We start from the raw sequence: 72,089 nt of genomic DNA, 5'->3' as shown, positions 1-72,089 counted from the left end.
TTGCGCCCTTTTCCTTATGCATGGCAGGCGTTACACCAAAAACGGCGATCTATCCGGTCTTCCCCTCTCCATTATCTTTTGTAAAAGTAATTCATGAAATTGGGGTCTTAAGTCTTAACTATACTGATGCTTCATACATTTATTACTAGTAGTAACATTGGTTATACGAGCACAATTTCGCCGGCGGAGGGGAGGGGAGCTGAACCTTTCGGCTTTTTGTCAGATTATCAACTTCCTTATTTTCCCAAAATAAAGTGAGAAAAAACGCTACACAATGCAGTGCCTCAAATTTTGATTTTTTTTTTGTTCTTAATAATTGAAGTTAATTTAAGCTAATTTGTGTGTGTGTGGGGGGGGGGATCCAGTCTATTAACACTAAAATAAAAACAAAAGCCTTTAGCTGCCACTTCCATTTCCGGAAAGTGAATAATTTTTATTCCTCCAAAGTTAAGCTACTAGTACTCTGTCTCATGATTTGACCACAAATTTTGAAGATAAAATGATATGCAATAATTTGAATGAGTTTTGATAATATAATTATTAGACCCATTCATATCCGGGTTTTTTTCTTTTCTTCCTTTTTTTTTTTTTTTGGCGGAGGCGCACAAAACTAAAAGTTCCTAATTTTTCCACGATCGACACTCCTAATAGCCCTGTCATGACGTGCCAGTATCAGCAGACATAACTTAATTCTGTTCTGTAGTGTCTGGTGTGGGAATATTTTATTCGCAAATGTAGTGCATCTGTGCAAGACGAAAATGGGAAGTTGTTGCAATGAAAGATTTTTTGTAATGATTCAACTAGGTATCGACTAAGATTTTACACTTAATGTCTAAAATCATTTAATATCAAATTATTTGCATTTAATGCCCCTTTTTGAACACCTCCAATATTACTGGGGGATGCATGTATGTTCTTGAGGGACGCACATTGCACCGTGCATTGCCCCCCCCCCCCACACACACACACACACCATGGGCGTAAATCCCGAGGGGGATGGGGGGGATAAATCCCCCCCCCCTCTGAAATGGAGGAGGGGGGATGGCCTGTACAATCATCCCCCCCCCCCCTAAAATTTGAGGGAAAAAATGGAGGAAGCAGAAATGTGATTGCATCAATTTTGGCATATTGCATGACGTTCGTACGCCCGCCTCCAGACAGGTAACAGAGCTGAATAGTCTTGTAGGATAATGTATACATGATTTTCTCAAGCGCTCGCTCGCTTCGCTCGCTCGCAAAGACAGTAATATCGACATAAGGCATGACCCAGACGTTGACAACGTCAAATAGTATACGCCTATACATTGTAAACATGTAAATCCAAAATTTCACCAAAAGTGTGCACCAGATCGCTTAATTTCAGGTCTGAAAATGCAAAATCTTCCTCGTCTGAGAGGGGGGTATCCCCCTCCCACACCCTCCCCCCATTCAGTCGCTCCGCTCCCTCGCACAGATATTCCAACTCCAAGTCCCTCCCCCACCCACCATCATTACAGAACGATGCCTCTGGGATGATTGCTTTATTGACTTAAATCAAGAAAATAGAAAAATACAATACCTACAGGAAGATAATACCGGTACGTTATTAAATACATAGAAATGGAGATCCATATTACCATTTCATTGAATATATTTGGGCATTATTCAGGGCTATATGCCACGTTTTTAAAGGGGGGGGGGGGTCAAAATCACCTGTCAGTCAAGAAGAAAATCAAAAGATAAGAGAAACAACAACAAAAATTCCTCGTTCTTTCAAGGTCTGATTTTCCGCCAAAAGTCGGCTGACAAGCAAAAGAAAAAAAAAACCAAACAAAAACAAATAGTCTTCATATTTTTGATGCCACTTCCCTCATACTTTATATTTCATACAAAACAGTGGTACATTCGATCCCTGTTAAGTGTGTGTGTGTGTGGGGGGGGGGGCGCCAAGCTTCCCCCCCCCCGCATCCGCTCGTAAAAAAAATAAAAAACTTACCAAAATGGTAATTCAAGGGTTACTAAACTGCTTTTGAAATCGACATGAAAGGGGGATCAAGAAATAAGATATTTTTCTAAGATTTCTTTTAACCATAATTAAAGAAGTATATAACGTGACACATTGTGCAAAAAGTCCGGAACCGACAAAATATTGCGATTCAGCATGATTCCTGGTTGGCATTCTGAATATAAGCAGGATGTGCGCAGTGTACTCAGAACATCCGAACGGCAAAAAGAGTCGCTGTAACGTTGCGCAATGTGATGTAGAATGTACACCTTTGTACCTTACGCTTCGTATATATCAAAGCTAGATCATTAATGATTTTGCAGTGTTGCTTTACATACTAGTCTATATCAAAATGCCTTGCATTGCCAATAATAAGACTTGACCTGGGCTATTTCCTAACTTTTTCATGTATATAAAACACACACACACACACAAACACAAACAATAATATCAGAGGATGTTCTAAAGTGCAGATTTTGGATATCCTTCCCCCATTTGGTCGACGCACAGTGGGCCAGAGAGATACCAAAGTGCGCCAAAAGTCACTTTGGGCAATTGGGATTTTTTAATTTTTGACATGCGCTCTTGACAGGCAATACTTTGAAGAATATATCATTAAAATATTTAAATCAGGTATGTACATTAAAGGGGTATATTTCCTACCTGAAGTAGCAAAATACAATATTTTTAGAGTTTCAAAGCAAATTGTAACCGCTTTAATAAATAAGTAATTTCAACATGTAGTTTTTGAGATATCAACCTGTAATTTCTCCCACATCTTTCTCAGAGTTCATTTTACGTTATGAATGCCGTAAAAATGCAAAGAAACTTAATGTTCATGAATATTTTACGCTAAATATCCTGGAAAAGAGGCTAATTATTTGTCTTTTTAATATACCCTAATGAAAAGTTTAGATTGCCACGGATTTCCAACTAAATTCTATTACCACCACATTCCCTGATGTCTCAGCTTTAAGCTGATACCAGATTTGGCTGCCACCTTTTGCCACTTTTTGTGTTAGAGCCGATTTTCCGCGACACATTACGTCTATTTTGGACCTTGCAGCCGCTTAGGAATGCTGTAATATCATACCGGGCCGCATGAGGGCGGCATTCTTTTAATTTATTTATTTTTTCTCGCACGTTAAAGGCACATAAACATGAATAACACTGAATAAGAGGCCAACAGAGTCATAAAATACATGTATAGGGCTAGTCCGGCACCTAAAATACCCCTCCTCCGAAGATAAAAGAGTACATAACTGCACATAGCCAAGGCCATATCAGCCATATTGTCCATAATTGTCATAACCACTACTGTAAACATAGCTATTCCCACTGCGATACATATTGTATGGACACCTAAATACTTCGACCCTATACACTCTTGACATATGCAGATAGAACGTTATACACCAAAACACAGAGATTTTATTCTCATTGCTTACTCGTTGGAAGCAAAGTCTGTTGCTTTCCGGCCGCTCAGCAAAGTGTATAGGATCGCAGTTTGTGAATCCGATTGCAGGTCAATGTCAGACATTGCTCACGTGATCCTCATCGGACGATCTTGCCTCATCGGATAATGCCTGACATGTCTGACATTGACCTGATAGGCGAACATTACAAGTCGGATTCATCAGACTGTGATCCCATACACTTTGTGGGTTGTCGGAAGCAAAAAAAAAACTTTGCTTCCGACGACTGATGAGAAAAAAAAAATCATTGTGGAACGTGGATGAATTTATGATTTCATATGATAATGATAGTGATTCCGATAAATTTTTTATTCAAAAAAAAAAATCTTTTTATTTTAGCTTTTCCAAGTAAACTTTCATACACGGCAGACTCATTCTTAGCTGCTAAGTCATAACCTTTCATTTTCCTGATTACTGACTTCACAATTTGTTATCCTTCCATTAAAATTAGACAAAATGGTTTTTTGCGCTTGTATGAATTGATAAGGCATAGGCCTAAGGTTATATGTGATTATGAAGTAGAGAGATAAGAACTATATCGGAGATTGATTTCATATCGCACATTTATGTCCTGCTAGAATCAAGTGAATAAATTCACCCAAACGTACAGCGTACATCATAAACTTATATTCTAACTAGTTTACACGGACAACAGTATAATTTTGCAGTACGTGTGTAATATGGAACTTTCAGCATAAATTCGATTCGTTTAACGAAACCCGAATGTTTATGCACTTTCTATGACATGTAAGCATCGTGTATTCAATGGTAGTATATAAGCAGTGTCAGTGAATGTGAAAAGATGAATTAATCTTTAAAAAAAAATAACAGCCTAAGATTTGCATTGCTTTATTCGTCATTTTACAGACAGATTTTTGGTAGCCAATGAAAAAACAGCATCACAGTGACGTCATATGAGTCTGAAATTATGTTCAATCAATTCTACGCCCCCAATTACCTTTAGACACCAAATTTGGGTAAAAAGAAACCACGGAATATAATTTTGGCGCACTTTGAGCTCATTCTGGCCCACTGTGCGACGTCCCCTCGTTGGTCATACCTCCCCAAATCATGAACATAAACCGACACCATTGACTACCAGTGGCGGATCCGCCCCCCCCCCCCCCCACCCCCTCTCAATTTCCAAAGCGTAAAAATATAGCTACAAAAGGCAGTTTTTGGACTGCAAAATGTCAAAATTTTCAAGCTCACTCGGTCCGCTCGATCGCATTTAATCGCTTTGCCATTCTCCTGATGTTGCTGCCAGTAATTGCCAGCAGTTGCGCCCGGTGCGCCCCCCTTATTATAAAGTATAGCTACAAACGGCAGTTTTGAGACTGAAAAATGTCAAAATTTTCAAGCTCACTCGCTCCGCTCGCTCACATTTAGTTGTTATGCTATTCTCCTGATGTCACTGCCAGTTATTGATGACAGCAGTTGCGCCCGTTGCACCCCCCCCCCCTTAATTTCCAAAGCCAAAAAAAGTATAGCTACAAACGGCAGTTTGGGGACTGTAAAATATCAAAATTTTCAAGCTCACTCGCATTTAATCGCTATGCCATTCTGCTGATGTTGGTACCAGTAATTGCCAGCAGTTGCGCCCGGTGCGCCCCCCCCCCCCCTTAGTTTCCAAAGTGAAAAAATACAGCTTCACAAACGGCAGTTTTGGGACTGTAAAATGTCAAAATTTGCAGGCTCACTCGCTGCGCTCGCTCGCATATTATGATCTTTATGTTATTCTCCTAATGTTGCTGCCAGTAATTGCCAGCAGTTGCACCCGGTGCCCCCCCCCCCTTAATTTCCAAAGCGAGAAAATATAGCTACAACCGGCAGTTTTGGGACTGTAAAATGTCAAAATTTTCAAGCTCGTTCGCTTCGCTCGCTCGCATAATAATCGTTATGTCATTCTCCTGATGTCGCTGCCAGTAATTGCAAGCATTTGCGTCCGGTGCGCCCCTAATTTCCAGAGCGAAAAAAATATAGCTACAACCGGCAGTTTTGGGACTGTAAAATGTTAAAATTTTCAAGCTCGCTCGCTTCGCTCGCTCGCATATAATCGTTATGTCATTCTCCTGATGTCGCTGCCAGTAATTGCCAGCAGTTGCGCCCGTTGCGCCCCCTTAATTTCCAGAGCGAAAAAATATAGCTACAACCGGCAGTTTGGGGACTGTAAAATGTTAAAATTTTCAAGCTCGCTCGCTTCGCTCGCTCGCATATAATCGTTATGTCAGTCTCCTGATGTTGCTGCCAGTAATTTGTCGTTTCACACCGTCATTCCATAATCCATAAGGGAAAAAAAAATGACTGCGCAGTGGAATGTATCACATTCCGTTATGTATTGCAGTCCCCATTACAGTTTCCAGACTGACAGCACACGCACTTACGCGCACACACACATACACACGCACGCACGCACAAGCATGCATACACACCCTCAAAATTACTTTTCCACGAGGCGCCCCCCCCCCCCCTGTCTTGACCAACCCGCCACGGTACGTCACTGGCTGCACCCATCCGGTTGTGGGCTTGTAATCGTGGTGATGGGGACTATCGCCGATCATTCCCCCCCCCCCCCCCCACTCCTCGGCACGGATTTACGCCGTTGACACACACACACACACACACACACACACACACACACACACTTGTTCAACGTCCATTGGCAAAAGCATACGGATTTGGGAGCCCACAGACACGACGTAGCTACTGCATGAGAAACTTCTGCTGCGTCCGGGCTGTGTTTGGGCCACGGATTCACTCCCCGTATGGATGATGCGCGTGCTCTCTACAGCCAACGAGCGCACAACGAATTGACACCGTGCGTCTTTTACGAAAAAAATATAAAAGACGCCCGGTGTCAGTGAGTTGACCGTAGAGAGCACGCGCCTCACGCAGCTCGATCAATCGAAGCGAAAGATCCTCATGCGCTAAAAGTGCCAAGACGTGTCTGCGTGTTCCAAAATCCGTACGGAATCGGTACTCCCCACGTACGAATCTCAAATTTTGCCCACGTTTTTGCGCGTAAACAGCGTGCGGGCCACGTACTTACACCTTGCGCAACCGTACGGCCGACGTGCGTTGACGTACTCCCTTCCGGCGGTTGCCATTCCCTCCGTTTTCAGAAAAAAAAAACGTGGCGGACGTGGCCTCCGCAAGAAAGGTACGGGCAAAAAAAAAACACGCATTGTGGGTTACCTGGGCAAGCTGTTGCCTTATTGTATTATTCTGCTATGTCTGAATTAATTTGGCTCTTTTAAAATTAATGATCCTTGCGTCGAGTTATTAATTTGAATAAAAATATGCAGTACTCGCTGGTATTAAGGGATTCGGACAAACACTGGCTATCGGGCGAAAGCTCGGTAGTCTAGTGGATATGACGCCTGTCTAGTAATCAGGAGGTCGTTTGTTCGATTCCCATCCGAGTATGTAAAGCCCATGATGGTTTTTTTTTTTTTTTGTATATCGTGGCTTACTCAAAACACACTGAGTAATCGGTGTGTATACATGTTGAGAAGGGCGATTTGTCAATCAGTTGCATTCAACCACTCCAACCATGTTTAACCCAGTGACTTCCTGGGATACTACATTACATCTATAAGTTAAAGCAAAATTCAATGTAACTCGTAAGAAAAAGAATCAAGATAAATTTCCTTCATAACAACAGGGCTCTGGCACTGTAGAGGCGTGGGTTTGCCGCCTTCGACGGCCCTTCTAGTTCATATTATTGCCCATGAAGGGGCATGGGGGGCACATGTCCCCTCAAATTGGCTGGTCAAAAAACCCAACAAAATATTTACGAAAGTAGGAAAGGAAAAGAAAGGAAAAGAAAAGGAAAGAGAAAGGAAAGAAGAGCAAACAAAAAGAAAGTGGAAGAGAAATACCCGGAAGCGTTTGCTACCTTCGCTCACTCGCATTTTAAGTATCTTAAGCAATGCAGGTTATATTGATAGTTATTATTCTTATAAAAGGGAGTTGGTTTGTATCTTGTGTCTCTATCTAATGTCATATTATTCTTTTACTTATAAAGAATTTTAGTATATAATATAACTGCAAGGAATCGGGCGTAGGTTGACCTAAAATAGATGAATTTCAGTGGATAATGGCCTGTGACCAATAGCCTATTCCTGTCATACCCACTATGAGAACGGAAGATGCCGATAAAATATACACCATCATGAGAATGGAGAAACAATACACTAGAACCTGGGGGCGTTTCATGGAGGAACTTGTCGGATAGAATGTCCGACAAGCCAATTATATCCGACAAGTTCAGAGAAATCAGCCAATCAGACTTGAGAATTTCTCAAAACTTGTCAGATATAATTGACTTGTCAGATACTTTATCGGACAAGTTCCTTCATGAAATGCCCCCCTGTTCTCAGTATACAAAATTCCCATTTTTTATCGCTCGTAAAATCTAGGAACAAGATGGTTTCCAGTAGCGTGATCTGCCATGCCTGAATATCATAATACTTGGGTAGAACTATATTCGAATGCGGCATGAAGATGTACTTAATAAAAATCAATTGTTGTATTTTGATGACCAATCTACGTTTTAAAGAAAACAAAGTTTCTTGTCGGTCGCTCGCTCGCAGAATGGTTACGGACGGCAAGCGAAGTGCCCAAACAGTCATATTCGGCTGATAGCTTGCGGCTGATAGCTTAGGTGATGGAATTATCTTATAGGCTTATGGTGAATTTTGGTGACGAAATCACACTTCTATACCGTGAAAACAATAGAAGTAAAGTTCATGAAATTTAAGATGAGATCACTACGAACACAATACAATACAATAATAATAACGATAATGATTGATAATAATAATAATAATTCAATAAAAATGATTATGATGATAATAATAATGATGATAATAATGATGATAATGATACTAAACAGAATGACAGAAATAGTTGATAGATATGAAATAATTAAATCTGAAATTTCCTTTTCCTTGTTTCCTGTTAATGTCACTTTCATATATTTGCATGTTTTATTTTTATGTCTACATGTCTCTGTATCTTCTGAATATGTAATTTCCATTGAGTTACATGTAAAGAGAAAAAATTCCAATATGGACAATAAACGATGAATTGATTGAATTCACATTATCATAATTGTTATTGTCATTATTATTATCGTTATTATTACCATTTTTCATGTTTATCGGCAAAACTCCTTTGAGCTTCTTCCCGCTTCCCACCCCCTCCCTCCACCACACTTCCAAAGCGTTCCCGCTTCTCCTGTCAATCAATTATTTTCACTTAAAATAAAGAATAGATCTAATCTTAAACACCCCCCTCTAAAAAATCCTGGCTACGCCTATGCATGTCACATTACCACTATTCCCGAAATCCAACGGCGGCGGCTGGAACTTGGATTGGGTACGGACTATGCGACAAGTCACATTACCAATATACCCGAATTCCAACGGCTTGCTAGTTGGTCTTCTCAGGAACATGTACCACCACTCTCCAAGCTGTTGTGTTGTGGTAGAACCCTCCAGAAGACACAGTGAAGTTAGCAATTCAGGAACACGTGTACAGTTTCTTCCATATAGAAGTGAACATTAACGACATATAGGAAAGGATCACACACGGGCTACTTATTGCGGAGTACTATGTCACCCAACGGCCACTTTATATGCCTCTCCTCCTATCGCGGAATGAGGAGGCAATTCCGCACGGCCGTAAGCAAAGTGGAAAATACCCGCAGTACTGTTTCAAATTATTTACAATACTGGCGTGGTTACAAAACTCGTACAATGATTATACGTTTTAACAGTATCTCTTGTACATGGTTACTATAATTCGGCATGTATCATCGGTCTAAGCCGGAGTTGATATCAAAATAATCCAAACTTGCCCATGACAAACAAGTAACCACATATTAGATAATAAATGTTTAGACTCATAATGATGCTCTACCACCTTGAAACGTTTGTCCAACGTTTCGATATTGTGCCCCTTTCTATGTTATAGACACTATCGATCATAACAAATACTAATCGAACAGTTAAATCGAATCGGTTCCACCGAATTTCGTTACAATATATATATATATATATATATATATATATATATATATATATATATATAGGTATAGACACAAGACACCCAAGTAACACACACGTCTGCTTAGCAGGTAACTATATTACTAAGTTTAGTTATGATATGTGTTCGATATTTTTTCTATTGTATGATATTGTCTGCATACCCATTATATATCTACTTACAGTTATACATTGTTGAATGTTTTGCAATTGCCAAATATGTTGCTAAGTATGCTATGAAGCTGTTAATTCATGCTGAGCTTGTATTCAATGTATAGGTTTTCCCGGCAAATTTCGCACTTTTGTCAGTCCATTTGATAAAAGGTTCATTCAATCTAGCGAAAATCCTCGTCACAGCACATTCTGTCATTAAAAATTGCAACTTGTTCGTTCAATTTAGCATTTCGATCAATGAGATTCGCCTATGTGCCTTTCGAATTTGCAAAACGCTCATTCAAATTGGCACGTGCTCTTCAGTCATTCAAATTCGCCAGCAAAATGGTATTTCAGTCATTCAATTTCGCGAATGGGCAGTCAAATTCAAACATGTTCATTCAAATTGGCGTAATGTTATTTCTATTTTGAAAAGGTGAGAACCGTGATTTCACGTATTCAAATGTGAATTTTTGTTTCATCCACACACTGTTAAATATATAGTAAAGGTATCTTTGACTCTAAATAACTCAACTTTGTTGTTCTGTAAAGCCCCTTTTCTTCCATACATGTTATCAAAACTATACATGCACCAGTACCATAGATTCACTTCACTTTCTTATGTCCAGTCATGGCAGCACGAGTTAGATACAGGCGTATCTCTTAAGAAGACAGAGAAAGAATCATAGAAACATCTGAGGGTAATAACCTTGACAAATTGATGGCTAGAGCTTATCCAAGAACAATATTCCTAATGATGATTAACGCAATATAGACCGATTCAATTTCGATGGCTTATTTACCTACCGCCGCTAGCGGTGCTATATATAACGGCCGCCATAACTGGGGGCCAACGGGGGCTTCCACCGAGCTAGCTCTTAGCGAGTTGCACTTGCAGCTCAGCAGCCTAGCGTACCCATCGCGCATAGTTAGCCGGGCGCGGCCGCTGCGCCGCGGCCGGCGACCGCCGCGCTAATATTGTGATTGTTTACTTACCGTGGAAAAGCCATTCAGCGGCTTTTAATGTCTTTCTTTTGGACAAATTGAGTGATTCAGACATATTGATCTACAATGAAAGCTTCGAAGGATCAGGAAAACATACTGTGCAGTTGTTGGGTGCACAAAATGGAAATGGAAGCTGCACGGCAGTCTGTGAAATTCAGACACCACTGACGCATGATGAATAAGCAATTAGAGACAATTAAGTGAAATACAACGGTATGAAAAATGCACAGATTTCGAAACAAACTATGCATATTAGATTCTGTATTTGATTAGGCTATCACTGCATATTTGTAAAATATGTTGTTCATTTTAAAAAACAAGTTCAGATCAAAGATTCTGATAATTCACTGATTTGTTTTTATGTTTTTATTTTTTTTTTAAATGCTTGGTGCACTACTTGCCAAAGTTAGAATACACTTTCTGGCTATACTATGATTATGATTATGACAAACATTTTACAGCCTACACTACAGCTAAACAAATGTTTCAAGATGCGTTAAATTATTATAAATTCTATTGTTTTCACTTCTTCAGTGCTCAGCACTGAATTGACCATGTTCAATTTGGCCTGGAACTCTGAACACGACTTTTGATAAAGTGATACCTATAAATATTAAACCACGGATGGTGGCAAACATCAGTTACATAATCATACTAAGAAAGTAATGATCTAAAAATCACTTCTGTAGATTATAATATTAGGTGTTAGCGTGATGTTATGCAAGGTTAATTACTCTCTAAAAAAAAATCGAGTGAAAATATTCACTCGTAAGAGTGAATACAAGAAAGAGTGAATTTCGAGTGAAATTGGAGTGAATTTTGAGTGAAAATGTTCATTTTCACTCATTTTGGAGTGACGTCAGGGATCACTCCAAAATCTTCGAGTGATCCCTGACGTCACTCCAAAATGAGTGAAAATGAGCATTTTCACTCAAAATTCACTCCAATTTCAAAATTCACTCTTTTTTGTATTCACTCTTTCTAGAGTGAAAATTTTCACTCGATTTTTTTCAGAGAGTACTTAGACTTAACACAGTAGAACTAGAAGTTTTGGTTGTAGACATCAGGCGACGTAGTCATAAATTAAGTTTAGGCCTATACGGCCAAAAAAACGCCTAGATTTATATTCCGTTTGGTTTACTTAGGTTTGCCTGAAGTTATCGACAACCGAAAATGATATAGAATGTAGGGTTCTAGAAGTCAATAGGTCTAGATCTATAGTCTGGACTCTCGCCTAGATTTCTAGACAAGATCTAACGTTAGACAGATTCTACCCCACAGGCCCGAGACTCCCGAGTATTGAAAGTCAAAACTCCCAAAAGCCTAAAAAGATTTAAGTTAACTGTTAGGTTGTAATTTTTAGCGCCATATTTAGCTCTCAAGATTCTTATTCATTATTTGTATTTAATTATATCTGTTAACTTTTCAACAGTCTAGGCTTACTGACAAGACGTCTGCCTGCGCCTAGCAATAATTCTCCCCAGCGGTTATTGTTCTCTTACCCAAGTGTGAATATACGGCCCCTACGGGGATTACACGCGAGTACCCAAGTCATTGCAAAAGAAATGAGTCTACAAACACTTCCGGATCGTATTGATATTTACCTTGAAATTCAAGTTTTGGCTACAGCCGTATGTCATCTACCCATTCGCTCATAGTCGGTGTAAGTTGTTCAATTTTATCTATTTTTAATTAGCCAGCGGAAAAAAAAAATGTAAACTCTAGTTGTCACAAAGCCAAATACATTGATCGCTGCCAGCGCCAGAGATAGCGAGCTGGCCCGCTGGCGCCGGGTGGTAAAAGCACTGGCTGCCGCTGACACCCTTGCCACGCACGCAGGGAGCTTGCCGACCCGGCCTGGATGGCCCCAGTTATGGCGTCGCCTTAAGAGGGCGCACTTCCATGAACAGTCGCTTGAATCGGTCTATAGCACCCACCAAATGAAAATAATGAAACATGCAGATGAAAGAAATAATCACGACGTAAATTGAAACCTCCTTCTCCCAATTAATGTCAAAACAAACTGTGAAGGAAATAATGCTATCGAACATTATAAACACATACACATATTTTGAAAGTACTGTTGCAAAGATGACATCAGAATAAAGAATGAATATGAAAATATGAAATGCTATGATGCTATCAAACAATACCTATGATTGGTGAAAATGGGGGAAAAGGAATAAAAGCACGTGTCTGCTGTCAGAATGACTGCAGTAAATGCGAAATTGGATGCCCAAGAATGAATTCGAATGAACGAGCGCAGCGTATACGTGATCACGTGACTATATCATGCTAAATTGAATGAACGATTTACGAAATGATGCTTGTCTCACGAATTTGAACTGAAAAAGTGCTTATTCGAATGATGATAAAGGTAATTCGAATGCTCCAAAATGAATTTGAGTGAAAAGATTATAAAATTGAAATACCGAACATGCCATTTAGGCTAAAATTGTGCTAAATTGATTGCAGCAATTAGGAATTGGACTAAAAAAGTGCGAAATTGGCCGGGAAAACCTATAGTTATAATTATGTCCATTACTCCATGATCTGTCATGCTCAAAACATTTATTTCATTTCATAAACAGACAATAAAGCAGAAGAAGACTAAGGTCGAAAGCTTCTCACCAGCCGGCTTCCTGCGGCATCTTTTGTCATCATTACATTGCCTCGACTATAATTCTTCCTAAGATGACAGAGGCGTGTATATATACAGTGCTCTAAAAAAAAAAAAACTTATCTGGCTGAATGGAGCGCATCTTATCTCTTGATTATATACAATAAAGATAAAACAGTCCAACATAACAAACGTGTAAAAGTCAATCCTTGCTGACGTGTAATTCACATTGGATGCGTGTTTTCATCATACTAAAAATAATGTTTTTAACACCATGCTGCATGACGTAAAGAGGACGGATCTTATAATGTCGGCTGAACTTGTCATAATTCCCTTGCTGCTTCTTTTAGTTTCAAGATAGTGGAAGGTTGAATATAACATGTGACCCTATATTATGGAAACCATGAACATTCGCCATTCTGAAGAAGGATGTCTCAGCTTTAATATGGAATACTAGTCATCAAAATTGTATGTCCCAACCTTACCATAATAAATGCTTGAAGATCAAATACGAAAGAATGATAATTCAAAGGGAAAAGACGCTCTGGAAGTGAAATACTCTGCAAGAGTCAAGAAAATTGGGCGAGGAACAAGGTGGTATCAAAAACTAAAGGGCATCAAGCATAGTAAATGAATGTCTTTTCATTATCGTGTGCTTCTTTGTCTTTATTATTAAGTCATCATTAACTTTTACAAGCAGAAAACTAAAAATCTATTGTTTCAAAACCTTACAACAAAAATTTGAAGAAATGATTGCATAATGATATGAACTGTTGTATTCAATACAACATCATTATTGCTTATTTTCGTCAAAGCACTTGTCACTTATCTTGAATTCCTTTAGGAATATTTATAATAAGCACTTTTATATGTGACCCTGCACCTCAAAACAAACAAAAAGTCGCCAGACATGAATTTTTAGTTAAGACCATATTCTTAAAGAGCAGACTTTAAGCTTTAAAATGATGTATAACTCAAATCAAATGGACTCTCCTAACCTATCTAAATATTGGAAAGAAAGCACAAACTCAGGAAAAGTGTGAACTGAGAAAAGAGGCTCTGAAGTACGGTGTCTATTCAAGCGCTTAATCTTTACCAAACCGTGCTGGCTGTGCGATGAATGAGACAAAAAACAGGAAGTAAACCACCAGAGTAACAACAATGAAGGGATAATCAGATTAAAAGTGAAATTAAGCATGCCTCATTAACACATTCTGTCCATAATTAATGCCATCTTTCAAAGCAGTAGCACTATCCTTTCAAAAGTTATTTGAGTTGAAAGTGAAGAGTGTGGACAAGGTTTTTCAGAAATGAAAAAGGGATTCTAAAGACACACCTAATCACACTATTCTACCATAAATGTTCGAGATAAACTGCTAAAAAACACACACTTTCCTGCCCGTTTTATGATACCAAATTTTAGCATAATGTAAAAGAAGACCCGCTCTTTTAGAAAATAATATTTTCTGAAAGAGCGGGTCTTCTTTAACATTATGCTAAAATTTGATATCAAATTATGAAAAAGTCAGGTTTGGCCAGGTTGACCCATTTCACTTACATATTTTCAGTCCTCACGCAAAACCAGTGTGTGCGACTTTATGTTCGTTTTGAGGTGCACGGTCATATATACCCAAGGCTTTGTTTATTTAATGGGTCAAAGACAAAAACGGGTTAAGAGAGTGCCAGAGTGGCTTGAAGATTCAGCATGTTTAACCTCCTGTTAGATTGAAATTTTTCATATTTAGATATTCCAGCATTCTGTCGTTGAGAGATTTTAGAGACATATTTGTCATCCACGAGGTGTTGTATTCTATAACTCAGTTATATCCGTTGATGACTCATTTCTGTTCACACTGTATTTCGTCTTTTATTGGCTTCCCAGAACAAATTGGAGTATAGAAGTATTTTTATTTAGAAAAGGCATACAGAAGCCACACTGCAATAAAGGAGAAAGCGAGAAGCAAATAATTACCTGCTCAGTCAATATCACATCAGCAGAATAGTATGAATGGTGAATCATTATTTTTTCTTGTATTACACATAATTTCTCACCGTGAATGTCTCGTTCCTCTTCTGTTTTAGAGTCAAAGGCAAAACACGGGCTCAGTATTTCTAATTCTAACACACTGACTACAACGATGATGATTATTTAACACTAATGTAGCTGATAGGCATGATTTGCTTAGTATCAATCTCTTGCGCTCTATGACTCGTGGCCTGTGTGACTCGTGAGCTGTATGACTCATAGACTTTTTTTATTTTATGTCGAGCACGTGGGGTGACTTCGTGTACTTGGCCACACCCTGCGTGAATGTGCGTGGTTGTCTCTCAAATTTCATTGTCATGTCACGAAATATTTCCCAAGCACCCACGTAGGCATTGCAGGGAGATCTATGATAACGAATATCTCAATTTTCGTTCACTGGCAAGATACTTATGGCTGAAGCGTCCATGAAAGCACTCAGTATCTCATTTAACCATTTTTCTGACTTTCACATCCGTGATGGCTGATGGTCGGGTTTCAAAGAATATAATGACTTAGATTCTCGAGTGCAAAAGTTTCATACATCAATGACAAATATTTCTTTTCATCCGAGTGAGCTGATAATCATTTCTAAAGGCTTTCGGTTTTGAATATGCGATATACACAGCCTAATGGCCTAAAAATTGAACGACTGATTTTGATAAATAGCATGGTACTTATACAGTCAAGCAATGTATAAAATCAACTACACAAGCAACACAGCACTAAGAGAGCGCAGGGTATGGCCTACGATACCATTATAAAAGCATAAATCAGGGCCGGCGCAGCGTTTTCAAAAGTGTGGGGGGCCACTTCCGGAAAAAAAAAAACACTTCCGGGTTTCTTCAGCTGACAAGCAAAAAAAAAAAAAAAAAGCATACCCTTACCGCCGCCATACTTCACGATCTCTGTCTACTTCTATTTTTGCGCCACTTACGTACTTCCGGGTTACAAAAAGTGGGGGGGCCCAAAGTGATGACACCTTATGTATTCCTTTGTATGGTGCACAAAAAGTGTGGGGGCCCCCATGGCTGCGCCGGCCTTGTAAATGTATTATCAATGTATGGTTGAAAAGCGCCTGATCTTCATTAACGTTTCATATGTCTTAGGGACGTAATCATGTGCATTTGATTGCTTCCTTAAAGTTTTCAGTATAATCTGGCCAACCCCCATGATAGTATGACACCCCTTACATGATTCTTTTTAACCTATCTTTTTTTTTGGGGGGGGGGAGAAAATAGAAAAGACTACTTTTTTGTGCCTTCTCTTCGTATACTAATACGCAATTGATGCGTCTCTTGCCCGAGGGTGTGTATGTTTGTGTCATCGCACAATTTCATAATTATGGCGACTCTTTCCTTTTTTTTACCAACACACAAACACACACACACAAACACACACACACAGAAAAAAAAATAAATATTGACAGCTCTTAAAAATCTGGGTAACAATTTCATTAATTTCCAAGAAAAGTCTTCACTCTGGTACGTCAATTTATTTTTTCTGTCCGATGCGTACATCCTATATATAGGGATGTACAATTCCTATAAGCTTTTTGACACACATGTGTAACTTCCTAACCTATAGTACATTCTAGTTGTGATGACAGTTTTCTTGAAAACAAATATCTTCCCAATAATGATGACTTATACGTTTTGACGACTAACTAGTCATCAATATATAATTATCATAATAGTTATCATGATATCATTCCCACTATATTGTTACCCTAAATATACTTAACATTCAATGTCCTGAGGTAAATAAAAAAAAAATCCTGATATTTTTGTTGGTGACACCTAACGTAGTAAAGACCATAGAGTCATTCAGAGTTCTAATGGTTGTGTTGAAATTATTACTTTCATCAATTAATATAATCATCGTTATTCTATCTGTGAGTACAACCTCACCCATAAAGGAAACCTCCGGATGATATTCAGACTTTTACATTTGAACAACTATGAATTAGCTATACTGAGTAAAGAGTTTCAGAATTTATAATGATCGGGAATAAGGAATAAGAGCATTTCAAAATGTATCATAAATTGCAATGAACAAGGATGATGACATGGCAGTCTCATCATAAGAATGCATGACTTGGGGCTCAAGGAAGCAGAACAAAAGAAGGAATGTATAGATTCTATACACGTGAATTTATACGCAAGCGGTATTGTAATGTAATTACACTGCTACATTCCTGAAATATGTGAGGCTCCCATGTCATCAACACTGTCCAGTGTAATTTTTTAAAGATTTGTCAGAGTATTGGTTTCTCTGCTCAAGGACCGCCATAGATTTCACAAATCTATACATGGAGCTGTCGATGTACGTACTAGCACTACGTGATGTGGAATAATTATCTGGAATGTCCCTTTAAATGACATATTTCAGCGCGTCCTTCGAAAGTGATTTCAAATACATTCACACATGAATACTTAAAAGCTGAAGCACATTTCGATTAGTTGCTTTTATCTTTATCTTTTTTGCTTGTCATGTTTAGATAGTGTTAGTTTTATTGCTATCAATTCTATTTCTTAAGTCATGGGCATTTATATACATGAAGGTGTTATAGAGTAGACCTGCATGCAACGTATGGCTTTCAGAGATAAATTTAATGCAAAGCTTCCATTATGCTATTTACCATAATTGAAGTAATCAGATTACAAAGTAACTGATAAAGCTTCATTGTGTTTATTTTGTTCTTATGTTTCAAGCCTTCAAACAAAGCACTCTCAAACAGTCAATTCTGCGTTGAAGATAGGATGATGTAATTACGGTGTGATTTTCGATCCTTTTTTTTTCTATGGGTGAGTGAGGTAATATCTACATACATATGTGTATGTTGTTTTCCCCTATTTTTAAAAAGTTGATGTATAAAGTTGTACCGTGTGTTATGTATTTTACTTTGTGCTATGTAAAAATGTTATATCTGGGGGTTTTTTTAATGTGTCGCGCATTTTCTAATTTTGAGTCTACGTTTATCTTGTAATGTCCTACTCTATCATGTATGCATTGTTGTGGGTGTTGCGACACGGATTGTCGCCCCTACACGGATTGTCGCCTCCTGCTCGGGGCGACAATCCGTGACGGGCGTTGGCGGCACGGATTGTCGCCCCCGTCACGGATTGTCGTCTGATGGCGACAATCCGTGACGAGGGCTGGCGGCACGGATTGTCGCCCGCCCTCGAAGCACATTTTGCTGGGTAATATCGTTGTGGACATAGTCATTGAAATACTAACACATAACTTACATGGCTACATCCATGCAAACATGCCATGTAAAAAATCATGGTGAGGTTTCAAGGAAGTGTGTATGTGCGTGTGCATATGATAATTCAGTGTCCGTTTGTGCGTGTGTGTGTGTGTGTGTGTGTGTGTGTGTGTGTGTGTGATGGAGCGCTGCGCGTGATGTGGGAATTGTGTCGCTTGAATGTTTCGTTCCTATTATCTCCTGCGTGCTAATTCAACAGTCACACAGTGCTTACACAGGGTTACGTACGCCGCGGATAGATGCGGATGAGTGGACGCAGGGGGACGCAGCGTGGACGCAGGCATCCGCAGGGACGCATGTAGACGTAACTGTCCGTAACTTGTCTGTAAAGAAACGTAAAATGAAGGCGGCAAACCTGCGAAATTTTCAAATTTTCAAATTTCGCAGAGGGACTCCACGGACGCAGACTTACGTAAGGTAACCGTAACCAAACGTAACTACCCGTAACTGAACGTAACTCTCCATAGCTTGAACGCAGACCATCCGCAAAACATTTTACCTCCCTTCCGTTTGCGTTCGTTTACGTCCACCGTAAGTCTTCGAAATCATCCGCAAGTTAACGTATCACGACACTTTCGTCCACCTACGGATATTTGCGGAGAGTTACGGATGCTGTACACGATTACGTCCTTCGACGTTTTCTGTTTTCCACTCGCATGGGAGCACAGAGACGCGTGGAAAGCCACACAACTCGTGTTGCCAAGCTGCAGCGCATTTACCTGATTAAGGAATGCTACAACACACTCGGAGCGGTGGAGAGGCAGAACCGCAAAGTCAAGTTACTAAATTTCTCCCACATATGGTCATTTTAGGTGGCACCCATATACGCATGACATCGCTTGACCATTGGTGCTGAACATTTTTTTCTTTTACCATTTGAATGTATATTTTTCGAAACTCGGAAAGCAATTTTTGGGTTGGGGATGAGGTGACAGCATTTTTTTCACTTTTCTGGCCGGGAAGGTGTGGGACAGCGATAAACGATACAAAATGAGAACGAATTTAGTATTTCCCTATAGTCTTACCCACTTTACGCTCCATGGATGTTACATTTTTTTAAATTGTATTTGGGTGTTGGAGGGGTGTCCGAATGTCCCAATGATTTTTTTTTTCTGGAAATGTAATAGGCTTTTCTCTATTATAACAATCTCCTTAACATAACCCAGAAAGTCATGAATATCGCTGCACAATGACAACGTAACCACAGTTTGTCTATTCAATGACTGTAAAGAACATTTTCTTACTCTGTTTAACTCATCGATCTAGATAGTATTCTATTTGTGGTATAATTATGTTATGTAGTCTTTACATTTATGATGTTTATCCATATTTGAGCTCTACAAATAAAATTCAAACTTCAAGTTCAAAATTTCATATATCTTTCATTACTGTAAAGCAAATTAAAGAAATGCGAAAACTTTTCACAACTTGTACGTAAATTCAATTTTAGTTTTCCCCAGTGTACAATGTAAGACAGTCCAATATGCATGATATGTGATAGATTTGCTGTCATAATACATTGACTTGGCAGGGATCGTCATATTGTACATAATTATTTATAACAATCTGCAACCATCCGAAAATATCCGCAACTCTCCGTAAATAGTCACAACTCTCCGCAAGTGTTCCGAACTATTCGGAAGTTAATGCAAGTTGAAAGAACAAAATTACGTGCCAATTCGTAAGAATATCCGCAAGTGGACGCAAGTATCCGCATTGGTCGTATCTCTCCGTATCGCCCGCTTATTTTTTTCCCGTATGTTTTGTAAAAATGCTCTGGTGACAGCAAGAGATCCCCGGGTGTCCGCAGAAAAAAAAAGACTTATTTGGACGTAACGCCGGACGCAGAGCATTATGTGACTGGGGCCTTACACAACACACATACGTAGGGCCTACGTAGCCCACGAAAACCAAACCCCTCTGATACTCATGAAGGCACAAAACTGCGCCCACAAACATGCACCATCACATACCCTTTGATATACACATACACCACTATATACCACATACACATGTAAGCATACAGGCACACGAATACACACAGACAAACAAACCACTACCACTATACAACCACCACACATACACAGTGTCTACAGATTGTATCATTATACTTCAAACACACACACACACACACACACACACACACAAAACAATACGGAAACCCACACACAAGTCACTTATTGTACGCACCTACAAATCATACACATCACATATCATGCAGCTCACAACAAATACACACACACACACACACACACACACACACACACACACACACACAGACGTTATACGCATAACTTACCAGTCATATCCATCCCACCAAAGCTTAACACCGCAGGAACCACCCCGAGCCCGGGGCGACAATCCTTGACGGGGCGACAATCCGTGTCGCAACAAATTTTTTGCCATCATGGATTGTCGCCTTCGAGGTCAAAAACTGGGAACTGCACAAGCGTCACGGATGTCGCCAGACGACAATCCGTGACGGGGGCGACAATCCCTGCCGCCAACTCCGTCACGGATTGTCGCCCCGAGCCGGGGGCGACAATCCGTGTAGGGGCGACAATCCGTGTCGCAACATGTGTACATGAGATTTGTTTACATGTAATCTTTGTGTCATTTGCATCTTACTATTATTCATTCATGTATGTGGATCTCTATTGAAACCGGCTTTGCTGATCTGGGGGGCGTTTCATCAACGAGTTCGTCGGAGTTTTCACCGACAAATTTGCTATCAGCCAATCAGACGCAAGGATTTACACTGACAACTGTTAAAAGCTAATGAAATCCTTGGTCTGATTGGCTGATAGCAAATTTGTCGGTGAAAACTCCGACGAACTCGTTGATGAAACGCCCCCCAGGTTGTCCCATGCCATGGTGTTGAACAAAACTATTCAATCATCGATATTTCACTTTCTCACTCATATTTTCATTTCCGTCTCCCATTGTCACTTTCATCATCCTCAGAGTATTCAAAGCATGTACTCCAGTACTGCAGTATAAAATAGAAATGGGTAAGAGATCCCCTCGTAAGTTCTAGTTCACCTTTTGCACAAACATAAACACACACACAAACACACACACTCACACACACACACACATGTATATGAGTATATGAATATAAGAACGACCCAAGTCCATGGAAGATCATTTCGAGTAAACTAAAAAAAAACTTCACATCCTTTTTATTTGTCCAATAATATTCTATTTAACTGTGATGGGAAGGCAACATTTTATATACAAATTAGAACATATATTATTATGACAATTAACATTTACATTAATTGTGGAGAGGCCATTTTGTGTGGTGGACTTGGGTCGTTCTTTGATTCATATGGAGCTGGGTCGTTCTTTGATTCATATACATGATATTCTGCTATAGAGATGGGAGAAGGATGAGAGAGGGCGCTGTTATGAATATGAATGTAAGAATGACCCAAGTCCTTCATTCTTACATTAATATAAGATTTAACTCATTCACTTCAGGCACTTCCGGGGGTAATTAGGATTTATCATTTATACACAAGATGAGTCCATGCATAAGCTACAATTTTCCATGTCAAACTGAATTTGGCCAAAAATTGGACTTGGGTCGTTCTTATATTCATATACTCATATATATATATATATATATATATATATATATATATATATACATATTTTTATATATTTATATATATATACATATATATATACATACATACATATATATATATATATATATATATATATATACATATATATTATATGTGACCCTGCATCACAAAACCAACAAAAAGTCGCCAGGTATGGATTTTTAGTTGAGGACAGATTCTTAAAGAGCAGACTCTAACCTTAAAAATGATGTATAACTCAATTCAAATGAACTCCCCTAACCTGACTAAATACAAGAAAGAAAGCACACAATCTGGAAAAGTGTGAACTGAGAAAAGGCTCCGAAGTACAGGGTCTATTCGAGCGCTTAATCTTTACCAAGCCGTGCTAGCTGTGCAATGAAAGGGACAAAACACATGATGTAAACCACTGGAGCAACAAAAACGAAGGGATTATCAGATTAAGCTGAAACTGAGCATGTTCTTTTAACACATTCTGTCCACGATTAATGGCAGCTTTCAAGGCACTAGATGTATCCTTCCAAAAGTTATTAGACTTGAAAGTGAAGAGTGTGTAAAGAATTTCAAGAAATGAATAGGGGACTCTATAAAGACATAAATTATGATCATTCTATTCTTGCCCAAAAACGGGTTGTAGAAAAACTGCTGAAAACACACTTCACAATCATGTTATGATCCCAAACTAAAGAATAATGTAGAAGAAGCCTAGAAGGATAGCTCTTTCATAAAATATGAAAAACTCATGATTGATTCGGTTGATCTATTTCACCATTTTTTAGTCCTTACGTAAAATCAAGGGGTGCGACTCTTTGTTCGTTTTGTGATGCACGGTCACATATAATATATAGCCGGAACTATATTATAGTTCCGGCTTTGGGAAACATTGTGTAAATGTCAGCAGGAAAGCATGCTGTTGAATGAGATATAATATGCATGTAGTTGAAAACATCAATCAAACACAAGTGGTTTCCTCCATAAAGTGATTACGAACATAATGTCTCCCTAACGCTGGATCTATAGTTATGAATATTATATAACTATAGATCCAGCTCTCATAGACATGTCAGCGCTCAATTACACATTGAAAGTGAGAATGTACACGTGCATGCATTACGTATTTGTATATTCCCACGTTTTATTCTTTAATATTTTATAATCATTCACAACATTTAAATACAATTTGGTCTTTTTCATGAGAGAGCTGTGGTCTAATCAAGCATCATTATGTATGATTACTGTGACAATACCTGCAACTGTTTTCATTTATGTTAGAAAAGAGAAAATGCAATAATCTACTGTATCTTGCATCTTAATAATTCATTCAATATTGTTTATAAAATAAACCTATCAGTAAATTAAAGCTTACCAATACATTCATTGCATTGTTGGATTTCCTTTAGTATACTGCATTCTTCAAAAAAATTTAAGAAAAGAACAGAACTCGAAAATCGGATAAAGGAAATTGAAATTGAAAGTTAAGTGTAAACAGGGGTGACGTGATCGCCTGCATGTAGAACAATGCATAATCATTTGAAAGTTCTTACGTCTAGAAAATAAGACCGATTGTTTTCACCGGTGGAGAAAATAGAATAATTTCAAAAAGCTGTCGTCTTCAAAAAACGCTCTAGTTTCAGCGCTAACCTTTGTTACATACAGTAACAAAAAAGCATAAGTATTTAAAGCGTGTGTTTGTGCAATACCTCTTGTGCTTACCACGGTAGTCACAGAAAGACACATGGAATATGATGATGAAAATAGACAGGTCGCAAGCTCCTTGTTATATCTAGTTCCCTTGTATCACTTCATTACACATGTACATTTTATGGGGAAATCGGTGCCTGACATCTACACTGTATCTGTATAATGAGGTATTAAACCCATCGATGACATAGAATCCATTTGGTTTGGGGCCAAGTATGTCATAATGTCACAGTTTCTCGGGGAAAAAAGACAAGGTACATTATACTATTGTCATGATTGTGTATAGAAACATTTGAAAACTCACATGGCAGATATGAAGTAATATTGACCACATTGCCTTGAATAGCATACTATAATATTTTTTATCAGAATTGTCTTTTTTATTTATATATTTGATTGAAAATATAAAGAAATAATTCTTAGTACACATATCGTTCTCATTCATAATAACATAACATTGGTGGGTGCATGTTTGAAGTGAAGCAATCTTACGACTGTTACTATCTTGTTTGCCGCTGTCCCCTTTTGAACCTTTCTTTCGGGTTCATCACTCATTTTTACATGATGATTCAAGAAGAAAAAGTTCGCAATTGTGTCGTTGCATACTTATTGCTTATTGCATAATACAATAATAATAATAATAATAATAATAATAATGATAACAATAATAATAATGATAATAATAATGATAATAATAATAATAATAATAATAATAATAGTTGCGTTTATTTGGCGCTTTACACTGGTGTTTCTAAGCGCGTGTGGATAACCACATCTTCAGGGCGTTCCCACTATGACGAACACTGACGAATGCCCATGAATGTTATAGCAATTCCACACAATGACAATTATCACAATGTCATGGGCAACATCGTACAAAGTACAACAACGACACAACTAGTCTACGGCATATTTAGTTGTCAGGCGAATCAAGGAAGTAGTGAACTTTGCTATGTGATCGTTAATGTAGGTCAACATTAAACACGTGATTTTACACTTCTCGGATACCAGGAATACTCTCATACAGTGTTGAATTGACAAGGCTATTGCGATTCTGTACGTATGCTCCAGGGACAATTTCGCTTTCGTACAATGATGCTTTCTTTGGGGGCATTTTACTTCTGTCAACGAATTGATCATGGGTGATATCACCGGTACTTGCTTCTAGAACGAGATACCCATGTTCATCTACCTCGTGCTTCTCGCTTTGCTCGTTTGAGTAAATTGACGCGGAATATGAGGGATCGTTCAGGTCCAATGCCACAGGGCTACATTTTTCATTTCTATCCAAATTCCAGTACTCTGGTTGATATTGACATTCTGGGTTACGTACAGATCGGTGGAAATTAAAGTCAATTTCTTGGTAATCTGGCAATTGAATGTCCCCGAACCTTCCAGGGTAATCGACAGCTCCTGACTGAAATGATAATGGTGTGCTGGTTGCATCACCAAGTTGTGCACCACTGCCAATCCCATACGTCTCCAAAATGTCACTTGGTTGAGGGTTTTGTCTAGTATTTTTGTACCTATCTACATTTGAAAGCATGTAACCGTCTACATCGATGTCTTCTTTATCTGCCCCCGTATCTCTTGATTGAACAAACGTGGCACTTCCCTTCTTTGTCTTCTTCATCCTTCCTGACATGTCCATATACAGCTTCTTCTTTCCATTAGCAGGTGTGTTTTCACATGTGCTAGCGTCCTGGCCATCTTGGCTCGTGGCAACAGGTTGAGAACGCAAACCAGGCCCTGCTGAAGTTGGAGTATGTTGACCTGTGCTCATTGTTACCTCAGGACTTCGGTCCTGCAAACATAGCAAGAGGACAGCCATATACAGTTTTAAAATATTGATTAATGAAATGAACACCTAAATATGAGGGTAAATGGACTGTCGGGAAGAATCTAAAGTATTTATCTCATTGCTGATATCAGCACGGCCTTCACCGTGTGGGAAACTTGAAAACAATGTTATGATTATACTTGTTTTACAGAAAATGTGGTTATGCCACCCCTGTGCATCCATCTGATTTGCCACAAAGTTGTGTTATAATGCTGTGTGCTGGAAGGAATAAAAGCACATGATAATCATAGTAAAGGTTACCCGGAGGAAAAGTCTTTGCCATCTATCATATATTCAAAAGGAGAGGAGATCAAGCCTAAAGAAACACACATAATACGAGGGCATACTTTCTTGTCCCTTGCCCTAGTATCAGAAAAAAGATTGTCCCAATAAAGATATACACGATAATAAATATTTATATATTTTCTTTCGATTTCGATCTTCGAAATAATCTGTACTGTACCCATTGGTATATTAACACAGTAAACTATGTGAAATAGTCTTGTTAAATGTGACGACGGAAATGCCCTAAAAGCACAAACAGGAAAGTTCGACTAAATTCCTTGTAGGTTCTGAGGTACTTGTGAATGGTACATGTTATTGTGACAGCCATAGAGCAGTAGCTGCCTATTGCTAAAAAGATTAGATTTACAATTAATTTGCTCTCTGCTTTATTTATCCCATGTCATATGAAGAAATGATAAAATTATCTTTACGCAGCGTCGATTTTTTAATATATAATAATGAGACACAGACAGCTCGGTTCCAAACATGCCACCATGATTTTAAAGCATCTACTTTGCTTCCTCAGTTGGAAACAACTTCATCCGTGCTGGTAGATAAAGTTACAAAAAGGATCAGTTGAAAAGTTCATTGGAAAGTACTACTTACATTCGCACCCCCAGCACGTCTCTTGACAAACTTTCCAATGGTAGCAAGACCAATTAGTGCGAGAAGAAGAAATCCCACAACCATTGCGACTGTAATCACTGTTTCTCGCATTGTCAGTTGCTTCCAGCTGGATTCATTTATATCTGCAAAATGAATGAGATATTCTCCAAATCTCTTCAAATTTGACGAGAACGGCCTTAAGTAAGTTACAAACATGATATGAGACGTATTCATCTCAGCACTGATATATGTGTTTATAAAAAAAAAACAATGCACTGAAGTGACGGACACAGATTCTTCCGAATCACTAGTAAATATTAGTAAAATTTTCACAATCACACAATCACCATATTACATTTACTTCACAAAACTTACTCAAGCTTTAAATTGTTAAGGATATGCAACTCACGTGAGGATGATATGAAAGTTGTCTCCTGTGTTGTGGTACATTTTTCAGTGGACTGTATCTCACCTGTTCAAAGAGAAGGCAGCAGATAGAAAGGAAAAAACCAGGGTCACAGTTGTGTATATTTTGAACGCTCTCGACATTTTGGAAGTTATGTACCTGCATGCTGATCAAGAAATGAAGGTATACCACGCTAACAACAAAGTCCTACGCGATGTTCTAAAACGTACAAGATTACTGTTTTCGAATATTAGCTGAACCATAAGTATACAGGAGGATGCTGTTCTTATATTTTGCCACCATCATTACAACTATAACCTTACGGACATCCACAAAGAAACAGCCATGCGTGCATGGTTTCCGAGCTCGTAGGTACATGCAATCGTATTACAGCGCAGTAGACCCTACTTATGCTGCTAAAATGATGTATGTTTATGACGGGGTCATGATATACCGATTTCATCATTTTCCCATTCATTGTCTGTAAATAAGTGCACACAAACGGGACATTGTACATATCATTACAAGGAAATAATTCATGTCATAAAAATTGGATTCGTAGACCATAATCTACATCACCACTGTATACACATTTATGTTTCGACGATTTCAACCTATAGGCCTAACGGCTGATAAATGTCAGTCAATTGTCAGTAGGGTTAATCATCACTTAAGTGATATGACCATTAAACCGGTGAAAAAAGGGAAAAGAAGTCCTGAAAGCTAAGTTGTCGAGATATAACAAATAGGCGTGCGATGCGGGTTGAGAGAGTGTAAATTTTTTTCCCCATCGATAAATTATGTTATATATGCCCATACACCTTGCATAAATCGCGAGTTTAATTCAACATATAATATTTTAACGAATTCATGGCAAAGTTCACTAATTCCATAGCAAAAACAAAGTTTGTCATTCATTTAATTCGTAATTTTTCACAAATGATCATCACATGTTGCTACGTGTATGTTTACAACAAACCGCTTGATGCATTTTCGACTGCCTGGCAAGAGGGGATTGAAGCGTTCCAAATGGGGAAGTAAGTCGACCATCCAGGTTGTCCCATACACTGGAGTGTCGGGCTGCCAGTGACGTTGAGACTTTTGCCACAGGTAAGAGATATCTCAGACCCAAAGATCGTGATGTTGGAGTCCCAATGACCATTAGGCACGTGACCGGGATGAGTACAAAACCCGACGGACACTGTGAAAGAAGCCAGGAGTATAAGTATCTTTCATGAGCCACATGCACAACATTTTACAATCCATTTACTCTTTCGCCTACTGGTATGCTTGTGTGATGATAGAATATAAAGGATAGTACACACACGTAAGTTGGGATTGGAATTGGATGTATTCTCCTATTATCCTTCGTTTCAAGCTGAATACAAGCATCCCGTCACCATGGTGGATGGTTTTGACTACTATTGCAATCATTACTACAGAATCACAAAACTTCTGGAGTCTTGAAGAAAAAATAAGTCATGCTTTATTTGCCCAAAAATACATTACCAGTTCGTTTCTTCATTATTTTCTCCATGGAGCCAACACGAGAAATCTCAACATGTTTATATATATATATATATATATATATATATATATATATATATATATATAATTGTGTACACACACATATATATATATACATATATATATATATATATATATATATATATATCATACATAGACACACACTACGATGATTAGACACATCAACAATGATAAGAGAAAAATCAAAATATCATAGTAAACATGGATTGTATGCTCTTCTTTTGCTAACGTTTACCTCCTTTCAAGGAAGGTCTACTTCTCGTACTCACGGTTGAATGAATAATGCCGGTCAGAGCCAAGATCTTCCATGAGTGGACATGTCCAATTGGGAGAAAAACTTCCGGCAGAAACGACATTTATATAATCTTCTGACGTGAAACATATACATTTCCTTTGATGTATAACAGCAACACCATTGATTTCGCGTTGTGTCCGACAAGTTGATATGCACTCTTCGTCTGAATGAGCGCCAAATCCAAAACTAGATACCGCCTGAATGGCTTGTTGGTTACCACTGTAGCATCCGAGAAATCCAGGTTCTATGCAGTTACAAAATATGAAGATTGGAACCTGCTAGTGTGTTTCATACATCACACTATAAGTAATATTTTTCAAGCAGGTGATAATGACCACAAATAAATAAAACAGAATGGTAAAACATACCGTCAATGGATATAACAATTTTTAAACAATTATAGAAACCTTAAGGCATTAGTAGAAAATCATACCTTCTCGCAGTATGCAATTCATTACATGTGTGAAAAATGGATCAATTTACAAAAGGTTTGGCGATATACATTTTACGTCGCCTAAGTTATATGAAAATTTTCTTCGAAATGTTTTATGACCTAGTTAAGTTTCAATATAAATGCAATTTATCTTGTTGTTAAGGGATATATACCGTCATGTTTGTTTCTTTTTCATAACTTTAAAACTGAATTCAGTTTTATTTTGGGCAACATCATTTGTAATGCAAGATTATATTTATGTATATGATGTATATGTATATATATATATATATATATATATATATATATATCATGGCTCGACACTAACTTTTTTGTGATCGGGCCACCAAAATCCTAAATTTCATATTTTTGGTGGCCCGAGAAAAAAATTTGGTGTCCCGAAAAAACCCAATAAAAAACATTACAAATTCTTTTTTTTAATGAGTCAAATATTTAAGATTTATGATAGTAGGAATTAGAAGTTGGACATATCTACTCATAAATAAACTTCAACAAACTTGCAACACTCACTCTCAGGCATTCAATCAGTCCTTTTCGTCCATCCGTTGAACAAATTTAACTGCTAATTTCCGGCGCAAAAAGTTACGAATTTATTCACATACTTTTCAAAAAATTTTGGTGGCCCGAGGCGGGCCACCAAATTTGCCCTTTTTTGAAATTTGGTGGCCCGACTTTCATCTTTGGTGGCCCCGGGCCGCCGGGCCACCGTTAGTGTCGAGCCCTGTATATATATATATATATATATATATATATATATATATATATATATATATTTATATTATATATATGACCGTGCATCACAAAACAAACAAAAAGTCGCACCCCTTGATTTTACGTGAGGACTTAAGAAAGGTGAAATGGGTGAACAGAGTCAATTTTGAGTTTTCCATATTTTCTGAAAGAGCTATTCTTCTTCTACATTATTCTTTACTTTGGGATCATGAATTGAATGGGAAAGTGGGTTTCCAGCAATTTTTCTACAACCCCTTTTTTGATAGGGTATTATAATCAGGTTTTTCTTGGAGGCCCCTTCCATTTCTTGAAAATCCTTTGAACCCTTTTCACTTTCAACTCTAATCACTTTTGAAAGGATAATGCTACTGCTCTGAAAGTTGACATTTATCATGGTCAGAATGTGATAATAGACCATCTTTAATTTCAACTTAATCTAATAATCCCTTAATTGTTGGTGCTACAGTGGTTAACATCATGTTTTTGTCCTATTCATCGCACAGGTAGCACGGCTTAGTAAAGATTACGCACTTGAATAGACCCTGAGCCTCTTTTCTCAGTTCGCACTTTCCAGAGTGTGTGCTTTCTTTCCAGTATTTGTATAGGTTAGGAGAATCCATTTGAATTGAGTTATACATCATTTTAAAGCTTAGAGTCTGCTCTTTCAGAATCTCCCCTTCACTAAAAATCCATGTCTGGCGACTTTTTGTTTGTTATGTGGTGCAGGGTCACACATATATATAGATGTATATATATATATATATATATATATATATAGAGAGAGAGAGAGAGAGAGAGAGAGAGAGATTATAACCACGTGTTGTAATTAGAGTAGACTCTTAAAGAAAAGGCTCTAAGCTTTAGATACCATAATGCAATACTAATGGACTTTCGATACTCAATTAAATAATGGAAAGAAAGTACACACTCTAGAAAAGTGTGTGCTGAAAAAAAAAGGCTTAAAAGTTTAGGGTCTACTCAAGTGTGTAATTTCACCCAACTGTGCTCTCTGCAATGAATTGAACAGAGAACAGGGTATAAAACTCTGTGACAACCACAACGAAGAGATTATTAAACAAAAGAGACAATTTGCACATTTCTTAGTTTATCCTATTCATGACCGATCACTTCCAAAGCAAGATCACCATCCTCCAAAAGTTCTTAAATTTGGAAGTGAAAATGTGTTTGCAATCAAACCGAAAAAAAGTGTTTAAAAAAAAAATTATAAGTCCTCACCGAAAATCAGGTTGTGCGACTTTTTGTTGGTTTTGTGATGCACGGACACGCACGCACACATACACACACATGCATAGACATATACATAATTATATATCATACACTAACATATAAAGGGATTCCGCACATGCCTTACCTCGGCACGTGATCCTAACAGATCTGTTTGAAGAGCACTCGGTGGTTGTCACTGAGCATTCATCTAAACGAACAGAACCTATGAATTCGATGACAAAAAAGGGGGGAAAATATGTTTAGCTATGCGAGCCGTAGCCGTAGCGCTCGCAGCAAGAAATTCTAATAATAATTTTATGATCTTCTTTATTCAGTGTTGTCACTGCGCTACCAGAGGGTCGTCCTGTCATTATTATTCACCTATAGCCACCAAGCGTTGCCAGGTTCCCATTCATACACCTCGGTCGAGAGGGACATGTTATTTAAGTAATGTATTGTATATTTTCGCAGAAAGCATATAAACGAACCACGTATTCCGATATGGACAGTAAACGAATGAATTCTCGCTATCGCCAATGACGTAAAAAGTACCCGGATGTTGATTTAAGCGTCATTTACGGTGCATTATGGGATAGTCCGGTAGCAAAGTCACTTCCGTTCGTACGCGCGTGATACGTGACTAATGCTATTTACACACACAACCGACTGTATTCTACGTGTACTTCCGGTTTTCTCGACTTGAATTACAGCTTTAATATGATTTGAAATTTCTCCATTCTTAAGAAATTGCTGTTAATACGACTATTGGTTGTTGCTGCGAAGCTGCCATGTGTTGTTCGCACGACAATAAATGAAAAAAATCTGCAGAAATAGGACCCTTACTGGCATGCGAGACGTGACGTGGCCGCGTGGGTGAAGTTTGCGGGTGACTCCACAGCGCAGTACGTGCACGCGCGACTTACTAGTAGTGGTAGTATTATAGTAGCACTAGGTAGTAGGCCTAGTGCCTACGTACATTGTACGTACTTACTTGGAAGAAATTGCTTCGGAGACAGGATAAGTTCGAGATCACTGTTCGTTCCCGATTGTGTTCGTGACATTTCGACAGAGAACAAATAAAAGAAAAGATGGGCATATTCCATGACGATATACTGTATATCCAGGTGGGTGAATATTTTCCAGCATATTTTCAGCATATTTTCAGCACAGGACTATATCATCAAACAGGCTACTCAGTTAACGAGAGCCTCGCAACCATATTCCTACCAGGTACCATATTCGAGAACTGAATCGCATCGCCATTCGTTCTTCCCAAGAACTGTAAGGAACTGGAATTCCCTGTCGTCAGAAATTGTTTCAGCGCCATCTGTGGGATCATTTCCAAACCGTCTAACGGTTGATCACAGTGGCTAGTATTTTCGTCAAATTTTCTATGTGCTTGTAAATATCTGTAAATAAATTGTATTATAATGTAAATAGCACCAGTCTGCAAGAATCTTCAGTCTATTGAAGGAGGCAGACTTAATCAGACCAAAAGAAGAAGGAGAAGACTGATCTGTGATGTGCTCATCGATCGCATGATCAAGCAGTACGCCGTACCGGTATGTGTTATGTAATTAGCTTATGCGCTGCGTGCAGTGGTGCATGTTGACCGAAAGATCGGTCTGTATCTGTCCGTCGGGGAATGTTCCGCGGAGACTGCGTCTGGCTTTACCGATCCCCTCCGTCTACGGAGGACAGCGTTAATGGCAAAATATAAAAGAGTCCTCCGGACAGACGGATCTTTCTGTCTATCTGTCTATGGTGAATGCTAATGCAAGGCCGGCCGCCGGCGGGGACTACAGTGTACGAGTATGACAGGCCTGGCCACTCTCTGGCTCGTAGCTCGGGCGGTACAGCGGCCTATTGGCCTACTGTACTAGTATCAGTGGTCGGCGCTGCGCTATAGGTAAGGTACACGTACGCGCACGTTAGCGTTGTGCAAATTATGCCCCGCGCCGGAAGTGCCCTTGCTACCAAGTGCACTAAATCTTGACGAAAAAGCCACATCCGGGTACTTTTTACGTCATTGGCGATAGCGAGAATTGAATTGACGTTGAATGTCATGAATGTCATAATGGATTAAAAAAAAAAACATCACAAAGGACATATGCACTTCATGTGCTTCGAACTCGTGACATCCGATCGAAAGTCAAGAGTCTTATCCACTATGCCACAATGCCCCCATCCAAAATGGACAAATGACTCTGTTACAGAAACAACCGAATAACATAGAAATTAGAAGAGAAACAAGTTAATGGTCGTGAAATGTGAATAGGTCCACACAAAACATATTTTGACCGTCAAATTTCCACCCTTTCCTGTGATGTTTGATCACTTCAGTTCAAAGAGAGAAAGCGTCGTTAGACTACATTTGTGTGCATTATTTGAAATACGATATTTTGCTATCATACAGTTTAGATCGAAATGCACAATTTAGTAGTTACCGTCGGGGCATGATAGGGCTGCCAGTTTCGTCATCGCAGCTGAAGTATTATGCGCACTGGGCAAAATCTGAGCAGAGAACTCCTTTGCCGCTGGGAAGCCGAGCTCTTCACAGACTAGCTTCGCAGTTGCGTTGTTAAATCCATCAAGGCAGACATAATCGTCTGATGCAATGACTAGTAGGCCGTCCAGGTGAGAGGGTCCGTCAACCAGCTTCACCGACGATATCCCTTGACAATTAATGAAGAGTGGTTCTATGCTTTGCATATGTTCATTCCAGTACTCAAATCAGTAATGCTACCATTCTTACTTAATGAACATAGTTTTGTGCTTTTTTACAGGTAAAACGGGTTGTGATGATTATGCCAGTTGGCTACAAAGAGTCATTTAAGAAAAGTAAAAAAAACATCTCCCTATCTTGCGAAATGTTTAATAATGAATGTGTTTCTTCTGTTTTGTCCCGTCCTGTCGTATATTATATTCGTCACAAGTGTTTGTAAATAAGTAATTCATAGGTTATATGAGTGGTTCACAATCTACAAGCTTTGCTTTTTAGTGGACCTCTCTATTCTTTCTTCCTTTTTTTCAACTGAAGCATGACTTTGTATTATTTTTTTTTTGTCAGTATGCGCTCCTATGTTTATTGATACCATTACAAATGTACTTTGTTTATGATGTCAAACCTGATCTATCTTGTGTTATGTTTTTGTTGAAAAGGAAAAAAGAAGAAAAATGAAAATAAATGAATTGAATTGAAATTTTATTGAATAATACACTCAGCAAAAAAGAACGCAAACAGTTTTTGAAGGTCATATTCTTCAAAGAAGAGTTGGATGGAAATCAATGTATTATATACTATTAGAAAGGTAATATAACTGGCTATAACCGATTGAGTCAAGATAAATGGAAACGTTATGCATGAGAGAACACATTCGTTTTTGTCCTCAAATGTACAAAAGTAAAAATTGCAAAAAAAATGACATGTTGTTTTCCATTTGCGAATGCCTTTCAAGTTGCCAATGATAAAAAACCGGTTAACTCAATGAGAGAAATGACTGAAATAATAAAAGTAATTTTTTGTTCCTTTATCTCTTCATAACGTCAAACAAAATTAGAGTGTGAAACAAAAAAAAAGGAAATAATGAGAATTTTTGTCGATTCAAACGTCAAATGAAAAAGGGAGTAAGGCCACAAAGATGGTTACATGAACAGAATATCTTTATTTGATTCTTTTATTCAGTAATTTGAGCATTCATGAGACAAATTCACGAACTCAAAACACAAACAGTTTTTGAAGGTCATATTTTTCAAAGAAGAGTTGGATGGAAATCAATGTATTATATACCATTAGAAACGTCATATAATTGGCTATAACCTATTGGGTTAAGATAAATGGAAACGTTATGCATGAGAGAACACATTCGTTTTTGTCCTCAAAGGTACAAAAGTAAAAATTGCAAAAAATGACATGTTGTTTTCCATTTGCGAATGCCTTTCATGTTGCCAATAATAAAAAACCGGTTAACTCAATGAGAGAAATGACTGAAATAATAAAAGTAATTTTTTGTTCCTTTATCTCTTCATAACCTCAAACAAAATTAGAGTGTGAAACAAAAAAAAAGGGAAATAATGAGAATTTTTGTCGATTCAAACCTCAAATGAAAAAGGGAGTAAGGCCCCAAACATGGTTACATGAACAGAATATCTTTATTTGATTCTTTTATTCAGTAATTTGAGCATTCATGAGACAAATTCACGAACTCAAAATTAATTGAATTTGGATTTGACAGAAGATTCATCATTTACTCCGTAATTGTTTACATTTATTGACCTTTTGGGCTTCAAGGAAAATTATAGAGTTTATGGAATTTTTTTTCCAACCAAATTCATCTGTTTTTACTGTGTTAAATATGTTTTTGTTCTTGTAATAACATGGAGGAATACTTACGCATGAATGACAACTTGTACCTTTTTTGCAATTTTCACTTTTGTGCCTTCGAAGAAAAAACAAAAGGTGTTCACTCATTGGTAAGTTTCCATTTATTGACCCAACAAACTGATAACAGGTTCATATGGTATATACACTGTAGTACATGAACTTTTAGCCAAATATCTATGAGAAATAAAAACTTGAAAAAGTGTGTACTCTTTCTTTTTTTGCTGATTGTATTTATATCAATTCTTCCCGAGAACCGTCCATTCCAAACTGTCCTTGGATATAATCATGATTTAGCTACGTCAGTGAAGCCTTTCGTGTTTGATATCAGGCTAATCGGGTAGTGAATGAACACAATAGATTTGCTTTATCACATGAAGAGTTTTACACATTAAATGCCCATCTTTTTTTCGTGCAAGAATACTTACACAGCGAAAGTTCTTCAACATTCAACTCGTCATTTGGTAGATTTAATGTCTACGTTATCTACCCCCAAAGGTGCAATAAAAAGTTCTTTCATTGGATGCGTTTTATCAGTAATCTCAATCTATACATTCTTTAACTCCACAAGACGATTGATATTGAATTGTGAACACATTGAAATATACATCGTCCGACGTCATGGATATAGGCTGTTATCTTTCATGAATATAGATTGCTGGCTACCGTACATGGCAAAACAATTATACTTTTTGGTGTCTGTAGTTTTCGTTGAAGTAGCTACAGTGATATACAATGTTCACAATATACGATGCACATATTATTATAAAGTCTGTAGCTTTTTGTTATCATTGTTGTTGTTGTTGTTGTTGTTACTGCTCTTTAATCAGATTGCATCATTTAAATCACAATTGGATTGAGTTCATGTAGCCAACAAGGGAGAACAAACAGAAGCACCACAGCAGGGACACCCTTGCAACCCTTCCTAGTACTGAGGATATAGGCGACCTGTATTCTTAGGGGCTACGAATCGGACGATTCTCGACATTTCAGCACATACCTCAGGACAACGTACCAATCTATTCATTCATGAATTCTACTCTCTTGAAAGGGCACTGCAGAGAATTTACATAGTTCCACATGAGGTAGTACACAAATAGATAGTGTCACATACAGATTTGTGAAATTTATTATCTTTAGGCAAAATAATCCAATACTCTAATTCTATTACAATATCAATTTGCTTAATTGAATATAAGGGTAATTCTAGTGCAGTTAAGAGTTTGTCTCAAAAGATGGAGTAAAACTTTTGAGCACAATAGTGAAAATTTATTCAAGTCAGATGAAAATAAGGAAGTTATGACATTTTGAAGATTTGCTAATTGTTCAGGACACAGTTCTCAAACAGTCAGTATGAATATGCAAATAGTAAATTAATGATGTCATCCCGTCACAACTTTCCTAATGTTTATATATAACAATTTCAAATTTCCAGTATTTTTATTCATTAAACGCAATTACCCTTGAGTTTCGAATCCCGATATATATAACTAATCATTATTCTGAAGTTATTCAACCAGGAATAACACCAAACTTTATACCTGAATAACAGAAACATCAAATTTCCGTCATATTGTACGCTAGAATTTGTTATTGTGAGGTGATGACATCATCAAGTCACTCATTTGCATATTCATATAAACTGTACGAGAACTGTTCTGCAGATAAAGAATATTAGCGAAACTTTACAATTTCATAAATTCCCTGATTTCTAAAAGATTTTGATGACGTTTTTACTGTTGCACTCGTAAGATTTAACGATATTTTAAGATAACTGGACTGCAAATCCTCTTAAACAAGTTCAACTGTGTTTAATGCATGTATGCTTTCTTCATTTGTTCTGCTCCCTTTAGCGCCCTATATACAATGCATTTTTCAGTGACTGTGCTATGTCAGCATTCTTGTTAATTATGATGAATTATACTGTTCGAAAACATTTTTATTCTTCATCCCATTTACTACATCTTTTGAAACTCTGTACCCAGTATAACCAATTCACGGTTGTTCAAATGCAAACGTCAAAACATCATCTGGAGGTCTCCTTTCTCTGAATACGGAAAGGAAAAATTCGATTATCGTCCTAAGATGTATTGTTAGGACAAGTGGCACAAAGTGCAATCATTTTCTTTGTGTCTGTATTTTCGGACTGTTTCTATGAAATAGAGACTTGCGATTGCACATCTTTAATAAGTTAAAAGTTAGAAGTTATGCGTTAAGAGACAAAATATAATTAAAATGTTCCCCAAACAAGGAAAATATATTTTACCGCTGTTGTTTTTTACCATTAAATCCAGTGAAAATGAAAGTCCGTCACAATTACGTTTACTCGTAGGCCTACCCTTCTAATACTGAAGTTAACACATTTTACTTACCGTCAGTGATACAATGTGAAAAAGATGAAAAACAAGAATATGACTGGTGGAGGTAATCATCAGTGGCATGCACGTGAATGTTTGTATTGACATTCCTACAAGCGTCACCATAAGTACTCACCGTCGTAACAAGTCACGTTGATCTTGAATTTTACTGGGTAAGTATATATACCATATCCGTAGCTTCACTCGATGGGCAAGAGATAAAGTGGAGGATGACTGAGTTTGGCTCAGAATTAGAGAAAGAGAAGTTGTGTTTGATAGTTCATCCATAATGTGAAATCCTACCACTCTGTTATTTATTGACTCGAGGGTGGAGAGAATTCGCCTTCCAGGGGGTGCCTGAAGAACCCAACTTTTCCCGTTTCCAACGCAAAATCTGTCACACCATATCTCGCGTTCCAATGGCTCTCCCGAACAGCTTAGAGGATACTCTGCACGGAGATGAAAACAAGATGACAAGAACACTGAAATTACATGATATCCTGTTTGTAAAAAGGTCAGAAAATAATAAGACTTATCTCATGAAATCCAGCACCTCCTTTCACCTAAACACATTTAAGAAGACATAAAGAAATACCTTTGGTCTTGTTTCTTCCATTTCTTTCATCTGCTTAGAATTTATGACACAAAAATAATTGTAGATGTATCACGTCTCACTGAGGCTTGCAATTCTAGTACTTTTATAAAGAAAAAAAACATTCGAAAAGAAATCTATAACAACGCAGGTACCTACCTGTTGTTTGCAAGTCTACCACTGAAGAAGTTACTAAAGGATTGCAAAGGATGAAACAAGCAAACCACCATGAAAAAGAGCGCATTCTTCTATTCATTACGATAGACAAAACAACACAAAATCGAGATACAGGTCCCTGCTATACGCAGAAAACCAGTGATATAGACCAGACTGTCCAATTTGCTTCCAATGAAGGCATAAACGCTATGTATGATGTTCTATATTATTATTCCCTTCATCTGCTGTTAAATGAAGAATTGCGCAATTTCCACTGCTGGTGATCTTGTGCCTGTTGTTGACATTTGAGAAAAGGAATCATATTGCTCGTGATGAGACTGCAAAGCTACTCAGGCCACTCCCTGACCTTACGTAGCAACGTTGATATTAATGTTTCCCCAATTTCCCATTAAGGCTTTGAGGAAGTGGTGAGTTTGAAAATGCAGTAACTACTTGAAAGTGTCAATCAGATTTTATTTATTGTATGTGGTTGTCACAAAAGAAACGCCGTCTCTCAACAGATGTGACCAGTTTAGTTTCTTTTGCTTAAGTATTTTTTTTCTAGTTAAGAGCGATAATGACCTATGCCTTTTAATGATGTGCAGGGGTAACAGATATGCACTCTTTATTGCGTGTGACTCAAATCATTATGCCATATATTAGTTTCAAACAGCAAATGTACAACGGTATGATTAGTGCAGTAGAGCCGCTTGGGGGTTTAGAGCTTAAATACTAAGATCTTGTTCGGACTTTCCTCTAAGGTATCATGCAAACAACATTTTCACCCCTCTAGGTTGTGTAATTCTAGGCTTTTAGCAAGTTTGATTGAGGTAATTGTAGCTATTAAAACAATATTTTATTCCATTTTAAATGCAGAAAGCAGTACCATCTGTTTGAGCATAAAACGAATCTTAAAAACCACTCAACAGGATCCTCTGATTCCACAAACAAAAGCCCATGAATTAATCTGAGATTTCTGTCATAAAAACGTCTCAATATCAATATGTTTTAAAGTCGAAGACGATTTATAACGATTTATTTACACTGATAAAATAGGTATGGGTCAAGTTTCTGGATAATCCCGGTAGACAGTTCGTTAGGGTCATGTTAACTATTTTTCAAAATTTAATACGATTCAGTAAGGGAACAGCAGCTTTAATAGACCTAGGCATAGGCCCCTACTCACTAGTAGGGCCACAATGACACTGCATGGTCCCCAAAGGAGTTAGGGTAAATATAAAAAAGCACATACGCATTCAAACATACATGTTACACACAAAAAAACTTGCACCAGAATTTCACTCTCTCGTGTACCATGAAAATTACCTACTTTCATTGATAACTTCGATATAACTTACAGACATTTTTGTTACTTTGTCTAATTACTATCATTCGTATTCGAAGAAGAGACACAAGGCATATTAAAGAAAGTATGGTCGTGATGTTAGTTGTAAAACTCCATCATAGACGTGAAAGATATCCACTGATCAAAACAAGGTAAAAACGACAACAGCATAATTTTTTAACCATTTTTTGTTGTACGGGTCGACATGTAAAAAAAAAAGACAAGGAGTTTTCCAAGAACTTACATATGATCTCGAATCCAGAAATCTAGCATCTAAAACTGGCATTGAACAAGCCTTAAAAGAAGACAAATAAGATCGTAGTCGGATTTCGCAATGCCGTATGGCGTCACCACTGTAATATCACCCATTGTGATTGCTTGTATCATGGAACTACTACACATGGACGGTCTTAGCTTGGTTATTAATTCATACACCTTTTTTTCTGTCAAAAGTGTTGCAATAACATTTTAATAGGCTTTCTGCTTCCATCTCACAATATACCATCGACATCCATTCTGGATGAGATTAAGACGGCGCTTTGAGAAATCTAAAAATAGCTGCACATGAGATAACAAACCCTCTCAAATCAAGAAAATACATGTGCAGTCAGGCAGTTGTAGTTTGAATTGAGAAATCATCGCTCAAGCAATTTAATTTGCAAAATGCAAGTACTGTCCAAGAGAAAGCAATTTTTGGCAGGTTGATTGTGATTTGCAATCTAATTTTACACATTTTTCACACATTAGTTCAGAGTGAACATGGACAGTAACGGTAGACGGCATGTATATCTTAATGTAGCATAACGCTACGTTACATGTCTACAAGTCTCCGCTTAAGGAATTACCAAATTATGGCTCAAAATTTATCATTTTTAGGGTTGTTGCTCTTCATCCGTGATCTTTGTTCAAAGGTAGTTGAGTCTGAAAAAGTTTCTCAGCCAAATATAGCCCAAAATGAAGGAAACGGTTCTTTAGACAATGACGATGCACGATCACAGAATCGTTATTGTCCAAACATCTGAATGCACTTATTAACATGGACATTATCAGGTGGGATGGTGACGATGAGACCAAAGAAAGACATTCTTGTTCATAGTCCAAGATGTGGGTGGTTGGTCCATGCTTAACACAGTGAGTGTTAGTGCTGTCTTGTTGTTGTTTTTTTTTTGGGGGGGGGTGGAAGTTGTAGGATTATAAAATTGAAAAATTGTAAAATCTCAATTAGTTAAAGCAGAAATGAGTGAAGAAGACATTGAAGAACTGCCAATTAACCAGTGTGTTACCAAGGAATTCCAAGAAATAGAGTTTCAACTGAGTGTAATTATTCAAACTGCTATCAGTTTTCTATTGTGTTCTATGACTGTTTTTGATGATCGCGGTTCGATGTCGCCTTCTTCCTGAATAAGCTGTAGTAAGTTTTAACGCTAATATAATGTCGGCCATGTCTATATTTATTTCCTACGTGTCAATCAAATGAATTAAAATGTCACTTAATGATGAAGCATATGCAAGAGAAAAAAGTAATTCATGTCCCGAAAAGTATGCAAAAGTGTAAATCTGAGCTGTAATGTCGTGAGATTTTTTTAAACTAGCTGTACCTTTACTAATTTTTATCATCCTTCCCATCACTTTTGACAAATGAAACTGATGTATATGTGACCCTGCACCTCAAAACAAACAAAAAGTCGCCAGACATGAATTTTTAGTTAAGACCATATGTGACCGTGCACCTCAAAACGAACATAAAGTCGCACACACTGATTTTGCGCGAGGACTGAAAATAAGTGAAATGGGTCAACCTAGCCGAACTTGACTTTTTCATATTTTCTGAAAGAACGGGTCTTCTTTTACATTATGCTAAAATTTGGTATCATAAAACGGGCAGGAAAGTGTGTTTTTTTAGCAGTTTATCTCGAACATTTTTGGTAGAATAGTGTGATTATGTGTGTCTTTAGAATCTCTTTTTCATTTCTGAAAAACCTTGTCCACACTCTTCACTTTCCGCTCTAATAACTTTTGAAAGGATAGTGCTACTGTTTTGAAAGTTGGCATTAATTATGGACAGAATGTGTTAATGAGGCATGCTTGATTTCAGTTTAATCTGATAATCCCTTCATTGTCGTTACTCTGGTGGTTTACTTCCTGTTTTTTGTCCAATTCATCGCACAGCCAGCACGGTTTTGTAAAGATTAAGCCCTTGAATAGACATTGTACTTCAGAGCCTCTTTTCTCAGTTCACACTTGTCCTGAGTTTGTGCTTTCTTTCCAATATTTAGATAGGTTAGGAGAGTCCATGTGATTTGAGTTATACATCATTTTAAAGCTTAAAGTCTGTTCTTTCAGAATATGTTCTTAACTAAAAATTCATGTCTGGCGACTTTTTGTTTGTTTTGAGGTGCACAGTCACATATTCTGAAATAGCAGACTTTAAGCTTTAAAATGATATACAACTCAAATCAAATGGACTCTCCTAACCTATCTAGATATTGGAAAGGTAGCACAAACTCGGGAAAAGTGTGAACTGAGAAAAGAGGCTCTGAAGTACAGTGTCTATTCAAGCGCTTAATCTTTACCAAACCATGCTGGCTGTGCGATGAATGGGACAAAAAACAGGTAGTAAACCACCGGAGTAACAACAAAGAAGGAATTATCAGATTAAACTGAAATTAAGCATGCCTCATTAACACATGCTGTCCATAATGCCAACTTTCAATGCAGTAGCACTATCCTTGCAAAAGTTATTAGAGTTGAAAGTGAAAAGTGTGGACAAGGTTTTTCAGAAATGAAAAAGGGATTCTAAAGACACACCTAATCACACTATTCTACCAAAAATGTTCGACATAAACTGCTAAAAAACACACTTTCCTACCCGTTTTAAGATACCAAATTTTAGCACAATGTAAAAGAAGACCCGCTCTTTCAGAAAATATGAAAAAGTCAAGTTCATCTAGGTTGACCCATTTCACTTATTTTCAGTCCTCACGCAAAATCAGTGTGTGCGACTTTATGTTCGTTTTGAGGTGCACGGTCACATATGATCTACACATTAATATGTTTAGATAAATGTAAAGTCGTGTGATGCCGAGTATTCAAGGTTTGTTTCTATCTCATCATGTTTGCGCATCATGCCTTATAAGAAGGGACAACAAAAAGTGTCACCATCATAAAGAAATATCTCTATTCATGATGCAATGACTCCTGAATCAAAACCATTTCTGTAATTTATTACAATTTATGGATGTTTATTTTCCTACAGCATTAGCCATGTTCAGACGTATTTCTAGTCGGAGTAAAATTTTATGGCGCGGCAATTAAAATTCAAATCAATACTTTTCTTACCACGACCATGTGTCCACACGACGGTCGTGGGAAGAAACTCCGACCAATTTACCACGGCCTTCGCGGGATCAACGCGGAGGGTCGGTGTAACTTCCGGAAGTGGTAGCGCCGCGCACGTCGACCATACGATTGTGTTTTACCAGCGGCATTTGTCTTCTCCATATCTGTCGATGAGAATTTCTGAGCGCTATAATATTCCATAGCTTTTCGTCGCGATCGGCTAGGTTGGAATTGTACTGCACGCGCACGTGTGCTCGCAAAATGTCAACATTGCAATTTGACCCGGAAGTTTTACCTAGGTCGTAGGGTATCTTAATTCATAGATAGTCCGTGGGCTTGTCCACACGGGCAATTTACTCCGACCGGCTAGTCGTGGTAGCGAGATACTCCTGAGAAAACTCATGGGTATCTCGTTCGGAGGAAGAGGTCGTTGTAAGTTCCTCCGAGCGGAGGAAGTTACCACGACCTTGTTCAGACTGGCACTACTCCGACCTTTCCTCCGAAGTTACTCCGATCAAGCTTCCTCCGACCCTTCCTTCGATGTTACTCCGACCAAAACTGCCCTCGTCTGAACACAGCTTTTGTAACGAAGTACTGCAACCACCAGCTGCTCCCTCCTAACTTGATCAAAAGCCAGGAATTCATTTACTTTCTAGCCATGTTCAGACCTATTTCTAGTTGGAGTAAAATTGTATGGCGCAGCAATTAAAATAAAAATTGATACTTATCTTACCACGACCCTGTGTCCACACGACGGTCGTGGGAAGAAACTCCGATCAATAATTACCTCCGCCTTCGCGGGGATCACCGTGGAGGGTCGGTGTAACTTCCGGAAGTGGTATCGCCGCGCATGTCGACTATACGATTGCTTTTTACCGACGGCAATTGTCTTCTCTTGTTGATTGAAACTTCTGAGCGCTACCTTCTTCGTCGCGATTGGCTAGGTTAGAATTATTGTACTACACGCGCACATGTACTCGCAACATGTCAACATTGCGATTTGACCCCGGAAGTTTTACCTACAACTGTAGGTCGTAAGGTATATAAGTTCATAGATACTCCGAGGGCTTGTCCGCTCGGGCAATTTACTCCGACAGGCTAGTCGTGGTAGCGAGATACTCCTGAGAAAACTCAGGAGTATCTTGGTCGGAGGAAGAGGTCGTGGTAAGTTCCTCCGACCGGTGAAAGTTACCACGACTTTGTTCAGACGGGCACTACTCCGACCTTTCCTCCGAAGTTACTCCGACAAGCTTCCTCCGACCCTTCCTCCGATGTTACTCCGACCAAAACTGCCCTCGCCTGAACAAAGCTACTGTTTAGGCCACTTTCATCTTTTTATTGTGGTCTTCTGCAGTCATGTTTTTGGTACATCATGCATGAATAAAATAACACGGTTGTTTTGCGCTGCGGAGCGCCACATATTGCGTAAGATTTATCTCAATGTTATGACGTTGAGTCTTTCCTTGCTTTTGAAAGGAATGTTTGAGGCTCATTTAGAAAGTAGCATTGTAGGCGTTATTTCTTACGATGACACCATACATTATATATATATATATATATATATATATATATATATATATTTATATATATATATATATATGTATATATATATGTATATATATTCATATAATTTCGTAATATGGAAGTTTAAATGTTGCCACAACTTTTCTTGCATATATATATATATATATATATATATATATTATATATATATATATATATATATATATATATATATATATAAACACATAAACATACATACATGATGTAACTCTGGATCCAGCTTTAGGGATACATTGTGTAGATCAACAATGTCTGTACTAAAGCGTGTGATTGAATGGAATTTTTTGAACTGGAAAAAAATCTAAAGGAGACATAAATTATCTCCCCTGATGTGGTGGGTCCCTTTTATCTCCCTAAAGATTGATCCATAGTTATTTGAATTAACAGAGGGATTATACACAATTATTACTCTGTATTATTACACACAAGTATATATATATATATATATATATATATATATATATACAGTATATGTATATAATTATATACATATATACATCTATATCGTGTATATATGTATGTATATATTGAAACGCGTGTACACTCACAAGACGCATAATTACCATAAAATTATAATCAAAACATGATTTTCATAAAGATGATTCTTATTTTATTCCGCATGCACTTCATGAACTGTATGTCCATGTTTTTTTTCATACAAATTTCTTGTCACGCTTTTATTCAATTCCAGTGTATGGTTGGGTATTATATGCACTCCGCTCCATGTGGGTAGGAGTATTTGGAATTATAATATTACTTATTGCAGGAAATGTAGAAGTACGTCATAGTAGCACTGCAAACGAAGATAAACAGTAGTCACTGTTATAACTGCTGTAGAATCCATACTTCAGCGCTCAAGCTTACGAAGTGCTCTTCTGCAAATGTCATATGATAGCAGCGTTCATCTCAATATTGTTTTTTTTTTAAAGTTTGCATGATGGACAAAAATGAATATCATTCACTGATTTAATGTTTATCTGCTCCAAAAAAAAATCATATGTTGTCTCGTTGGCCTTATATCAAAGCAGCCAATGACAAGTATTGCAAATATCCTTGCAAATCATTCAGTACACGGTAACTTGAATGGTTAACTGACAAACAATCACTGTCAATTCTATTTCTGATGTTAAGCTTTCACAAAAATGGAGTGGAAACTTTGAGATTTTGGCACTATATTATGTCGACACACGTGCATTATATACGCCCATAATACAGGCACACACACACACACACACACACACACAAATACGCACTCAACAACGAAAACAAAAATATGCCAACATGCATGTTGTGTGAAATTGTTTGCTTCAGAATGGTCTCATATTCAAGTAATGTGCAGTTTAGTGTTTCCAGGTTAGCATGCCTGTTCACTGACGGGGGATTAAACTGCACATTACTTGAATATGAGACCGCTCTGAAGCAAATATTTTTCACACAACAATAGATATACAATGTACTCTTAAATGAATCCCACAAGAATTGGAACAATCATCCCCCAGTATTTCCCCTGATTCCCACTGATCAGTTACTAGTCATCCCCTTTATTGACCTATCAGTTTGATAGCCAATCAATACATCGTATAAAATATTCCATGAAAATTATGAACTTGAAAAAGTATCCACTTTATTTTTTTTTTTGCTAAGCGTATAATTCTATCCATGTTTGATTGTATTTCTTTAGATTTCCTACTTCATTTACATAATATTTATGTGACAATGGATTTGTTATACACATTGATCCTCCCTAAAGCAATGAGAGATTTCAAAATTCCCAACACAAACACAAACTTAAAAAACACGTACAACACAAGATAATGTGTTGTACGTGTTGGCATGCATCCTATGAGAACAACCCGTACAGTGTCCTCTTTCAAATAGCCGTCTACGTGTTGGTGACATTCACATAGATACATTTCTTCCTGCAGTGTTGGTTCTGACTTAAGCCTGCAAGCTCCTATTGTTTTGTCCATCTGTGTATAGAGCTCCTCACATGGTTTCAAGTTAACAATTACAAGTATTGACTTTCACAGAACTTGATGAAATATGTGCTGTCTTGCTATTTATACATCCCGTGAGAGCCCATGGAGTGTCCTCTTCCAAACAGTCATCTACATATTAGTGAAGTTCATGTAGATTTCTTCCTGCATCGTGGGTTCTGACTCCGCCGTACATGATTTTCGTGTTCTATCCACCTGTGCATAGAGCTGCTCACATGGTTGCGTTTTTGCCCCCGAGATGTCACCTATAACTGTTTTGTTCACCGTCGCGTACATGTCCTCTCGGTTTTGGGGTCTTGACGTAAAACTCTCCGGGTTTTGAATCTCGGTGCCGTGACAATCATTGAAGTTGTCCTCTTCCATCATCTTAGGACGAAGATCATTGGCGAAGTCTTTTTCAGGGTTCAACAGGCTATAATCTCCAGAGTCGAAAGCATTTGGCCATTGGGGTTCCTTGTTGGTATCAATGTCACTCTGTTGCTCCGGATTCAGTTTATAGTAGAAAACGTCTTCGGAAGGCGTGGCTGTTACGGAATCCTCGTTGGAACAAGACCTATTGTATTCTCTGTCAGGGTAGATCTTAGTTGCATGAATAGATGACGTACCGGGGATGTGACTTGGACCTGCTCTTTCGCCAGGGAAAGCATGATTAATGTGATCGTACTCACTTTCTGTAGATAATTCGCACGGCTTGTGAAATTCTGTCAGTGAATTGTAATAACTGTCATCAAACGGACACAATTTGCTAATGGATCTAAGTGCACCACTCGTCATTCTGTCTAACTTACAAAGGTCTACATCCTGGTATTCATTATCATCATAACCACTTGCTGGTTGATGTAGTGATGTCTCCTGTAGGCCACAATATTCATTATCAAAAGGAATGTTCATTGAGGTCGAAGAAGTGCCGACGGCGGTATTTATGTTACTTTATTCAGGAACTGTACCCGAGAAGCCACGATTTATGCTAATAAAGGTAGAAAGTCCCTCGTCTATCTCCGCAGCATCCTGGTAGATGTGACTAGAGTTTTCTGGATGAGCCGTACTATTTCCTGCGATGTTGCCTAGAATACTGGAGAAAGAGGGACCATCTCCACTAGTTTCGGCATTGGTAGAGTCCGACAAAACAAGATGATTCGTCGTGATTGGCTCTTGTACAGAAGTGTCGATGGGATTCATCGGAATCTGTCCGCCATTTGGATGAACAGTCGGCTGAAGCGAAGTTTGTGATGACCCACGCCTGTCATTTAATGGAGAAAGTATATTTGAAAATGACAGAATGTTCTTGTAGTAGCGTACTTCATCTGCGATTACATTGGTCTAATAAAATCTGAAATCATAAAGCTGGTAGACAAAAAAGGGGGTATGTGGGTTCTTTGCTTCTTTCTATTCAGTTCTGGTCCTTACTCCGTACAGTGACCGCTTTCTTTTGATTTAATACCTACTTTGCAAATCTGACGGTCTTGTAGTATGCTGTATTTTCTTTTCTTTTTTCTTTTTTTTTTGGGGGGGGGAGGGGAGGGGGTCACATTTTGTGTTTGTAATTATGTTTTAATGATAAAAGACATTCCCCGTACTTGAACTTACCGATAGTGGCAAAGACATTTCTGCAGTATATCAAGCCTAACATTACCAATTGCGGTTGTCTAACCACTCAAACTCTCTTCAAAAGCTCAAGCCTTCGATTCCAAGCCATTTTCTCCGAAAATGTGTCTTAATGGTCTCCTTTGCTGTTTTGGGAGTAGTTTTCGTGCATTATGTTTAGCAGATAGCATGACAATCGCTGGAATAACAGCGTCATAAAATGTCGGGCGACTATAAAATGGGGTTTCTGTGATGACAAGTTACACTCTAAAAATATACACCCACACGAATGTAAATGATTATAGACCTACTTAGACGTCCATGTATACTTTCAATATACAAATATTTCTGAATATGATTTGCAATGCAAATAGCTGTATGCGAATACGTGTCATATATGTTGTGATAATTTATCTTAAAGGGACTGTACAGTACTGGTTGCGGTGGGGATTCATGTTTTGGAACATTTCTAAGTAAGATAATGAGAAACCTCTTATGAAATATGAAAGAGCATGTAATTTTAAGAAGGATTCGATGTTTATTCGATGAAAATTGGTTGTCAAATGGCTGAGATATCCAAAAAAGTGATAATAACAAAAGGCGACAGGCCACGTCTTTTATTAGGATCTCTTTGTTTCCCCTTGTTTTTGGATATCTCAACCATTTCAATTAAGACTACAGTAAACCTCGCATGAGTCGAAGTTCTCGGGACTGACAAAAATGCATCGACTTAAGTGAAATTCGACTCTCGCGAGAGTCGATTTTTTTTCGACTCACAGTTATGTACCTGTATTATTGTACATTTGCATGCATGTGTGTGTGTGTGTGTGCGTGCGTGTGTGTGTTTGCATTCAAATTTGTCTGTTCTTGAAGATAATATTCTTATTTTGTTCTAAATTGAACATGGAATTTGTATCAATACTAGTAGTTAAACGTAGTTAAAGACATCGATCAGAAGTCACCTCACTGTGGACTGGATGTATTTTGCATATTGCGGTGTTACTAATATGATTAAAATAGATGTTGTCCGTAGAATTTAATGGTAGTTTTAACAAAGTTTCACCTTTTCCGTTGATAAATGCACCAGGTCATACACAGTATGACAAACACGGAGAAAACAACACCGAGAAAGGTTCCCAGGATGAAAGTAACAAAGTTCATCTCATAGCGTTCGGCATCTGGAAGATAAATGATTTAGTAAATATGCCGCCATTACCTTGACAGTCAATAGAGGAACAATATGCTCTCGCAGTTTTTCTTTTATGGAGACTATAGTCAGAAATGAAGCTTCTATAATCAGATCAGACCATTATGAAGAGAAATAGTACTGTACCATAACTTGGCAAGTTTTCTCACTTTGCTAAATTATCGCAGTATACTAACATTAAAGAAATGAATTGTTTTGATGTTGGCAAGTGACTGTTGATATAGCATGAGAAGAGAGACTTTAAAAAATCATATTATTCGAGCACAGTTTGAAATGTACTTGACTGTATTCATTGATGCTCACACACATAGATATAAATGCGAAATTATTACACAAATTCGTAAGCAGACTAAAATTCTTAAGTGATTGTTGTAGTAGTAATGTTTATCTCAACAGTCCCTAATTTCCTGATCTAGGCAGAGCATTCAGACTTTGACCAAAACTGTAAAAGAATAAGGGGATAATTTTAAATGTTTTATAACTATTTACTTTGCATATGTAGGCACACATAATGGAGCTTTTGCAAGAAAATGCAATTTTATTGCACCAACGCAAATGTGTTCTATGACAGTAACAACATTAAGAAGGCCTAATAAAGTCGCCAGACGTCAATACGTTTTCTTCAGTCCCTATTGAAGAAAAGCACATTACAACTTGCTCTTTCTTCATAGACATTGGACATTCTCACTTTTGAATATACATCGTTTCTTACAGTATTAATTTCTTTGCTTTACAGTCTGAGACTTTATTCCGGTAATATGTTCATTATTCGTACATTTATGAAGTCAGCTCACAAACTTGCAGTTAAAAATAAAAGAACCAGGAAAACCTGCAATATTCCAATGCTATTCTATTATCAGGCATTTCTTTATTTGATTTTGGTTATCATAAAGCAGCAGCACTTTCATCCCTTGAATTTCAATTAAGATAGAAATCAATGATGTCGAATTAACAGGCACATGTGGATTGTTTTTGCCATAAAAATATGTTGACAAAAAGGTTATGCTGAAATGTAGATCAATAGCAGCAAAATAGTTCTGAAGTAATTATTGCCAGTGAGGAGGGGAAAATGTAGTGAAAACAAAAATGCACTTGCTATACTCACGTGACGAAGACGTTACAGTTGTTTCTCCAAATGACGTCAGAACTTGAGTTGTCTGTATATGCCCTGTGCATTCCAAGCAAAACACAGGCAATATCAACTGTACAGTACAGACAGCATTTTTCTGCGCAACATTACAGTTTTCACACTTTCCAGATCGGCAAATACGTACGTGCATATATCTTACAGAACAGTTCTTGTAACTGACAGATCAGACTTATTTACATTGTGATCAAAGCACAACAGTAACTGCTTGTAGCGTATGAGTGCTCACAAAGGAGGAGTCATTTTATTGAATTCATGAGATTGTCTTCGTTTTCTAACATGTCTTAAATAAACCGTTACAGTCAAATGAAATAATACTACATTGACGACAACTGAATTTGAACACTTTTTTGATTACTTTAGATATTGATTGACATTATCTTTGACGTCATTTTTGCTGTTGTCACGGATTTTCAAACGCGCTTAGAGGCTGGTCGAGATTATGCTTCATGAACATGCTATTATTATCTACTATTATCATCATAATCATAATCTTCAGGACATTTGTTATTACACAAGAATTTTGTTCATGGGGATATGATGCGCTGTATAATTACAAACATTGGTGCTTACCTTTAGATGTGTTTTGTCTATTTTGTGTGGGCTCTGTGCTGATGTTGACATCTTCCCACTCATCGTCTGTGAACAAAAGACCCACACACAAAAATAGCGACGACCACATAAAAAAAGCAATTGTGCCATAGCGTTGCATAAAGGTCACTCAAAAACTTCATGAATATGCAACGTTGTCTTACTTCAAACATAGTGATGAAAGTGTTGCAGTAGTCTGTCATGAATCACTTGTTAATGTTAAGACACATTCCACCTCTTTTTGTTCATGAATGTGCTTATTAACAAGGGAAAATATATATATTTTCAATAACGTATCACTCTCTTGAACATAAAGGACTAAGAAAAGACTGATCTCTCCAAATGAATTACTCATTACATTCCAAGTTGTAGGATTTTAAGCTGATAAGTATTGAATGATACAAACGCATTCGATGTTCTATCAGTTGTGGAAAAACTTATTCAATGTTGTTATAACCATCTGTCATTGGTTTGTACTATTTGATGGCAGATCGCTTTGAAATACTGCACTGGTAATCAGAGTTTAGTCAAGATCATGATATACTGTAGGATGTATTTTCGCTTCACACCGTTTGTCTTATTCGCGTCCCGCACACTGCATTGTCGCACTCCCGTTTACAACGAGCTCTTTTCCACAGGTGAGAGTCATCTTGGACCCGAAGCGTGTGATATTCGAGTCCCAAAGACCATTAGGCACAATCCCCGGATAATCACAAAACCCAACGGAGACTTTCAATAAACAAAGAAGACAGGGATTGACGTGTCATAATCAATTATAACTATAGCAATATATAACAATATTCAATCATAACTATAATTAAGGGAAATTTATTACAATATATGTTTTTCCTACAACATATCAACTTGTTAGTCATATATATATATATATATATATGTATATATACATATAAAATGATGATCCTTGTAGTTTCTTTAATCTTAAAGTGTGATGCTATCGACAAAGATGGTGACAATATAATCAGTTGTAATCAATTGAACAGTGAGCACTTGTAAAATAGCATTGTCATAAAACTTGTTCATTATCTACCAGGAGATTTGGAATAACTTGTTTTTCATGTTAAAATCAATTATGTGCAATAAACTACATTTTATTCCATCAATGGGCACAAATTTGTGCTTTAATAATGGTTTTAAAGAAGTAGCAAACAGGCCTACATTTGTCACAGAAAATAAAGTGGTGAAGATCATTTTTGATGCGTTATGAACATTTAGAAATAATGTTGTCATTACAGATTAAAAAGGTCCTGTTTACCTTTGGGAAGAGTGATTTAAAGAATTTTCAATATATGACAGTAAAATCATATGTGTAGATCTGTTGTACCACAAAACGTCGTATCAAAATATAATGAAATTTTTGTGATAAAGCCTAAGATAAAAGGAGATATTTTTTATTTTTCTCAATAAATCGTAACTGTAGACGGTTTAGTCTGGAAACATCTTTCTTAGAACTATTCTTCACATTTGGTATATCTAACAATACTTTAATATCGAGTTTATCGATTCAATTCTTTACACTGGTTGTTTCTATCCCTAACTCACAATTTAGAACTATTCTAAAGCACTAATGCTGAGTTTTTGTTTCATCTGCAAATGGTAAATTATGCCTTCAACTATTCTAACCAAATAACACTGATGTTTACCCACATTTATTTCATTCTCTGTCAAGAAAAATTTACTGCTGATACTCACGGTTGAATGAATAAAATTGGTCGGATTCAAGCTGTGTCCTGAGAGGACATGTCCAATTGTGGGAAAAGCTTCCTCCAGATAGGACCGTTGTATACACTTCAGACTGGAAACATATGCATCCCTTTTGATACATAACGGCAACGCTATTATTTACGGGGTTTGCCAGACAGGTAGATATACACTCTTCGTCTGAACGAACGCCAAATCCAAAGTTAGGAACGGCCTGAAATTCTTGATCGTTATCCTTATAGCATCCAAGAAATCCGGGTTCTACGCAGTTACAGAATATGATGAAAACCTGCTGGTGTGCATGGCTTATATGAAATTATACTATATTTTTTTCATGCAGGTGTTAATGGTCTTTATACATAATCAAAATAGAGATAGAAAACAAACAGTAAATGGACATAAAGAGCTCAATCAATTATAGGAACGGGAAATCATAAAAAGGGGATTTTGTAACTGTTGGCACAATGATAAGGGTGTATTTCTTTTTCTCTCACGATGTGAAAAAAAAAATTAATCAAATTCTGTAAGTAACCATAAATACATGAAGCAAGTTAATGATAAGAACGCATACGTGTTTTCATGATTACATGATCAATTGTGTAGTATCATAATAACACAAAACCTATCACGACACCAACCCACCCACCCATCCCCACCGTCCCGTATTTTGTGATTTTTCTTCGATCTTTTCGATTTGTTTTTTCCCCCAAATATGAGTCAAAAGTGTGTTCGTGAACCAAGAGTGTATACATAATTATAATTCAGCGATTCTGTGTACGGTATGTCTTACCTCGGCATGTGAGCCTCACAAATCTATTCGAAGAACACTCTATGGTTGTCAATAAGCATTCATCCAGACGTAGAGAACCTGAGCGATAGTATCGAGAACAATTGAGCTATTAGATAGTATTAGATTCGACGTAAATAAGCACGGAATTAATCAGTTTTTAGTAGCAGTAATCATAAGAGGCATATCATACTAGGGCAGGATTAGAACCTACGACCTCCTGATCACCGAGACCGGGCGTCTTATCCACTATAGATCACCAAGCTTCCGTCCACAGTTACTAGGAAGCGGCAACTGCGTACTAGTATTTATTCAAATTAATGAAATTCTTGAGTCCGGTCATTTTCAGTGCAACTATGATTGACAAATTGTCCTACATCGACGCGTCGCGACGTGAGCATCGTGGCTACTACTAGACACCGATTCATCCAGTAGTTACTGCTATCAGCTTTGATGTGCAGGACGATTTGTCAAGCAGTTTCAAGAGCTCAAGATGTTACTAACAGTCATCTCTTGCCAGCAAGAAATGACCCATGTAATGGGAACAAATCGCAATGATGTTCATAGTAACCAGAGAAAGACGAGAAAGTTACTAGAAAACAATCTCATGGTCATATTCTGTAGTCACCGTTCGAACACGATAGTCGTTCAATCCTCCTCCCTGCTGCTGTATGCTCACTGGTCAAAATCTGAGCAGAGAACGCCTTTGCCGCTGGAAAGCCGAGCTCTCTGCAGACCAGTTTTGCAGCTGCGTGGTTAAATCCATCAAAGCAGACATAGCTGTCTGATCCGGTGACTAGTAGGCCGTCCAAGTGAGAGGGTCCGTCAATCAGCTTCACCGACGGTATTCCTTGAAAATTAATGAACATTGGTTTCATGCTCCATTGCTTGTGTTTACCAGTGTATCATTCAATGGAGTGCTCAATTCCATTATGTTATGGGTAACAGATTGTATTGAATGAACACATAAAACGGAGAATGATGATTATTGTTACAGGAAGTCATTGAATGAAAGGGGGAAATGTTTTCTCCCTACCATGCTTACTTTGCCAAATGTTTTATTCATATCAATTCATTAAAAGAGTACTTACTTACTGCCCGTTATGCCATGGGCACGTAGGGCAGCAACAAAAGTCCGCCATTTGATCCTGTCCATGGCCAGGCGCTGTAGTGTCCCCCAGGTGTGGTTCAGGTCCCTCATCTCTCTCTCCACAGTTCTTCTCCACGTGTTTTTGGGTCTCCCCCTCTTCCTCCGCCCTTCTGGAGTCCAGTGGAGTGCTGTCTTGGTAATGTTGTCATGTTCTTTCCTGAGCACATGACCAATCCATCTCCAGCGCCTTCTTTGGATGATTGTGTCTATGCATTCCATCTGGCATTTATCATAAAGCTCTTCATTTGTTATTGTATTTGGCCAAAATATACGATAAATTTTCCTCAGTGATTTGTTGTGAAAAACTGACAATTTTTGAATGTCGCTCTTCGTCATCCTCCAGCATTCTGATCCATACAGGAGAGTTGAGAGAACACAGCTTTGATAAATCATTAACTTGGTTTTGGTGCTGAACTGCTGACATTTCCAAATGGGATTCAGCATAGAGAATACAGCCCTTGCTTTATTCATGCGGCTTTTAATGTCTACTCCTGCACCTCCATCATGTGTTACTGTACTTCCAAGATAAGTGAATTCATCTGTTGTTGGAAGATCTTCTCCATCAGCCTGTATACTTCGAGGGTTTTGTACATTGAGTGTCATTACTTCTGTTTTCCTGTGATTGATCTTCAAACCAATTTCTTGTGCAAAGTCAGTTAGGCGGGATGTCTTCTCCTGCATGTGTTGGTGAGTATGAGATACTAGAGCCAGATCGTCCGCAAAGTCTAGGTCCTCAAGTGTTGAAAGGAGTGTCCACCTAATGCCTCATTTCTGATCTGCAGTAGTCTGCCTAATTATCCAATCAATGGCTAGGTTGAAGAGTAGTGCAGACATAACACACCCTTGTCTCACCCCAGTCTTCACCTGGAAACTGTAGTTGCTACTTCCAACCTTGCAAGTGAAATTGCTGTAAAAGCTCTTGATGATATCCACTACTTGTTGAGGAATGCCGTAGTTTCGTAGAATTTTCCATAAGCTGTCTCGGTGTAAACTGTCAAAAGCTTTTTCGAAGTCAACAAAGTTAATGTACAGCTGCCTTTGCCATTCTGTGCATTGCTCAATTATGTTGCGCAAGACAAAAATCTGGTCAACGCACCCTCTTCCTCTTCGAAAACCTGCTTGCTCTGGTCTCAGTTGCTCATCAACAGCCCTTGTCAGCCTCTGAATGATGACTTTTGCTAGTATTTTACTCTGAACAGACAAAAGTGTTATTCCCTGCTAGTTGCTACATTTCCGGACTGAGCCTTTCTTAGGGAGTTTGATGATGATCCCTTGTGACCAATCGTCCGGGACTTTCTTTCCTTCCCATATGTCAATGAAAAGTGGATGCAGTATGTCAGCAGCCAATTCTGGGTCTGTCTTAAATAACTCAGCATTGAGGTTGTCTAATCCTAGTGCCTTTCCATTCTTTAAGGACTTGATTGCCTGAATGATCTCAGCCCGAGTTGGTGGATTTATGTCGATATCTAGATCACAAACTGCTTCTTGTATATCAGCTTCAGTAATTGGTGTTGGCCTGTTGAGGACTTCTTCAAAGTGTTCGGCCCATCTGGCATCCTGCTCTGCTTCAGTAGTAAGAAGCTTTCCATCCTTGTCCTCTATCGGTAATTCCGAGGATTTACTGTACTTGCCGCTAATCATTCTGGTCAGCTTATATACTTTCCCTTGTTCACCAGCCTTTGCAGCCTCTTCTGCCTGACTAGCTAAATTGTCAATAAAGGCTCGTTTATCAGCTCTTGACTTTCTTTTAACTAATCTGTTCATTTCTGTGTATCTCACTCTAGATCTTTCTTTTAACCTGTCTGATTTTGCAGCCATGCATTGTCTTTTCACTTCTCTACGCTTCTCTATAGTTTGCCACGTGCCTTCAGTCATCCACTCCTTTCTCTCTCTCTTTGTAGTTCCAAGACATGTTCCACTTGCTTTGTGGTAGGCTGTTTTGACCCTTTCCCACTCTTTATTGGTCTTATCTTGTTCCTCCTGTGTGTCTTCAAGATCTGCTAGGACCTGAAATCTGTTCCTAAGTTCTAACACAAATGTGCCTCTAATTCTGAGGTCCTTAAGTTTATCAATGTCATATCTTGGTTGCTTTACTTTGCTAACTCCTGTTTTCCGAAGCTTCACTTGAAACACTGCTAATACTAGATGGTGGTCACTAGCAGCATCCGCCCCTCTCATGACTCTAACATCTTGAAGCGATCGTCTCCACATACCATTAATCATGATGTGATCAATTTGGTTTCTATCCCTGCCATTTGGCGAGTACCACGTCAGCTGTGAATGTCTTTGTGCTGGAAGAGTGTTCCTCCAATTACTAGATTGTTGAGAGAGCAGAATTCCACAAGGCGTTCTCCATTTTCATTCATCACCCCACATCCATACCTCCCCATAGCCCTGTCATAGCCTGAGTTGTTGTCTCCAACCTTGGCATTCAGGTCCCCCATCACAATCTTCATATCATGTCCAGGAGCACTGTCAAGCTCATGTTGCAGTTGCTCATGGAAGGCATCTTTCGTCTCCTCGACGTTGTCGTTAGTCGGGGCATAACACTGGATAATAGTTGTGTTAATTTGTTTCCCCCTGAGCCTAATCTTCATCATCCTGCTATTCACAGGCTTCCACTCAAGAAGACTTTCCGTAACTCCCTTTTCGAGAATGATGGCGACTCCCTCTGAGTGATGTCCATCATCTCTTCCAGAGTAAAGTACAGTCTCTCCTGTGCTGGTTTGTAGACTTCCTGATCCTGTCCACCTGCTTTCACTTATACCTAGAATTTGTATATTGTATCTTCGCCTTTCTGCAATGATTTGATTTAATATCCCCGTTTCATACATAGTTCTTACATTCCAGAATCCTACTCGCGTTCTACATTTGGCGTTCATGACCTCCACATTCCTGTCGGTGGCTTCCTTTCGGCTTTGACCACCGCCAATCATCCAGGTACCATTTGGTACACCAGGAGGCAAATTGCGCCTGGTTTTTGCTTTGACTTTTGTTGCTCTTTCCGTAACAGATTTCTTTTTACAGGACAGGGTTGTTAACCCTGTGCCCAACCCCCAACCTGGAGGGCCAGGTTAAAAGAGTCGTCCGTGTCAATTTTTTCTTGGATATAATGAAGACCGCTGAACTTTATCCCGGGGAGCTGTGGGTGTAACCTGATAATGCTAATCGGAAAATGAAAGAACACAACAATGAATATTAAATTTTACGCACTGTAATAGCTGAGAACCTACTTCCGGTACACAGAATGCCTATTTATCTTGATAGAGTATCAATACAAAGAAATTCTTTAGAGAAAATTTTTCGCTAGGTCTTTAGATAATGCTTATACGTAATCTGTCAACAAAACTATAATACACATTTAATTCATTCACAGACTGCGTTTTTATAGGTCACACTTTATTTTTACTGCATTCACTCTGCAAGTTGGCAAGTGAATACCTGAATACAAAATCTCATGCACCCCTACGCGACTTGAATTTTGTAAAAGCATCAAGAAATGGAGTCACAACAGTTTAATTCCCTAGGCGTACCAGAAAAAAAAGCAGCAACAAATGTTGAAGTATATTCCAAGCTGGATTTACCTCAACCACCATCTCTCTATGGAAGATATAAGTTTTAATGATCGTAATTACTTTTCGTCATCCCTTTGTATGAAAGATGAGTAAAGAGAAGGGAATACGCGAACAGAAATTCCGCAAAGATTGATGAAATGAAAATGAAAATCACTCGACTGGGTATTTCCGGGCAATTACTTGACATACTGATAAAGAACTATACTTGGAGACTATGCCATATCAGTTTTATTTGTCGGAATATGCAGAAAAGTGATGAAATTGGTTTTCCAGGAGGTTGCACTTTCACGCTCTTTCACAGCAGACAGCTCTGATTTATACCTTTGCGCATTTATTTATTCATTTCTGCATTTACTTTTGTATGACGCGTTAACGCATGCGTTGACGCATTAACAAGTGATTAAAAGGCAAAATCTCATTTCAGTTAATGAATGATAAGCAATATATCCCCGCAATTATTCTAGACTTCTAAATGATTTTTACTTAAGATTGCTCAGAAAGATAGTGCTTTCAAACCTCTTACACGAAAGGCATAAGCATGACATTATTCACGTGAACTACTCTTGTACCTCTGTAGGAAACTAAGACCTGTAGGCTGCTAAGACCCGCAGCCAGGTGGAACTCCAACCTCCTTGGTAAAACATTGAAACGCACGTTTTCAAAGTCGTGAACATTGGCTGCTATTGTGGATTAATAATTGATAATATTTATATTGCAAGGAATTCATGATAAACATTATTCTCTCTCCAATAGTTTTCACTGAAGTAGGTACAAACACTATAAACGCATTAAGTCACGAAGGAAGAGCTTTACAGAGGGAAATAGCCACTGCTATGACGGTATCAAATCCCTTCAAAGGACCGGGTAATTGTGATAAAATGTCTTGCGTGCATAGAACACTGCGAACCCGAAGATTTCCGTCCTTCTTAACACAGCCAATACACATAATCATTCCAAATACGCCTTCAAGACTCTCTGGTGGAAATATACTATCGTATTATGTGGATAAGTGGCAAAAACGACAAGGCATTATTATATTTATCGACCTGTTCGGTTTTGGCCCTGTTTTATTTCAGCCATAACCTGGAAGCTACGGGATGGCTATCCATAGTTGATGTATGCACAGACGTAGCGATGCACCTGACTCATTGGCCCGAATTCACGAAGGTGGTACAAATGAAACCATGGTTTAAACCATGGACAAAAACCATGGAGCGCCAAGTGTCGTACGAAATATTTCGTTACGAAATTAATCATTTCGTCGGCAAAATGACCGTTTCGTTAACGAAATTATCATTTCGTGGACGAAATGTTCATTTAGTTACAAAATGTTGTCATTTCGTTACAAAATAATAATTTCATCGACGAAATGACTGATTGCGTAATGAAACATTCCATGCGACACTTGGCGCTCCATGGTTTTTGTCCATGGTTTAAACCATGGTTTCATTTGTACCACCTTCGTGAATTCGGGCCATTGCGTATAACATATCGAGTAATCTGTTCTTCTCATCGTGGAATCCCTTCAGTTGATGCCGACATAAGTTACAGTGTTTTGATAACTAATAGGTCTATATTTTTGAACTATTTCTATGTCATAGTTTTTTTAGCAAGTCTTAGATGAGTGAAAGTTAAATGTCATTCGTTAAGAGACAGATGAAACACTGATAAAAAAAAAAGGTTTTCCAGGAGTTGCTTGCTAGTTTTACATTCAATTACAGCCGATTGCACCCTGTCACAACTACGTTTTCACTTGACCTTGCTATTACCAAATATATCACGCTTGACTTTAATGGTCAGATATATACTATCACACATATCATCACATACTCGCACACACACACACACACACACACACACAGAAAGATCATGTTCCAAGAAAAGAATAAGAGAAATGTGAAAGTAATTTCCGATAGTAATGAAAATCACATGCAGATTACATTGATATTCACATTCATATACTTATGCACATAACACTATAACTACTTACCCCCGTAACAAGTCACGTTGATCTTGAATTTTACTGGGTAGGTATATATACTGTATCCATACCTTCACTCGATGGGTTAAAGATAAAGTGGAGGAAGGCTGGTTTTGACCGAGAATTAGGAAAGAAGTCTTCGTGTTTGATATTTCATCGATAATGTTGAAAACCGTCACTCTGTTGTTAATGGACTCCAGAGTAGAGACAATAGTATTCGTTGTCCAAGAGGTGCCCGTAGAACCCAACCATTTCTATTTTTAACGCAGCTTCTGTCACACCATATCTCGCGTTCCAGTGGCCTTCCCGAACAGTTTAAAGTTAAGTGTGCTGGAGATTTAAAAAAAAACAACAACAGGGTGACAAACACATCTTGTTATATTTTATTTTGTCAAAGAGAGAGAAAAGCACTATGAAAATATTTATAGGAAAAAGGATATTCAGCAGAAAACTTTAAAAACAATCTACCCCACGCTCTATTTCTAGTGGTTGTTTCATCTGTTTAGAGGGCAAAAATGATTTTAGACTTAGTGTATCTCAATCAAAATTATAGTGCTTTTAGTAGTTTATATTTTTGAATAAAATGTGAGGTTTATACACACCTGTCGTTTGTAAGTCTGGCGCTGAAGAATTCACGAAAGGACAGCAAAAGATGAAACAGGCAAACCACAACGAACCGGATTGCGTTCTTCCTTCCATTGCGAAAAAAAAAAGCTATATGTGACCGTGCACCTCAAAACGAACATAAAGTCGCACACACTGATTTTGCGTGAGGACTGAAAATAAGTGAAATGGGTCAACCTAGCCGAACTTGACTTTTTCATATTTTCTGAAAGAGCGGGTCTTCTATTACATTATGCTAAAATTTGGTATCATAAAACGGGCAGGAAAGTGTGTTTTTTAGCAGTTTATCGCGAACATTTTTGGTAGAATAGTGTGATTAGGTGTGTCTTTAGAATCCCTTTTTCATTTCTGAGCATTTCTGAAAAACCTTGTCCACACTCTTCACTTTCAACTCTAATAACTTTTGAAAGGATGGTGCTACTGCTTTGAAAGTTGGCATCAATTAAGAACAGAATGTGTTAATGAGGCATGCTTAATTTCAGATTAATCTAATAATCCCTTCATTGTTGTCACTCTGGTGGTTTACTTCCTGTTTTTTGTCCCATTCATCGCACAGCCAGCACGGTTTGGTAAAGATTAAGCGCTTGAATAGACACTGTACTTCAGAGCCTCTTTTCTCAGTTCACACTTTTCCTGAGTTTGTCCTTTCTTTCCAATATTTAGATAGGTTAGGAGAGTCCATTTGATTTGAGCTATACATCATTTTAAAGCTTAAAGTCTGTTCTTTCAGAATATGGTCTTAACTAAAAATTCAAGACTGGCGACTTTTTGTTTGTTTTGAGGTGCAGGGTCACATATGGAAAAACGATATCTGACTTTGGTAATTCTCTGACCAGTTCCAACTCAGCACAGAATATTAATGCTCAAGGCAGGGCAGGCTAATTTACTGCATGATGAAGGTTTACGCTATATTTTTTGTTCTATTATCCCTTTCCTTTATTGTAAAATGTAGAATTGGGGAGTTTCCAATCCTTGTGATTTGTGCCTGCTGATAACAGTCGAAAAAGAGAATCAGATTTGATCATGTGAGGCTGCGCAGCTGCACACGGCCACTCCCTGCGTTTACCTTTCGAAGTTGAATTGTGATGTCTCTTCGTTTTCCAAGGCTTTCAAGGAAGTGGAGCGTTGAGAAATGCAGTAACCACTTGAAAATGTCAATCAGATGTTTTCTTTGTATTACAACAGAAACGCCGTCCCTCGATAGACATATTATGATTAATTTAATTACTTTTGTTTCTGCAATTTTTTCTGCTTTATGGGGCAATAATGGCTCATGCCCTTCAACAATCTGCATGCCTGATATCTACGCTCTTCACTGCGTGTGATTTAAAAGTGTAATCATCGTGCCAAATGCTAGTTTTGAACATCAGAGTAATGAATGATGGGTGTTATGATTGGCATAAACTTGGAGATGCCTGTGGTGATTAGAATGTTAAGATGATCTTCTTCCGACCTTCTCTCAAGGCATCATGAAGAAAGAAAGGCATGTTTTAACATTTTTAGCCCCTGTATGAAACCCAAAACTGTTAGGCAAGTGTGATTTAAAAACAGTGAGTATCAATACAGTTGTTAATTTGAGGTCATCCCAAGAGAATGACACGCACAAGTCATATTATGGCCCACGAGTTAAACTGAAAGAAAGTCCAGGGGTCATACAGCCCATGAGCTCGACACTAGGCAAATAAGGCCCATGAGTCCGACATTAAAACTTTTAAGGGCTAATGTCAAACATCATCCCTTTTTTACATCTAGATTACTCAATGGAAAATAAGAAACATTTCGTTTATAAATGTGAAAAAGCAAACATTGCCGATAAGCAACGTACACTCAAACACATGCACACACCTACCTCGCCATTCAAAGATTGATACTTCATAAGCCCAACAATCATTTTAGAAAAAAAACAAAAAGCAAACAAACGAAAATAGAGCATTTGTGCATCTTGTACTTTATGTTCGAACGTCATAGCTGACCACCTATTCAAAGGTAATATCTATAACTGCCAAAAAAAAAACCCCACGGTATACGTGGTATAATACATGTACAAAAGTATCCAAGAAATAGATAGCACAACACTTCCGCATGCAGTTTCACAGGCAAATTGCACATACTGCACCGAAGATTACCCCCCCCCCAACTGTGTACCATGCTTGTTGTCTGATGTCGTTAATAGGTTAACTGTTAACCCCCTCCCCCCCAAAAAAAAAAAAAAAAAACATTTTGTTTCAGTTATAATAATCAAATATTGAAAAGTATGTATATCTGCTTCTTCTTCTCTAACTATGTACAATATAATATGCATGCAAACAAGGCAAATATCCTAAGTGGACAATAAAAATTGATAGAACTGAACTGAACTGAACTGAATAAGTTTGTTTAAATATTTTGAAAGGCTGATGCAGTTGCATTACGGGATCCCGTAAACAATTTGTTAGTATACGCTCTGTACATTCACACCAACCACACAAGCCACAATCATAAGAATTTGAATCAGAACTGTCTTTCCATTTATTTATAACACGGCGAATGAATAGCAAAAAAAAAAAATGTCCAGCAACTGGAATAGATGTATTATTTAAGAGTGCACAAATCTTTTCCGTAAGTTTAATAAGAGTAACATTGTAGAAGGTCCACGTTAACATCATATATATATATATATATATATATATATATATATATATATCCGTTTGGTATATATCCGTCGGGAATATGTAGTTTGTTGAGGATTGAAAAGTGCTCAATGCTGTAAAGCAGAGCATATTAGGCGTACCTGTGTTTTGGTGCCTTGTCTGCTACCGGCGGTTTCACGCTGTCGCGATCCTCAGGCAGACTGACAAAGTTGTGTGTTTCTGTGCTCATGTGGCGCGGTGGATCGGTTTGACGCATGGATGATTTTTCTTCTTTTCCGGTGTCTGCATTTGGATATAAGCTCTGACCTTTTATTGAGTGCGTTTTTGTTTCGGATGATGATGGCCTTCTCATCGAGGCAGAGGTTGATTTCTGTAGGGGGGTAGATTTCTGAAGCTCATCAACAAACACTTTCCCAAAGGGCACAAGCTGAACCCAATATTCAATAAGAATACGGTAAAAGTGAGCTACAGCTGCATGAAAAACATGGATGCAGTCATAAAATCCCACAACCAAAGAGTCATCAAACAATCCAAGTCACGTGACACCGAACCCAAACGCAAATGCAACTGCCGCCAAAAAGATCAATGCCCGTTGAGAGGAAGATGCTTGGAAACGGCTCTTGTGTATAAGGCAACCGTCAAGCATGACAACGAGGAAAAGTGCTACTACGGGCTGGCGGGGGGGGGGGGGTACCTTCAAAGACAGATATAGGAATCACGTTAAATCCATCAAGAATGAGAAATACAAAAACGAAACCCAACTCTTAAAATACATCTGGAGCCTGAAAGAAAAACGCGTGAAGTTCACACTGACATGGGACATCCAAAAAAAGTCAAACTTAACTCTAAGAAGGAGTGGCCTGTGCAACCTCTGCCTCGATGAGAAGGCCATCATCATCCGAAACAAAAACGCACTCAATAAAAGGTCAGAGCTTATATCCAAATGCAGACACCGGAAAAGAAGAAAAATCATCCATGCGTCAAACCGATCCACCGCGCCACATGAGCACAGAAACACACCACTTTGTCAGTCTGCCTGAGGATCGCGACAGCGTGAAACCGCCGGTAGCAGACAAGGCACCAAAACACAGGTACGCCTATATATATATATATATATATATATATATATATATATATATACATATATACACATATGTATATATATATATATATATATATATATATATATATATAAAATTATATATATGTAACGCTCCCTTAGTGTCAGGTTAGTCACATTAAACTGTTAAGTTGCGTAGTTGCGTGTGGAGTTGATGTTGAAGAGTCGAGCCTGAAAAACAGGAGGCAAAGACAAGATGTTACGGTGATGAACTCATCGGACAGACTGCCTAGCTTTATTTCACAAATCAAACCGCCAACATAATACAAATATACAAGTGAGAACAACAAAAGAAACGATACAATCCGTTACACGCAGAGACATCATTTACATACAAGCTCAAAAAATTAACTTTAAAAATAGACCCGAATCACATTCAAGCAGTTAATATCCCTTTATTACCATTATTAAATAATTCCTTAATTAATAACTATATGTAATTTACTTTTAAAAAACTAATACATTTATTCAATCATTAACCAATGCATTAATCATTTACAATCCATTTTATTTTAATTGATATGTTTATTTACTTATTTTATTTCATTTATTCACTATTAATATAGTTAATTCGTAAGTTTATTTATTTGTTTTTTCATTACTTACCTATTTATTTATTTATTTAGGTATCACCTATATATCTAACCCATTAATCGTATGAATCATTCTCTATTTATCATAATAACATTATATATTGTTCATTTAATAATTAATTAATCTATTCATCTATAGAGTATTTTATTCAATTTATCAATACGGTTATCAAAATCATCATTACTTTTCTACTTAATCTAAGCTTATCTGTGCGAAACAATTGAATTAATCATACCCTGACGTTACATCAATTTACAATCAAAGCGAAACTGAAATTAGCTTCTCCTAAAGCAACTAAATTCCTAATATAAACAAATATAACTATAATTAAGTTTACATGAAACGATTTAACGATTTGTGCTTTAATACGAAAGGAAGGCCAAAGCAGGGAAAGAAGCACAAAACGGTGCCTGCAATTCAACCCCAACTCGCAAAGAATAAAGTAAAATAACTTTGGAGCTTAACTTGTACACAAGTTCTTTACAGAGTTCAATAACTTACGCCTACAGTAGGAGAGGAGAAAGAAGACAAGAAACAAGAGGAAGAGGGGAGCAAAGAGCTTATGAGGAATACGACGCGGAATAAGAAGGAGAGAGAGAGGGGGGAAGGATAAAAAAAGGGGGAGGGATAGCAAACAAGCACACAAGACATGCGGTATAGTGCGGCACAGAATACTAGTACATAAAGAGACAGAAGGGATAAAGACAGGGAGAGAGGGCGAACAAGGGAACACGTGGCTGAAAAGAGAAAGGGGGAGAAAGGGCAAACAAGGGAACGCGTGGTTAAAACAAGAGAGGAGGATAGAGTACGAAATAGAGAGAGCGGACGGGGGGGGGGGTGTAAATGAAATTAACCTACGTAATAACTACGGCCAATATTGTACAACTTAATGGTTTATTAACATCATCTAAGCGAATAATATAAGACATAATACGTAAGAGCAGACGAACTAAAATCATCCTTGAAAAGACACTATTATTTTACCGAAACATAGATACATGAATACAAAATAATGCTGCTCTTTCCCTTTAGAAGCAGAATACTAACTACGATCCTCATACACCCAAATTATCCTATAAGGGCCCTGTTTCATAAAGATGTTCGTAAAGTTACGAACAACTTACGAACGACTGGTGATCAGTTCTGATGTGTTATACCAATCAGAATGTCCATAATTCAGCACAAGAACTGATCACCAGTCGCTCGTAAGTCGTTCGTAACTTTACGAACAGCTTTATGAAACACCCCCAGGAGTGAAAAGGAATACTAGTGTCAGTCGCCTTTCGGAATTGTGTTTGCTATTACCGAGAGGCAGCTCCTTTCAGCGTAGCCAAAACAGTTATCATTTATCTTTCGCAAAAATCCAAAACAGCGAAAAAGTTTAACAAACATAAAGCATTCTTCGGTCTCCCGCACCCAATGACTCGTGACGCGAGGACCGGAGTGTAGTCTCTCTGTTCAGCCTCACTATAGCTAGACTACCGTAACAGCACATTTCTATACACAATTTTACGATTAAGTTAAATGACAGAACAACACTAAATTGAACGAGATATATGACTCATTTAGAGTACGGCTCAAATCAAATAATAATTACATTTCAAGGTGCATTTGTCGTCTAAACTGAACAAAATTGCAACAATAGTACTGTGAGAGCGACTAGCGGAATTCCCCGACACTTAGACCAATCGTCATGGTGCACCCCTCACACAATAATTCCCCATCTCGCATAAACTCACACGACTAAATACCGAATTTATACATGAATCGGATCAAAATAAATGGTAACACTGTCGAAAATAAGTTAAACAAGTGACTGAACATGGTAACTTCACCACTCGGGTTATCATGCACGTAGATTCTTAGCAATATATGACAGAGAACTAACGTCAACTCAAGCTTTCTACCAACATGTTCGTAAACTTTATCGGTTCGCCTGTGGAATTACATTGGCAACAAAACAGCGAACACACTGATAATTTCCGATTTAGTGAAATTATTTTCTAACATAAACATCTTTTTAACAATCTATCTCACAAATTTAACGCTCGGTGTATATTTCGCACAAGCGTCATTATCAAAATAATCAAGTGTGAACAAAGAAAGAGAATGTAAAAATGTGATATTTTACCTGGAAAACAGGAGGCAAAGACAAGATGTTAAGGTGGTGAAGTCCTCGGACAGACTGCGAGGAGTAGCCGAACGGGTTTCCTCAAGTGAGGGTAAATTTGCATAAAAGGTCGGGGGTAATTTACATCAAACAAGCTACACAAGGAGTGACCTCATCTAGATATTTTAACAAAATATAAGGGAGGCAAATTAAATATTCAATTTATCATTTGCATATGGTCGTCACATGACCTAAAATTGCGGGAAAGTGATGCAATCGTCCTCCTTGTGTAGGTTTTAGAAGACGTTCCAGGTTTGGGGGAGGGGAACTAGGATGAGTGGGCAAATCGTAACCATGCGGCTAGTCTCTAAAATTTTGTGACCCTGCACCTCAAAACAAACAAAAAGTCGCCAGACATGAATTTTTAGTTAAGACCATATTCTGAAAGAGCAGACTTTAAGCTTTAAAATGATATATAACTCAAATCAAATGGACTCTCCTAACCTATCTAGATATTGGAAAGAAAGCACAAACTCAGGAAAAGTGTGAACTGAGAAAAGAGGCTCTGAAGTACAGTGTCTATTCAAGCGCTTAATCTTTACCAAACTGTGCTGGCTGTGCGATGAATGGGACAAAAAACAGGAAGTAAACCACCAGAGTAACAACAATGAAAGGATTATCAGATTAAACTGAAAGTAAGCATGCCTCATTAAAACATTCTTTCCATAATCAATGCCAACTTTAAAAGCAGTAGCACTATCCGTTCAAAAGTTACTAGAGTTGAAAGTGAAGAGTGTGGACAAGGTTTTTCAGAAATGTAAAAGGGATTCTAAAGACACACCTAATCACACTATTCTACCAAAAATGTTCAAGATAAACTGCTAAAAAAACACACTTTCCTGCCCGTTTTATGATACCAAATTTTAGGATAATGTAAAAGAAGACCCGCTCTTTCAGAAAATATGAAAAAGTCAAGTTCGGCTAGGTTGACCCATTTCACTTATTTTCAGTCCTCACCCAAAATCAGTGTGTGCGACTGTATGTTCGTTTTGAGGTGCACGGTCACAAATAGTCGCCAGGTTACACATATGTACATATGAAGAGTTTTTTTGCAAAAACCGATAAGTCCATTTTTGAAGATGTTGAAGTACGGTCTCTGTCATAAAGTACAAAATACTACCTTTTAAATGATATATTGGTCACTACATATAAAGGTACATTTTTGAAGTTATGGTCAAAATAAGCAAAAATTTGCTTATTATTTTCTTTATTTTTCTTGACCTTTAATCGCAAATATCTCCATTTGGCAAATATGGACTTATCGGTTTTTGCGAACAAACACTTCATATATACACGGTATGTATGTGTGTAAATATGTTATTCTGGAATATAAGAATGGCCCAAGTCCAAATTTAGCTATCATCTTTGGAAACCCCCTCAGATGTAATGTTAATACAGATCTATACAGTCATTCGTATACGTATTTCACATTTTAAAGGGATGGTATATAGTTGTGGTTGAGATGGGGCTTCAGGTTTTCCATTTTTTTTGTGAGATAATAAGAAATCTGTTATGATATATGAATGAGCATACAATTCTAAGGGGGATTCAGAGTTTATTTGATGAAAACTGGATTTGAAATGGCGGAGACATCCAAAACAAAGGGATCGCACTGTTTTACTTTGTTTTCGGATCACTCAGCCATTTTAAAATCGATTTTCACCAAATAAACTTTGAATTCTTCTTAGAATTATATGCTCTGTAGCATTATTTTCATAAGTGGTTTCTGAGTATCTGGCAAAAAGTTAAAAACTTAATCCTCATCTCAACCAATACAATACTATCCATTTAATTTGTAAACATAGCACACCTATAATTTGAAAATCTAAAAATTCTTGATGTTATCTGCTGTTGTTTAGTTTTCTCGAAAGTTTTTTTTTCTCTCTATGGTGTCCTATACGTAGCCCCACTATAAAAACACATACGCGCACAAAACGCAGACTCTGCTATACAATGATTATAATTTTCAGGTTTTTTTTATTTTGCATAAACTATACGTCCCTTCTTTTCTTCGTACATTTTTTGTTGCACTTTTATCACAATTACATATGCATATATGGTATCTTATGCATTCTGTTCCATGTCAATAAGCGTAATTGAAACTTAACTCTTCTTCCCACTCCTTCATAGACAGCTCAAAAGCTTTGTGGACAACGCATTTTTTTCCTTGAAAAGAGATATATTCCTCCGCGAACGCACATTCACGGCACAAAGGCAATAAAACTTGTTTAATTAATTGTTTGCTATAATATCCAATAATAATGTATGTTAATGTAGATGCATCTATTTTTACATAGGAAATTCGCCTACAAATGTCCATTAAGATTACTTGCGATTCTTAAGTCATTCAACTGACCTCCGGCCTCTATCTTACATCTCAAGCAAATATGGACAACCCATCAAATGATGAAAGATTCGTCACGTATATTTTTGATCCGTCACCATTGTTACAGATATTTAAACAAGCTCTTTTTCAAATAGGTCATTTAGATGACACACAAAATAAAACTTAGGAAACAATTCATTCAAAATCTGTATTTCGACTTGTCATACCTGCGTTAGTTCCAAATTCTAAATTCAAAGCCGTTCGGAATTTGAGCAGCATTATTACCTTTTCTATTTCATTTGCTAGAATGCTAACTCTCATATCATATGCTAAAATGTAGCAAAACTTTCATGTCATTTCTGTTGGAACTGCGTATATGTTATTTACGATTTCTTTGCCGTTCTTGTGATGGGTTTCGGGTAATGAATGGTTCAAAATTTTTACCATCGAAAAGAAATCCAGAAACTAATTAACTCTGTTGTGACTCTTTCAGAAAATATACCAAATTAAAGACTGACTAGGTTGACTTATGTCACCTAGTTGAGTCCTCACGTAAAGTTGGAAGTGGCAACTTTTTGTTGGTTTTGTGATGCACTGTCACATATATGCTAATAGGAAAACGTTTATGTTATTTCTGTCATTTGAACTGTGCATATACAGTCCGACCTCTCTATCCGGACATGTAGGGACCTGTTCTAATGAGGGTAAGGGGTTTAGCCAGATACGAGAGACTCAATGTTTGTTATACGCGCATCTGTCGAAGAACGATCGCCTGTACCGTGTCTTAATTTAATGAAAAATTTTCTGTCCATGTTCTTGCGGTGATTTGTGGGTAGTTAACGTCCGAATGCATGTTAGATGAAAATTAGATGTAAATGTATCTTCATTATATTGAGTGTAATATTTAATTCATGTGAGTTCGTCTTGTAATTTTGTTTGAGTTTGAAATCCCCCTTTTCCCCGTAATTAGTAGATTGAAAAAAAAATATCAAAAGAGATCGCATCCGGATAATAGAGAGATCCGGGCAAAGGAAGGCCGGATAGAAGAGGTCGGACTGTGTGTAATTGACGATTTCTTTGCCGTTCTTATGATAGTATACGGTAAAAAGGGGCACAAACTTTTCATCATTGAAAAGCACTCCAGAAACGTATCAATTCTTTTATGACGAAACATATATCAGTTAATAGCATTACACATGTAAACGTAGAAAAACAAACATTATGCATACCAGCGTGTCCATTGTAACGATAACACGAGATAACGTTTTACCCCAGTCCAGTGGTGAAGACAATACCGTGAGTGAATGGAATTCTTTAAAATCTGAAAATCATACCCTATTCTCTTCGTCTCACTTTAGTAATTGTTACGGTTTTAGCATCACATACATGTAGCAATTAAACAGAAGTGTGATATTCTGTCAAGTAAATACGTCATCTATTAAATCATGATATACATGGTCTAGTTATGGATTTATTCTGATCTCACTGCGACAATTATCAAGTATGTGCACTAACTTGTAAGTTTCTTACACATGGATATATATATTCTTCCTTGTACATGGTTATTACATCAACAGCGTAATCTTTATTATTTTCACCGAGTACTTTTATCCTTCGTCGTTCCAACTGCTATCTGGTCCATGTCATCCATCACCCTGTAACAAATTGCTTTATGTAGTGACAATAGTTTCCAAACTGTGTTTCATTCCAGATCATTCCAGACCTATGATGTGCGGCTCTTCAGTTTCTTTTTTTTTTATTGTTTGTTTGTTTGGATTTTTCGTTAATAGAGCTGATAATACGCCGTAATCTTTTTTTTTTTACATGTACAATGATATCAACACAGTTATGACCATGATTTAATCCTT

At 37.8% G+C, this 72,089-nt stretch overlaps 3 protein-coding genes and 1 long non-coding RNA gene across 4 annotated transcripts; all 4 read right to left on the bottom strand.

Annotated features, from left to right (window-relative positions):
• Window positions 1-24,335: 24,335 nt before the first annotated feature.
• Window positions 24,336-26,718, bottom strand: LOC139717898 (uncharacterized). The gene is made up of 2 exons (XM_071629388.1): window positions 26,625-26,718; window positions 24,336-25,697 (listed from the first exon to the last, which is right to left on the bottom strand). The coding sequence occupies exons 1-2, from the start codon at window positions 26,706-26,708 to the stop codon at window positions 24,885-24,887; spliced, it is 897 nt and encodes a 298-aa protein (XP_071485489.1). The 5' UTR covers window positions 26,709-26,718; the 3' UTR covers window positions 24,336-24,884.
• Window positions 26,719-28,864: 2,146 nt separating this feature from the next.
• Window positions 28,865-38,855, bottom strand: LOC139717890 (uncharacterized). The gene is made up of 5 exons (XR_011710010.1): window positions 38,776-38,855; window positions 38,161-38,473; window positions 33,734-33,961; window positions 31,432-31,509; window positions 28,865-29,117 (listed from the first exon to the last, which is right to left on the bottom strand). It is a non-coding gene; the product is annotated as an uncharacterized lncRNA (long non-coding RNA).
• A 17,564-nt stretch (window positions 38,856-56,419) lies between these two features.
• Window positions 56,420-57,379, bottom strand: LOC139718526 (uncharacterized). The gene has a single exon (XM_071630000.1). The coding sequence runs from the start codon at window positions 57,377-57,379 to the stop codon at window positions 56,420-56,422; it is 960 nt and encodes a 319-aa protein (XP_071486101.1).
• Window positions 57,380-57,471: 92 nt separating this feature from the next.
• On the bottom strand, window positions 57,472-58,137 carry LOC139718516 (craniofacial development protein 2-like). The gene has a single exon (XM_071629992.1). It carries the CDS (start codon window positions 58,135-58,137, stop codon window positions 57,472-57,474), a length of 666 nt encoding a protein of 221 aa, XP_071486093.1.
• Between the last annotated feature and the right edge of the window lie 13,952 nt (window positions 58,138-72,089).

The sequence above is a fragment of the Diadema antillarum genome, unplaced genomic scaffold (assembly GCF_040938485.1).
Source record: "Diadema antillarum isolate AM-2024a unplaced genomic scaffold, OU_Dant_1.0 scf00000008, whole genome shotgun sequence".
In the NCBI taxonomy this organism is placed as follows: domain Eukaryota; kingdom Metazoa; phylum Echinodermata; class Echinoidea; order Diadematoida; family Diadematidae; genus Diadema; species Diadema antillarum.
This window is presented reverse-complemented; position numbering and strand designations above follow the sequence as displayed.

Coding starts and splice junctions, on each gene's coding strand:
- LOC139717898 (XM_071629388.1), bottom strand. CDS start 26,708: ATGGTTGTGGGATTTCTTCTTCTCGCACTAATTGGTCTTGCTACCATT. Junction 25,698..26,624: donor GACGTGCTGGGGGTGCGAAT/GTAAGTAGTACT, acceptor CTATGTTTGCAG/GACCGAAGTCCTGAGGTAAC.
- LOC139718526 (XM_071630000.1), bottom strand. CDS start 57,379: ATGAGAGGGGCGGATGCTGCTAGTGACCACCATCTAGTATTAGCAGTG.
- LOC139718516 (XM_071629992.1), bottom strand. CDS start 58,137: ATGATTGGCGGTGGTCAAAGCCGAAAGGAAGCCACCGACAGGAATGTG.